A 71673-nucleotide genomic window follows, 5' to 3' on the forward strand; every position below is an offset into this window, starting at 1 on the left:
TTTTGTTTGTTGATGATTGCCTGGGCTAAATTTTGTTTACTTCTTTGATGTCTAATGTTTTATGTGATAGAAATTTAGGAATCTAAAAAATCTAAATGTTTGTTTATCTCCATAGCGCTTAAGTGCCCATAAGTTTTAGAATTTACTAAGTTTCCATAATTTTGATGTTTTTCTCTCCATTTTCTGCTTTAGAGATTAGTTATTTTAATATTTGCTTTGTTTGCATTGCTAATTTGCTCTTTTCCTCTTATTAAAAAGGAAAAAAGAAACTATTGACATCACCAAGAGATCTCCCCTCAAATTCTGGTTTTTGACATTGACTTTCTTTTCTTTTCATCTTATTTGGGCTTTTGCTTTGAACTCACCGAATTTGTGATAGTTACTCTCATATTGGTAAGAATCTTTGGCCATGATTTTTTTAATTTGCTCAAAGTCACCAATTTTTCTAGATTGACAATGATTCTTCCTTACACTTATCCTATTTCTTTCAGCATGTACAAAGAAATGTAATTTTTGTTTTCTTTTTATTATAAATTTAGCTTACCTTACACAATAAAATAAAAATAAAATTAAATAAATGTTTAATTTTACATTTTCCATCTTATTTGTTTTGCAGATTAAGCGAAACTTGAGTACTGGTTGCTTTTTGTTGAGGTCGGAGCAAACAATGAAATTTCTCGACTTTTCTTTTCTTTTTTTTCCCTTCAATTATGTTAAGAATTTGCAATTCCATGTTATAGGAGACAATATGAGGACTTTGTCTATCTTCATTTTTCCTGCTCTAATTTCTTTTATTTCTAGGACAACTAATGATTATCCAACTCAATCACGCAAAAGTTTACAAACAAAATTATCAGTTTCTCCTCAAATATATCTTTCTTTTTTTTTTCTTTTCATTGTATCCAAAAACAAGGGACATCTTAATAATCTCAGTAATCTATTGATTATATTATCTTGCATTTCCTTAACAATTACTTATTTTCACTGTTTAATAAAACTACAAAGATTTAACTTCATTTTTATATAATTTTTCATACTTAAAATCTAAATTTGAATAATTGGGCATTTTTGGGCAAGGTTGAAAATTACACCGTGCGAATGCACGGTGTTCTCCTCCTAGTCACAGAGAGAAGAGAACACAAGAGATCGATTGTGATGGGGAGGACGATTTGATGGCGAGAGAGGAGAGGAAAGGGTCTATTGGAGAAGAGAGGAAATGTTTTATCTTTTATTTATACTATTGGAAATGAAACGGAGGATTTGAGTGATTCCTCCCAATTTACTCAGGAATCATGAATCCCCAAAATTTTAGGTATGATTCCAATATTTTAATTCCCATTGCAGTACACCAAGCATCAAGTATTGGAATTATCGTCATTCCCCGTACCAAAACCCTCTAACCAAGCAGCCCTAAGTTTCTTCTTTTGAGAAAGCACAGTTACAAGCATCAATCCGCGTTCCATCATTATAAAATCTTTACGCGCCTGTAGCTTGAGCATATCTTCATGGATTAAATGAATATGCTTGTAATGAGAAACAGCCCAGCATGTACAGAGTCCCCCCCCCCGGCCCTCCAACCAATAGGAAGAAAAATGTAAATAAATCTCTACGGTTCAGGAAAGTAATGTTTTGGCCAAAGAAGGAATTAACTGTTACTAACATTTGCAAAATTAAAGAAGGAAACCAAATGCAGCTAATGATTCATTTTTTTTCTAATTTCTAATTATTTACTTTTGTTTGATACCGGAAAAAAAATTGTTTAGCTTTACTACTAGACTTGCTTTCACTAACGCATTTGTTAAAGGGCTTACCCTTAACAATATCCACAAGCCCTCACTAGCTTTTCTTTCATTTAAGGGTGATAACATAGTTCGTTTATAGTGCATCATTTTCTTGTGCCTCCATTTACGCAAAAGATGGAAAAATGTATGATGTCTGCTTCTCAAGCTTCTTTTGATCATAGCTAGTAAAACCTCGTGTTATCTTCATACTTTTTGTTAATTTTTTTTCTTCAAAGGAGGAGTAAGATTCAAGAATCAAAAGGGAAAAGGAGATTTTGAATTCAAGATCTTTAAGTTTTAGGATGTGGATTTTAATCACTAGATTAAGGATTCCTTAGCTTGGTATAATTCATGTTTATAAAATTCAAAACCACTCTTGTATTATGTGTTATTAACAAATATTTTGAAAAATAATGCGATACGAATCTCATCAAGAATGGCAAAATTCAATATCTAGATAAGCCATAGAATCATTTTATGGATAAATTTAAAGTTGCAAAAACCTTGACCCGACAAGAACAGTAATACACAAACCTTGATATTATCTCAACCCAACGCAAAAAAATAATTAAAGAATATCGGTACAAGGTAGAAGACGTAGCAATCAAGCACGGTCTTTGATTGATAAGTCAAATTGAAAACGCCGAGACACACTCAAAATAAATTCAAGAATATTTCCAAAGGAAGCAAGAGAAAACATTCAATCTTAATTATTAAATCTTCCTATTACAACTGAAAATAAGAACTATTTATAGGCTAAAGTTCTAAACTAACCCAAATCCAAATCGAACATGGATTACGTCACTTGTTCCACTAAATCTAATAAACTATTCTTCCAAATACCAAAAAAGTAGGCCATTTTATTCATATTAGCTATTAATTGAGTAGTCAAACAAAGTCTTGAATGAACTAGGCAAAATGGAACAAAACATTAAAAAAAAACTAGAAAACTAACGAGGGGAATCCATAGCTGGATTCTTGCCTGGATTCATGGCCTGATTCCCTCCAGAAGAAACGAATAAAGAACGTGAAAGTGGGACAACCATCTGGATCCCATTGGCGAGGTGATTTCTAGGCAGATTGGGTCGCGGATCACGTTAATCCGCATTTTCCTCAGCTTCTACGACTCGAACAAGCATCCATCAGCCTTTAATTATCCTACTCCTTGTATGAGTTTATGTGTTTCAATTTGCTTTTGTTTAGCATGAACCAATGGTTGAATTGTTATGCGAAGTAACGATTTGAACTCCTTAGCATAAATACTCACAACTAGACTAGTTGGAACTAATCGGCAATTGTAGTCTCTCACTATGAGAGGAAAATTCTCTCTGTCTTAGAGAGAGAAAGTTCCCCTAAGTGGGTGTAGATCTTCCTTGAAACTTTCAAAAAGGGTTAGGTGCCAAGCTTAATAACTTTCCTTTAATGGAAACTTGCAGATTCCCTATATTCTTTCTATTTTCGCGGTAGACTTCTAGTTGTGATAACTCTGTCTATACTCTAAATCGCTTTCTCGATGAGTATGAGTTGATAATCAGTAGAGTATTGTTTGGTTTTAGGTTTGCGTTCTTCCTGTTTTTGTGTTTCTCTCTGTTCTCTTTTTCTGCTTGTTTGTTTTTTTCTCTAATAGGATCAGCTGGTGCTGGGAGCTAGTTGGAGGCATCGGAGGACCACTGGCTTCGGATCTGAACTGGATCGGTGGCTCACTGGAAATCTCCAAGTGAGGTCTATGGATAGAAGCTATGGACAGTATAGAGGAAGTCCTGAGAAGGTTCAAACTATCAAAAGGGGAAAGGGATGGAGTTAGTTTGGATGATGAGGAATTGACTCAAAGAGTCTTGGAGTGCAAGCTGAGTCTAATTGGGAAAATCTGGGGGGATAAAAAGCAAATGCTGGAGGAATCAAGAGTTTTGTAGGTACTATGTGGTCTCAGGTTAGGAATTTGAGAGTGGTAGAGATCGGTTGCAACATGTTCTAATTTATTTTCGAAAAGGAGAAGGATATGGAATGGATATTGAACAAGAGACCGTGAATATATGATGGTCAACCTTTAGTCCTGTTAAAGTGGAGAGCTAGACTGGAGGAGAATGAAGAGGCATTGAGTAAAACTGTGATTTGGGTCCAGATGTGAAATGTCCCATTACATTGGGACACGAAGGAAGCAGGCAGGAAAATAGGGAGCATATTCGCTATAATGGAGGATGTGATCATTCCACAAGGGGGAGGGAAAGATAGTAAACACATAAAAGTTCTTGCGGAAATAGATCTCACTGTTCCTTTACCGAGAGGGGTTATGATTAAGAGCTTTGGTATGATGAGATGGATAGAATTTAAATACAAAAAATGTCCAGATTTCTGCTTTTGCCGTGGTATGATTGGGCATAATGAGAGGAACTGTAATGGCAAAGGTTCTAATAAGGATAGGGTAGCTCAGTATGGGAACTAGATGAAAGCTAATTATCCTCGAAATCCTAATAAGAAGTATAGGAATAGGAGGGAGTTCACGAGGGCTGAGAGCCAGGAGTTTCAAGGTCAGTAAATGAGTGATAGTAGTAGTTATGACAACAAACTGCTGCTAACTTACACAGATGCATTCCATAAGGGTGACGATGTGAGACATAATGGGGAGGGTAAGGGTACTAGGGAGGAGGTTCTGGGTAGAAGGGAGGAGGAGAGAGTTGAAGGATTAGGTGGGAAGGCAGAAATAGAGAGAAAGCAGGAGGCTAAGGGAGCTAGGAAGAATAGAAGGGGGATAAAATAGATCAGGAGGATACTAGGGAGGCAGAGAACAAAAGGAGCAGATGGAGGTCAGGTCTGGGGTGGAAATAGTAGAAGAGATGGTTGATGTTATGTGGATTGATGGTGAGAAGAACGAAAGTATGATAAGGAGGGATGGTAAGGTGGTACATGTGGTAGTGGAAGATAAAAAGAAACTGGAGAAAAAGGGTGGAGGGCAAAAGGGAGTCACAAGACTAATAAAAGATGAAAGAGGCTGGTACTGGATGCAAGTAGAAGAAAACCACTGATGGAGGTTAATAAGGATACTAGTGATTATGAAAAAATGAAAAAGGAAAATGATGCTTATGGATTTGAAAAGAAGGAAGGAAGAGAGAGTTAAAGATTAGGAGGGAGGCAAAAATAGAGAGGAAACAGGGGGCTGAGGGAGCTGGGAAGAATGGAAGGAGGGATAAAAGAGATCAGGAGGATACTAGGGGGGAAGAGGACAAAAAGAGCAGGTGGAGGTCAGGTTTGGGGTGGAACAATAGAAGAGATGGTTGATCTTATGTGGATTGATGGTGAGAAGAGCGAAAGTAGGGTAAGGGGGTATGGTAAGGTGGTACATGAGGCAGTGGAAGATAAAAAGAAACTAGAGAAAAAGGGTGGAGGGCAGAAGGGAGTCACAAGGCTAATAAGAGGTGGAAAAGGCTGTAACTGGAGGTAAGTAGAAGAAAACCACTGGTGGAGGTCAATAAGGATGCTGGTGATTATGAAAAAAAGAAAAGGAAAATGAAGCTTATGGATGTGGAAGGAAGGGAGGAACGGGTAGGGAAGGAAAATCAGAAGAAGTACAAAGTTGGAGTGGAGAAGAGTGAGGGGACAGTTTTATCTGAGGGTTTGGAGCCTACCCTAAATAGGGTTCCACATGCCAATGAGAGCTATGGTATGGAATGGTCGAGGTGTGGAGAGTCCCTTCACAGTTCCCTAACTCAAGGGGACTATAAAGTTCCACTCTCCATCATTGGTGTTTTTGTCAGAAACAAAAAAGAAAAAAAGCTATCTGAATAATATGAAGCAGCGGATAAAATTTGATAACCTTTTTTGCTGTTGATCCTGTGGGATTAGTAGATGGATTGGCAGTGTTTTGGAAGAGGGAGTTACCGGTGAAAAAGATGATGTTCACAAGTGTTACTATTGAACTGCTTATAGATGATAAGGAAGCAGATATAGAGTGGTGGTGTGTCTGTGCTTGTGCTAGTGCAGATGCCAGGATTAGGAGAGAGCAGTGGAAGATAATAGCTAGGAGGAGTTGTATTTGGGGAGAATCCTGGGCTATTATGGAAGACTTGAATGATATTACATCAAATGATGAAAAGTAGGGAGGGAAGCACAGAGCTGAGGTGAGTTTTCAAGATTTTAACTCCTTTATTAACAGCAATGAATTACTGGACATAGGTTTCGAAGGCTTTTCCTGGACTTGGTGTAATAACTGGAATATTAAGGGAGAGGTAAAAGAAAGGATTGACAGAATTTTGGGCAACCAAGTCTGGATAAGGAAGTTTGAGAAGGCAAAGTGCACATATGTGGAAGCTGAGGTTTCAGATCACTGTATTCTAGTGTTGGATACTAAACCTGTAGAGAGGAAGCGGAGGAAGAGGTTCATGTTTGACAGGAGATGGTTACAGCAAAGAGATATAGGGAGAGTTATAGAAAATGAATGGGAAGAGTAGCAGGGGGGATCTAGGATGTTTAAGGTACAAAGTATAATCAAACAGGCCAAGATGGATTTACTTAGTTGGAGTTCTACAATTCTAAAAAACTGATAGAGCAGGTGAAGTAGGAAATAAAAGAGGTCAAGGAACTAAAAGGTAATGGTTACAGGAATAAATTAGCTGACCTAAAGAGAAAGATGGCTGATGCTTATAAAAAAGAGGAAATGTACTAGAGTCAAAAGGCTAGAGTTAGATGGTTGAAAGAAGGGCATAAAAATACCAAGTACTTCCATGCGAGGGTGACAGGTAGGAGAAAGGTGAACAGGATAAGTGTATTCAAGAGTAGGACTGATGACTGGTGCAAGAATGAGGAGGAAACATGTCAGGAGATAATTGACTATTTCCCGCAGATCTTTACTACACAGGAGCCTAAGGATTTTGCTGAGATAATAAAAGGAGTTCCACAGACCATCACTGAGGAGATGAATAGGGAGCTAACTAGGAAAGTTACAGAGCAGGAGATCAGCAAAGCTGTCTTCTCGATGTATCCACACAAGTCCCCAGGACCATATGGTATGTCTCCAATTTTTTTTTTCAAAAATTCTGGCCAAATATTAAGTCCGATATTGTTTGTGCAGTCAACAATTTTTTTTATTCTGGTCACCTTCTCAAATCTATTAATAAGACTCTAATCAGCCTGATTCCCAAAACTGACACTCCTAGCACCATATCAGAATTTAGACCTATAAGTTTATGTAATGTTCTTTACAAAATCATATCAAAAGTGCTCACCAACAGATTCAAATATGTGTTGAATGCATGTATTTGTCAATCCCAGTCTGCTTTTGTTCCTGGAAGGCAGATTTTGGTTAATGTTTCGATAGCTCATGAATGCATTCATTTCTTAAAAAATAAAAGGTCTGGTAGGGATGGTTACATGGCTATCAAACTAGATATGTCTAAAACGTATGATAGAGTAGAATGGAGGGTTTTGGCAAAAATAATGATGAAAATGGGGTTCTGTCTTAAGTGGATCCAGTGGGTTTGGAATGTGTCTCTAGTGTTACCTATTTAATTAATTTTAATAGAGAGAAAAAAGGACTCATTAGACCAACAAGAAGGCTGAGGCAGGGAGATCCCTTATCTCCTTACTTGTTTTTGATCTATGCTGAGTGGTTATCATCCCTGTTGAAACAAGCAAATGTGCAAGGTAGGTTGACTGGACTGAAGATTGCACAAAGGGCACCCAGCCTCTCGCACTTGTTTTTGCAGATGATTCCTTGATTTTCTGTAAAGCAAATACTGAGGAGATTGGTCAGTTAAAGAGGATTCTAGAGGTGTATAAACAAGCTTCTGGACAATTGATCAATGTAGAGAAATCTTCTCTATTCTTTAGCATAAATGTGGAAAGTAGACTGAAGGAAGGGATTATGAGGGAGCTGCAGGGGATGAAACTTGCACAGCAAAGCAAGTATTTGGGACTACCTTTAATCATTGGAAGATCCAAAAGGCAGACTTTTGAGTTTATCAGGAAAAAACAACTGAGAGATTACAGGGATGGAAAGAGAAACAATTGTGCCAGGCAGGGAAGGAAGTCCTGCTTAAATCTATTATAATGGCCCTGCCCACGTATGTAATGTCTTGTTGATTGTTGCCAAACGATCTGTGTAAGAAAATCTGCTTAGAGATGGCCAAATTTTGGTGGGGGCAAAAAGGAAATGAACAGAAAATACATTGGTTGAGCTGGGGAAAATTATCAGATGTGAAGGTAGAAAGAGGTCTTGGTTTTAGGGATCTTCATGAGTTTAATCTAGCTTTGTTGGCAAAACAGCTCTGGAGAATATTAACCAAGCCTAACTTGCTAATGAATAAAGTAATGAAAGCGCTCTCTCTATGGAAAATGGAAAGCAATGGCACAAATTCATGGTGTTGGAAAAGTTTACTGAGGGCAAGGGAGCTTTTAGAAGAAGGTTTAAGGAAGAGGGTGGGGGATGGAAAATCTATTAGTCTTATCAGATGTGAAGGTAGAAAGAGGTCTTGGTTTTAGGGATCTTCATGAGTTTAATCTAGCTTTGTTGGCAAAACAGCTCTGGAGAATATTAACCAAGCCTAACTTGCTAATGAATAAAGTAATGAAAGCGCTCTCTCTATGGAAAATGGAAAGCAATGGCACAAATTCATGGTGTTGGAAAAGTTTACTGAGGGCAAGGGAGCTTTTAGAAGAAGGTTTAAGGAAGAGGGTGGGGGATGGAAAATCTATTAGTCTATGGGAGGATATGTGGCAACCAGATTCTGAAGATGGGAAAATTAAAACTCAAAGAAGGGATGAGGTGAGTGTACTCAGAGCAAATGATCTCATAAAAGAAGGGAAGTGGAATAAGGAGTTGATTGCACATGTCTTTGAGGAACATGAAGGAAGGGAAATACTAAGAATACCATTGAGTGTGTATGAGATGAAGGACAACGTATACTGGAGTAAGTCTAGCACTGGAGAGTACATAGTAAAATCGGGTTATAGATTGGCTAAAGGCCTTAGAGGGAAGGGGGAGCATGGAAGGGCAGGTGTTGAATTGAGATGCAGAAGAAGGTGCTCATCTCAAGGTTGGAACTTCCTTTGGGGACTGAACGTGAAACATAAGCTGAAGCATTTCATCTGGACATGCTTATAGGGTGTTGTGCCAGTAAATGCAGTCATTAAGGAAAGATGATTAAAGGGGGACCATGTTTGTAAATGCTGTGGGGAGTATCCAGAAACAATTGAACACCTGCTGTTTTTCTGTGATAATGCTAAAGATATCTAGAAGGTAGCACCTATAAGTTGGGAAGGCTTAGAAAGTTACAAGAATAAGTTTGGGCACTGGTAGGAGGAGCTGAAGGAAGCTGGGGCTAAGGAGAGTGGCCAGGAAAGAATAGAGCTGACAGTGAACTTACTTTGACAAATCTGGAAGTCAAGAAATGGGAGGCAGTTTGAGGCCAAAGGGAAGGATCCAATGGCAGCAGTAAAGAAGGCAACTCTAGAGTAGAGGGAGTTCCAGGAGGCTCAGGAATTAGAAGGGGGAACAGATAGCTATAGGAACAATGGAAAGGAGAGACTATGTGGCTGGAAGGAACCGGAAGAGGGATGGGTTAAGATAAACTCTGATGCAGCTGTGCAACAAAAAACAGATAGAGCTGGATGGGGGTTGAATGCAAGGGACTATCAAGGAAAAATTCTGGGAGCTTGGAAAGTGCAAAATACAAGCTGCTCAAATGCAAAACAGGAGGAAGCACTGGCTTTAAGAGCTGCTATGTTAATGGCAAAATAGCAGGGTTGGAGAAGAGTAGAGTTCGAATCAGATTGTAAGCAACTTATTGATAAAATAAATGGTGGGGAAGGAGATGCAACTATTGCAATGGTACTGTTAGATATAGTTAGTCTAAAATCCAATTTTTATGAATGTTATTTTTCCTTTACAAGTAGGATTAACAACTCTATCAGTCATGACTTAGCAAAACTAGCTATAAACTTGAAAGGAATTGCTGAATGGAAGACTAACTTCCCAACGTGGTTGCTTGATTTGCTTCAAGCAGATTGTAGGGGCAATTGCTCTAAAAGCTTGTAATCTGTTTTGGTATATTAATGAAGTGTTGCTGTTGTGGAAAAAAAGAAGACCAGTTGGAACTGTCACACGCTCATGGACAGTGACCGGATACATATAATAATGGGTTCTAATTTATACATCACGAATAATACTTCCATTCATAAGTTAAAAAATGTAATACTTCCATTTATGAAAAATTTTCATAATCTGTATTTAGATAAGCATGTTGTAACCTACGAGGCAAAAAATAACAAAGATTTATATCATTTTTTGCAATGAACACAATATCAACAATTTGATAAAATAAATATCTCATAACAAAAAATACAAGTTTAACCTAATGTTAGAAAAAAATTAAACTTTTCTTTTAAATAATTTTTTTCCGAACAGGAGAGGATGGAAACTAAGAAGAGAGGAGGTGGTAGGGGAAGAGTCCAGGACCTCTAATTCTTAGTGTCTAGATCTTAATCACTAGATCAAACCTCAATGGTTAGAAAAAAAAATAAACCTGATATTAATATAGCTTAGCACATAAAAGTCATATTAGACACTCATATTTTTAGTTGCATAATTTTCAAACATGTTTGTATTATATATTCATGGCTAAGTTTTTATGGATAATATTGTTAAACTTGTATTTTTAACCTATATTTTCTACTGTACTTTTTAAAGAGTATTTTGTGTATGTAACACTTTTTGTGTCATTCTCATACCTTATCTTAGTGATGGTGCTTTTTGTCTTTCGAGAGTCTTCTTTCTGCAATTAACCATGAAAAATTGATAGAGTAATAATTCATGACATTTTCTTGGATCAGAAACTTGAAATAGGAAACAAAAAAAGAAAAATTAACAGTCCTTGAATAGAAATGAGAAGTGAAATGGGGACACTAATTTAGTTTGGTGGGTGGTGGGCCAAGGGGTAAAGGTATTTTTGAGTTATGTGGATATCATTTATGAATATTATATATGTTCATCAAAGCTCATTAAAAACTTTCTTGTTCATCACTTTAAAATAATGTTGGGGGTTTCCCATTTTTAGTTTTTCAGACGTCAACATAAACATGGGTTTGCGATTTTCAAAACTAAAGGGATTATAACACTACCTAAAATTCTTTTCTATTTCAGAAAAGGATCATAAGTAGTATCATAATTCCTTTATTTCTGAAAAGCACAATCATAAATGTGAATTTGATTTTTTATCCTCCAAGACCATAACACTTGAGATCTTTTTTTTTTTTTCAAGCATAAACTTGAGATCTTAAAGAAGCACTCAAATGTCTTAAGAAATAAAAATTCATAAGGTTTAAGGTAATGATACAATGATAATGTTAGAATACTTTAGAATTTCACTATACTATCTTTTGGACTAGTATTAGAAATACTTTTGTCAGATGACCATAAGATCTGACGTTTGACTATGAAGTCCTTTATTTTTTTTTCTTTCCCACTGTAAGGCTGAAGTCTCCTATTCCAAGAAAAAAAGGTAACTTTTAAGCTTTCTTTAGTTGATGTGATGTATCACTATAAAATAGTAAGCTAAAATTCCAGTAGCTATTTGGTGTTCTTTTTCTCATGATATTTTAGATATTATTTGCACTTCTAAATTATCGTCAGTTAAAAATTTATAACTAATTTAAGTAAATTTGTCCAAATAATTGTGAAATATCTGATAAGTTGTGTGGATATTTAAGTCATTTTGCCCATGATGATGTAAGAAGTGGGATCCAATACTCTACCAAAGAAGATCCCTAATATTTTGAAAACCTCATGGAAGGTTTCTAAAATTATACCAATTCAAATTTTTATTGCTCACTTTTTTTTTTGTTTTACCCTTTCTCCCTTCTCCACACTTTTCTCACCCCCAAACTATCAAGACCAGGATTCATAATGTTGCTGTCTAACCTTATAACCCTAAAAAATTTTAAAAACTGCATGAATATCTATCACGTAAGAGGGTGAATATATGCAATAGTTTTGGTCAAGGATAAAATAATAACATTAAGTTGGCAGGTTTATCAAATAGTTATGAAATCAATGGTTGGTGATGATTGTATTTCTGTACGCGATAAAATTTCAAGTCTGCAAAACGACAAGAAAAATACACGACAAATATACAATATATAAATTTAAGAAAATATGTGAGTACAATCTCTAGGGTTTTCTCGAACTTGTAGAGAGTTTCCCTCGATTCTCCTCCTCGAACGCCAATCCAAGGGCTTCGCTGCTTGTTCTTGGATCTACCACCGATTTTTTCAAATCTTGAGATGGAAGATTTGAAGAACTTGAAAGATATTTGAAGACTCGAGTCTTCATATATGGGAGACTTGGAGAGCTTGAAGATCTACTAGACCTTTGTAACTTGGAGTTTCAATACTTGAATGTATGAGATATCTCTTCGTGTGTGTCTATGTGTTTGACTTAGTAGAGAGACCCCTATTTATAGCCGTAGAAAGAGGTAGAGGTTGAAAACATGTATAACACTCTATTTGTCTTGCACGACATGCAGTCACATTAGGACTGTGCCAACTTAAATATTATCTCTTCATTTTATATTCATTATAAAGAGATAAGTAATTTCTCGATTGGCCAAACTCGCGAGAACACGTGACGTGGCGCCGTTTGACTAGACAAGCTATTGCAGTATATAAGAAATATATATGGATTAAACAACTCTAAATATTATCTCTTTAATAAGAAATAAATATTTAGGTATTTATCCAAAAATTTCCAAGTCATGTAGATATGATTTGGTTGGTGGTGACATCCCCGCAATTTCAATTGATTGGAATGTCTCAACTTGACACGTGACAAAATATAATTGGTCATTTAATAATCAATTTTTCCAAGTGTACATGACATATGGCAATATCCAATGGGATAAAAATAAACCATAAAAATACTTTATAGACCAATGGTAATTTTTGGAATTTAATTAAAATTTTATTGTTTACAAATGCCCTCTCAAAACTTGTTTGCGAAGAGTACAACTTGAACAGACAAGTTTTGACTTTCTTTACTTCGCTTAAGTTCCTTTCTTGCCAAATTGGACTTCAAAACTTTGTGAATCAAGTCATCTAAGTAGGAAGCCAGCCGCACAAAGACTTCAACGACCAAATAGGAATATAAGTGATTAATCAAACTTCACATGGAATTCAATCTCGTAAGTGATTGATCAAGCTCATATGCACCATACGTGCAAAACACCTTTTCATTGGCCTAGCAAGTTTCCAACTGCAATTATAAGACAAATGCCATGTTCTATGATCAATCATGAATCCCACTGCTTCACAAGATTCAAGGTCTGAACCAGTCAGCTTCTTGTCGAAATTCTAGGATTTGTATCCTTGATGAACTTAAACATTTGAGTTCCTTTTTTTTCTGTGATAAAGCCGAAACTTGAAGAGTAAGCCAACACAATTCTTCAAGGAATTAATCAGCCTATAGAAGTTGGTTGCGAAAATAATTCCTTCCAAGGCCAACATGAATTGAAGCTTTGTCCTTTATAATCATATGGAAGAAAAAAAAACCCAGCAAGCTCCCGAAACCAGCTTAGAACTCACTTCCTTTTAGATGATCAGCCTGCCAGCTGATTTAATTGCTAGGAACCTCTAGAGCGAAGATATTCCATAGACAATTTAGGCGAACCAGGAAGCCAATTACACTTGAACTCACCTTCCTCTCCGAATTTGTAGTAGAAACCCTTTCTATAAATTCCCAAGTCCAAAGCCGTGAACTTGTTCAAAATTTTCTTTTCCTTTTGATTCACGAATATTGTTGTCAAGAGGTGCTGCTGCTACGTCTTTATTTGTTGTTGCCGTCGTTCATTATTTGCTAGTTTGCTTGGCTTTGCTGTCTTTTCGACTGATAGAATCAATTTGAAGTCGGTCATCACTCCTACCGAGCTACTCTTGAATTATTCTAAGGTACACACTACTTTTCCAAGCTATAGATGAATTTCCTCTTTGCTAGAGTTTAAAACATTTTTTTATAATATATGCCTAACTCTCGGGCTTTCAAGTTATCCATGGACACGCTTGCTCTCATATTATCCCACCCAAAATAACTTTCATGCAGTGATCTAATATGCTTCTTGAGTTTATAGTGGAACTCATACAGATTAAGCGATGAATGACTTGACGCTCTCATCGCATGGAACAGTTGCTGATTTTTGTAGTCTGTGCACAAATAGATTCAGGGACAATACCTTTTTTGTCAATATTGCAAGAACACCTGACCCAATGCGCTTTATACTTACTTTCCATGCAAGATGCTAAGTACCATATGAATCATTGTCTTTGTTGGCCTCGCATGAGACTTCCCACCATGAATTGGTTAGGACATTGTGTCTGCCAATTATATTTTAAGGTGAAAACTTGATGCACCATGAACGATCATGTAGAAATATTTGACGGTTGCTTCGACCAAATTAGTGCCACCCGCTATTTGCATCCTGTTGATACCACTTTTGTTTATTAGGCAACTGAGACTTTACTTTTCTGCACTTAATTATTAAAGGAACTTCGGCAATAAACTTTGCGTGTTTATTTCGATGCATCATTGATGTCTCGGATGTGATTGGCACCTGAAATTCGTGTGTCTACTTGTCTTGTGTTGTAAACTTGTAGAATTGCATCAGCATGTATCATAAGATAGCCTTAATTTTCATACCAGTCCATAGCAATGCCTCAACTTTACTAACTTGCTCTCTTGTAGATAACCAATCTCGTGCTTGAAACAATTTCGGGGATTTGAGAAAGGCTCAACCGAATAGGTAATTTAATTATCAAAATTTTGTAAGAAGTTTCCTTCATTATCTAATATTTTCTTTTTCAAAATTTCAGCAATCATGCAAATTAAGGACTACGCCACGCCATCGCCCCATATTTCATCGACGGATAAGAGGAGAGGGGCTCAATTGCAGAGCTTGTCATTATACGTTCATAAACCAGCAATCAGTGCCTTCGCTAAATCCTTTATACCTCTTGAATGATGCTTTCATCTCGAATATTGGACTAGCAAGTGGACCAAAGAAATGGTGGCCCCGTCGACTTTCTCCACTACGTCGAGGGAAGAAGAAGTGGTCGTATTAAACTCGTCACTTCATAATGGAGATTAAGAAATAGCCAAATTCACGCTTCCGTTCATGGGATTCAATATTGACAATTCTACACAGAAGATTGCTTTGTCCTTCTTTGGCGAGGCGTGCTTCACCTCTCATTATTGGGAGTGGGTCGAGGACATCATTGGAAGATATAAGGAAGTGCTCACACGTGCTGACATATTTGAAACCATCTACGTTTCGAGATTCTCCTACGACCGTTGCGAAAATATATTGCGAGCTTTCTTCAAATATTGGTGTCCATCGACAAATACACTTCATACGCTCATTGGGGAGTTGTCTGTCACACTTTGAAACCTTTATCGACTTGGTGGCCTCTCGATCAATGGCTCGTTTTTTGATGAAATTGTTCCTTCAGTGCAGGAACTTTTCACTCGTGACAAAGAAGGAAAATCACTTCTCTCTGAGAGTTGCAAGCATTTTTTTCGCTTACTATCACCTTTGGACGAATAACCAAAGAGTCTGGATAAGGGATTGGATTCGCTTCTGGTTCAAAGGAGAGATTAGGTATAGGGCTCCTCCGAACAGGGCGAATAGAAAAAGATATGCAAACATGGGACTCCATACCGATAAATGATATACAAACGAATGAAATCTACTATATTTTCCTTTTTGGCCTCTCTTAGAGGAACTGTTTCAACCCACTTTGAAAAGTAATCTGTTGCCGCCAAAATAACAATGTGTCCGCCAGAAGATTTTGAAAGCGATCCAACTATATCCAAATTCCAAGTATCAAACAGCCAAAAAGCCACAGTTGGGTGCAATGGTTCAGGAGGTTGATGGATGAAATTGCCATGGAATTGACAAGTTTGACATCGTCTAGCAAAGTTGATGCAGTCCTTCACCATCGTTGGCCAGTAGTATCCCATTCTTTTAATGCGAAATTGTAACTTTGAGCCAGATTGATGAGCACCACATATCCCAGAGTGGGCATCCTCCATTAGTTGCATGGCCTCATCTTCTCCGAAACATCGCAGAAACACCCCATCAAATGATTTTCGATAAAGCGTTCCTTTGTAGTAAATGAAACGTTGTACTCAACGACGTATATCAACCCTTTTCTTGGGTTCTTCTAGTAACTTTCCATGATTAAGGTAATCAATGATGAGGTGACGCCAATCCTCCTTTTCAATCTCATGGTCAAAAATATGATAAGCATTTTTTTCTCCATCATTATCTTTTTCATCAAACATCGGAGGTATGACCCAATTTTGACATATCGAAATTTGATTTCGGTGAGAAGGTAGAGTGATTATGGACGCCAATCTTACAAAAAAATCAGCTTGTTGGTTGAAATTTCTGGGGATATGCTCTATAGTGACATTGTCTAAATATCCCATGAGTTGTCTTGCTTACTTGTAATATAGGATCAATTCGGGTTTCTTGACATCGTAAATACCAAGAAATTGATTTATCACTAATTTTGAATTACCATAGACTCTAAGATGCAACTGTTTCATGTTTACAGCCGTTTCAAGATCGAGAATTAATGCTTGATATTTGGTCACATTATTTGAACACCGACGTGTTAAAGTGAAGAAGTACGGTAATATATATGCTTCAGGAGTATAAAAGACAACTCCCGCATCAACTCCATCACGGTGAGTAGCTCCATCGAAATACATCGACCACAAAGATTCTACCATAAATACTTTTTTATCAGGGAGTTCATCAGTCAACTCCCACTCAGCAAGCATGGGATGATCGGTTAGAAAGTCTGCCAATATTTGTCCTTTGATAGCCTTCGCAGGTACATAAATAATTTTGAATTGTTGAAACTGAAGGTACCATCTCGTAAGTCGGTCAGACAGTACAGGTTTTGCCATGACATATTTAATGGGATTGGACTTGGATATGAGTCGAACAGTGTGTGGTTGAAAATAATGTTTCAACTTTTGAATAGCAAATATAAGTGTCAAACATAACTTCTCGATGGGTGAGTAATTCAACTCATTAGATGTTATCGTTCGATTCAAATAATACAGCGCATTCTCCTTACTTTCATTATTTTTCTGAGCAAATAAGGCCCCAACCGACCGTTCTTGAGCGAAAATGTAGAGAATCAATGATTTTCCTAAAATCGGCGCAACTAACATGGGGGAATTCATGAGGTGCGTCTTGATGCTTGTAAAAGCATTTGTATACGCTTCATCCCACTCGAACGGTACCTCTTTTTTCATCAATCGGCTAAAGGGTTGGCATTGTCTGGCCAAATTAGAGACAAACCTCTGGATGTAATCCAACTTTTCTTGCAAGTTCTTCAATTCATGGATATTTCGTGGTTCAGGCATGTTCACAATGACATCAATTTTAGATCGATTAACCTCTATTCCCCGTTGATGAATGAGGAAATCGAGAAACTTGTCAAAAGTGACTTCAAATGTATACTTCAAAAGATTCATTTTCAGTTGGTATCTCCGAAAGTGTTGAAAAACTCTTCGAAAGTCTTGAATATGATTTTCTCGTTTCTTTGATTTCACCACAAGGTCCTCCACGTAGCACTTCACATTTCTATAGAGTACATCGTAAAAAATTCTTTGCGTTACCCTTTGATATGTCGCTCCAGTATTTTTCGGGCCAAACGGCATCACTTTATAGCAATAAATTCCCTTGGGAGTAGCTCTTCGTCTTCAGCTGCCATGCATATTTGATTGTAGTCAGGCAATCCATCGAAAAATGATAGTACTTCATGTCCTGTTGTAGCATCTACTGTAAATTCTGTGATGGGGAGCGAAAATTATCTTTAGGGCAAGATTCATTTAAGTCTCGAAAATCAACGCAAATTCAAATTTGCCCATTCTTCTTTCTTACAGGGACGATGCTTGAAATCTATGTTGAATATTTCACTTCTCGTATGAATCCAGTTTCAATCAATTTATTTATCTCATTTTCTATCAAAGGAATCAATTCGGGTCGAAAGCGTCTTTGAGTTTGTTTGATAGGTTTTGTTCCTCATTTGACAGACAAATTATGAACAGCGACCCTTGGATTCAAACCAGATATTTCTGAGTAATTTCAGGCAAAGACATTCTTAAATTCGAGCAGCAAATCAACATACTCTTTCTCTTCTTCAGGAGTCATACAAGAACTTATATAAATTGGGCGAGGGTTGTCACTTGTGCCAATGTTAATCTCTTTTAACATATTGACTGTATTTTTTACTTCTTGATCAAATTCAGTGGGAGTGTCATCTGCATCTTTTTCTTTTTTTTTTTGGGATCACTGATTGTAATATGATTGCAGGAGGCAATACTTTCTTGACCCTGTTCTTCAGAGATGATTTTGATTCTTACGTTAAACAAGTTTTCATAATGCATAAAAAAATTAGACACTCATTTTCTCAGACTATTCTTTTTTATTGGAGTAAGATTTTCTTCCTTGACAACTTAGTACTCTTATTTTTTAAGTCTAGTCTCTCGTAGACGGGCGATTTCAATTTCTTCGGTTGCGGGTCAAGCCTATCAAATACAGAAGTACTCTTTGACTTATTTTCCAATCTATCGAAAACAAATCTCTTTCGACTTGTGATCTCTATTTCTTCGTTCACATAGTTACAACTTATCCTTTTGATCATTATACGAACAGGAAAAGACGGCTGATAACCAAGACCTATCGATGAACTTTCAACATTATAGCCTTTTTCTTTCAACATTTTCTGCATAGGCGTCAATCCATGAGTCTTCTCGCCAGTCACTTTAGAAAGGAATTTGCCCAATGCATTCTTCTCATTTGGGTTATAACCTGCATTAGCAAGAAGTCTATATGCGTTTGGATCAAAACTTTCTTGAGTTCGATTAGTTGGTACTGAGTAATGTTCCACTGCAGGTTCTTCTTTGGGACGGACAAACCCTTGCATGCTCGCTTTTTCACTTTTAACAGGCTCTATTTTAGTGAGCAGAACATTTAATACGTCATTTCTGATAAAAGAAGATTGACCTTCTTTTCTCTTTGATCTTGGAATACAACGCAAAATGGGTACTTTGAAATCTTGATTTTCTTCCCTTACTGATTCTTTTCTTTTTGTTTCTTTTTGAAGATAAAATTTGACGTCGACAAAGTGAGTCTCGACCTCAGTGAAAGGTTTATCATCGACAATAACTCTCTTAACTATACCGTCTCGATAATATTTGAAACATTGATGCAGAATAGACTGTATAATTTCATTCTCATTAATCCAGGGTCTTTCGAAAAGCATGTTATAAGAGATTTTGACATCAATAATATGAAATAACGCACTTGAAGACAACTCACCAATGAGCAACTCAAGCCTTATGAGGCTAATTGCTCTTTGTCCCCCTTGGTTAAATTATTGGATCATGAGGTGGATCTGAGAGAGTTCATCACTTGAGATTCCTAGTTCTTTCATAACACGTATAGACATGATATTAACAGCAGATTTTCCATCAATGAGTATCTGATTCATCTTCTGTTTTCAGACATATGCACTAACAAACAAAGGTTGATTGTAAGTTTTGAAATCAACTGTTAAATCGTCATCATAAAAAATATAGTCGTTGTACAATCCACCGGTGATTTATCATCAATTTTGAGTTTTTTCTCAAATTCAGTGCTAATTTGTATAGTTTGAGCATTTTCAACTTTGATGACATTACAAGAAATAGAATTATCATCATCGTTCCTCAAATACCCCTTGGGTATAAATTCTCTCAGTGTCACAGGTTGTCGAATATCTTGAAGGAGCTGAAGATTCGAAGGAATTGGTGTCATGGCTACTCCCTTTTGCTTCTTTATCGCACTTCGTTGTTTCGTTGTTACTTTAGCTTTTGTCGAACGAATGTTTTTTGAAAAGATATACTTCTTTATCTTTGGCTTGCGAGTCCTCCTTCGAGTGACTAAGATCCATCCTTCATTATCATCTTCAATAACATTTTCGATTGAAGATCTTTCAAACTCCTTTTTTACAGATAAAGCATTGTTTAACGTGGGTGGAACTTCTATCGGACAACACATAGATCTAAACATTATTATTGTTTGGTTTGCCGATACCTTATCCTCCTCGAGAAGGATTTCTCCTTGACAGGCTAATTTCATAATTTTATCTTTAAAAACAAAAGTATTTAGTGAGAGGGTGGCCAATCAGGCGATGATAACAACAATAATTTGGATCATTGACTTGACCGGCTTCCTCTGGGCGCTTCATGTCAGAAAGTTCAAGGAGTTTCTCCTTGAAAAGGTTATCAAACATCCCATGTAAATCATATTCAAGGAAGGAATACTCCTTTTCTTGCATCTCTTTTAAAGTGGGTCTTCTTACTGATCTATTTTGGGAGGAATCTAACTTTTCAGTAACCTTTCGACTTACTTTGGTAGCAATTTTCATGAAAACTGTATTTATTGCTATAAACTCCTTATTACTGAGTTTTGAAGGAAGTTTGCTGGCCTTTTTTATTTTCTTGTCTTTCATTGCCTTGACGAGGTAGTTATACTCGCGGAGCCTGAACAAGAAGCCCGTCAACTGCGTTGGCAGTGATACTTAATTCCATATCATGAGCACAAGTAGCTAATTTTTCAAATGTGTTTGGACGTATGCCTTGTAGAATGTAACTTAAGCACTAATGTATTTCTCAGATGCACATTTCTATGGCAGAGGGTTCAGACAGTCTGTCTTTGCAGTTAAGACTCAAACTTGTCCACCTATTGATGTAGTTGACCACCGGTTCATCCTTCCATTGACGAATGTTAGTCAATCCAGCATACTAACCGTTCTTCTAGTGCTGTAGAAGCACTTCAAGAACTCTTGCTCCAACTGTTCCCAACTGTCGATGGATCTTGGTGTGAGATCAATGTACCAATCAAATGCGTTGCCCTTCAAGGACCGAATAAACTGTTTAACTAGCAGGTCACCGTAGGTTCCAGCATTATGCAGGTCTCAATGAAATGGGCCACATGTTGTTTTGGACTGCCTTTTTCCATCAAACTGTTGAAACTTAGGCGGTTGATATCCAGCAGACATTGCTAGATTGTCAATTCTAGCAGTGTAAGGCTTAGAGTAGGTAAAGGTTAACTTTGAGCCACCCTCATTTTTGTCTTTAATTACGTCTTTAACAAGTTCCTTCAGTTGTTCTATAAGGATAGTTCCCTTAGCAGTCACATATACTTCCTTTACCTTGTCCTGTCGTTTAGATGAGAAAATTTCACGCTTTTAGTGTTCTTTAGGGTTCACATGGCTTCTTTCAGGAGCGTGATCTTTCTGGGTGAGCAGTTAAGTAATAAGAGCATCTTGGTTCTTGATGTGTTTCATCATGATTTCCATCATTTTGGACATGTTCGAAACTTGTTTTTCGAGATTTGAAGTGTTTATCATCATAGTAGGCATTGCAGCAGAGTCTTCAATAGAAAACCTCGAGGGAAGAGTTTCATGTGAAGAGGCTGATCCAGTGCTTGATGAATCATCATCATGCTTAGAAAATTTAGATCCGGATCCAAATTCGAGCATGACAAGAGTTTTCTCAATCGAGGCAGGAATGTTTTTGATCCCCACCATGGAAGAATAGCTCATTGGTGATGTTGAACCAAAGACGGGAGTTGACGCCGATGGAGCTTCCATGCTATTTTGGATGGAAGTTCTCGTCATACTCCTTGTCACGGGACCCATAACGTGAGTATTGGTAGCAACAGGTGCAGATTCCTGAATAGGTTTAACATTAGCAGCCTTGGAACGAGTAGTCATGGACTTGCTGTTCTTTGGTAGCATTGGTGATGTATGTAATTGAATATTCGAGGAGAAGAGATGGAATGCAGAGATGGTCCCACTAGGCGTACCAAAATTTTGTACGCGATAAAATTTCAAGTCTGCAAAACGACAAGAAAAATACACAACAAATATACAATATATAAATTTAAGAAAATATGTGAGTACAATCTTTGGGGTTTTCTCAAACTTGTAGAGAGTTTTCCTCGATTCTCCTTCTCGAACGCCAATCCAAGGGCTTCGCAGCTTGTTCTTGGATCCACCACCGATTTCTTCAAATCTTGAGATGGAAGATTTGAAGAACTTGAAAGATATTTGAAGACTCAAGTCTTGATATATGGGAGACTTGGAGACCGTGAAAATCTATACCTTTGTAACTTAGAGATTAAATACTTGAATGTATGAGATGCCTCTTTGTGTGTGTCTGTGTGTTTGACTTGGTAGAGAGACCCCTATTTATAGCCGTAGGAAGAGGTAGGGGTTGAAAACATGTATACCACTCTATTTGTCTTGCAAGACACGCAGTCACATTAGGACTGTGCCAACTTAAATATTATCTCTTCATTTTATATTCATTAATAAAGAGATAAGTAATTTCTCGATTGACCAAATTCGTGAAGACATGTAACGTGGCGTCGTTTGACTGGACAAGCTATTGCAGTATATAAGAAGTATATATGGATTAAACAACTCTAAATATTATCTCTTTAATAAGAAATAAATATTTAGGTATTTATCCAAAAATTTTCAAGTCATGTAGATATGATTTGGTTGGTGGAAACATCCCCGCAATTTCAATTGATTGGAACGTCTCAACTTGACACATGGAAAAATATAATTGGCCATTTAATAACCAATTTTCCTAAGTGTACATGACATATGATAATATTCAATTGGATAAAAATAAGGCATAAAAATACTTTATAGACCAATGGTAATTTTTGGAATTTAATTAAAATTTCATTATCTACAATTTCAAACTTACAACGCCTATAATCTTGGTATTCTCCTTTCATGAGTAATTCAATGGCAGCAATATTTTCTAAGATTTTCACAAGTATAGGGATACGTGTAGCATGAAAACATTCAATTGCAACATTGTTTGTTATTCGTTTAAGTCCAGAGGTTGCAGTTTCATAAGTTTTGTTCGCTAAAAATGCAATCTATTTCCCTTTGATACATAAGTAACTGAATCAACTCATGAAAGACAAGTTGGACATCAGAACCGATTTCAAATCCCTTTTTGAGTTATATGATCGGGGACCAAAAATTGTATCCTACAATTAAAAAAATTCAAAGGGCATCTCAATGCACCTCATTAGTGTAAATGATCCTTTCTTTCTAATCTCATAGAGAACTCAGCTGGTTTCCTCTCCATTAAAATAGGGACTCCCAATTAAAATAGGATGATACTGGTAGTAGAAAAAATAAAAATCAAATCTCAAGTAACTTATTAGTTATGACTTTCAATTCTTTAGTTGGCCTGATTTAAAATTGTAAATCATCGTCGCACATTAACACAAAATTACACAAATTACAGTAGTTAACACACACACACACACACAAAAGGCATATACTACACTTTTTCTTCCTTCGTTTATTTACTTTTGCGAGAGGGTGCAAAAGTAAATCAAATGAAAGGTCCTGAAGTGTGAAGACCCCTGTTGAACCCACGATTTTTGGCCCATTTTTGTTATCTTGCCCAATTAAATTAAATGGTAATTTACCCTTGGTAATAGTAAAAATAATTACAGGTTAGGTTAAATGGTTAATTAAGGGGTACTAATATAAGTAGTGCTAGATTTAGGGTTTTATTGAAACCCTAGAAAAAAAAAACCCAACCTTACGTTTCTTTTGTCTGCCTCCCCTTAGAACGAGAGCCGTCAGAGAGTAGAGAAGGAGAAGTAAGCGTCGCCATCAATCGATCAAATAACTAAATCCCTAAATCTGTAAGTCCCAAATTCACATGAAACTTGTCTTTTAAGTTCTATTAATCAGATTAATTATTCTAAAGATTTTACGAACATGTATTATGTTATATATATATATATATATATATATATATATATATATGCTTGTATGAGAAATTTAGAAAAATTTGTATTTGGATTGATAGGAATAGGGTGTTAAATCTTAGTTATGCAGTTGAATAAAGTTTAATCTTCTTTCTGTTGAAAGTTAAAAAAAAAAAAGAAAAAGAAAAAGAGGAAGCAGCCGCCGCCGCCACTGCTATTGTGGTTTGTTGTCGAAGCTTTGACTTCAGCAATACAAAAAAAAAAAAACAACAGGGGCCAACCAAAGAAAACATGGAGTCACCAGCAATTTGCTGGCGACATGGTCCTAATAGGAAAGAAGGAAAAGAAAAAAAAAAAAGTTTAGACCCTCATCTTTCACTAGCCAAAAAGGTCGGCCAAAAGAAGAAGAAGAAGAAGGAAAAAAAAAATGGGGGTTTGTTAATAATAATAATAATAATAGAATTTGGGGAAAAAATGGCAAGTATATTTGGACCAAAATATAGTATGGGTTTAGTGAATGTCCAATAATTAAATTTTAGGTATAAACAATCCACTTTTCATGGACTTACATAGGAACTAAATTTCAAAACCCAACCTAAAATAAGGGAATATTTTAAAAGATTTTGTCAGTCAAATTTATTTAATTAAGACTAAGATATTTAAGTAGAAAGCTAAAACATTTTAATCCATTACCATTAGATTGAATTATACAATATAAGATAGGTTTTAGATTTTTTTTAAATGCTCAAAACAATAACAATGATAATAATGATATGGATATAGATGAAATAAATTAAGAATATAAATAAAAAATATAAATATAAATAGGAGTGGAACAAACTAAAACAATAACTATAATAAGTCAATATATATATATGTACATGTATACATAAATAATAATAATACCTACACCCGCATAAAGGTAGAAATAAAGTGAAAGGTAATAATAACTAATTAATAAATATATATAAGTGGTAATAAAATAAAGTAGCGACGACAAGGACGATAATAATAATAATAATAAATAATTACAAAGTATAAATATGTATAGTAAGATACCAATCAAAATAATAAACATGATTATGAATAATTATTTTATTTTAAATTAGGAAACTGTACAAAAGGAGAACTTTCCAAATTAAGAAACGTTACAAAAAGAGAAACTTTCCAAATTAAGAAACTTTCTAAAAATAGAAACTTTCCAAATTAGAAAACTTTCCAAAAATAGAAATCGCCCAATTTGAGGGAGGTGCTATTAGGGTCCATATAATGGTCTAGGTATGAATCTTATGCTTACTTAGAGGTTGTATATTTATGCATCTATAGGAAGCAACAACTAATTAGGGAACTCGTGCATTTGATAGGTACGGTACAAGGATCTAAGGTAGTCCACTCGAGCAGCTAAATAAAGGTAGGTGGTACTTACCCTTCTGAGATTTCAAATGTGCAAAATGAAATTCTTGTTTTCAATCACATTTTGTTGTGTTGACTTGAAAGGTATTTGATTAAATGCTTTATTTGGATATTTATGAAAGCTATATTTTACTATACAAAATTGGACCATGTGACTTATTTGAAATGTTTTGATATGTTCTTATATACAAAATGAGCTGAATCTTTTATGAAAGCAAAGATTTATGTATATGATATATGAAATGAATTTTGACAAGTAAAACTCAGAGCAGTCATGCAATAGGCGGTAGGGGCTATAGTCCTGTCTAATCACCATGGTAGTCTGGTATAAAGTCCGGCCGATTGGTAAGGTCATGGTAGCTTGGTATAGAGTCCGGCCGATTGACAAAGCCATGGTAGCCGGGTATAAAGTCCGGCCGATTGGCAAGGTCATGGTAGCCTGGTATAAAGTCCGGCCGATTGCCCCAAGAATGAAATGAGATCAATCGATAGTCATGAAATCTATTGGTCGCCCACCTAGAAGGGGCCTAATCTCCAGGCTGAGTACTCAGTAGCCGGTCATTGCATGTACTTGTTATGAGCTGATCTGTTAGAATGATTTATGAACTGATTTGAAATGAGACTTATGAACTGATATGAGTTGATTTGTGAATGGATATGAAGAGATTTGTGACTTGAGACGAAATGATTTATGACTTTACGATTTCTCATGTACAACTATCAATAAGATGCTTTTAAATTGCTTGTCATTCTTTACTACAGATTACTTTATAAATGACGTTACTTTGAAAAATTATGGATGTGAATGATATGCAAACGATTTGAATTGTACTTATACATATATGTATCTATAAAATTAAGAGTGCATGGTCCAATAGAGGGGTAAATATTACCTATTGAGCGATGTGTCGCTCAACCCACTTCTTACCATTTTTGCAGATTCTGAAGAGTATGAATTGGTTTACGTAGAAGACCCTGAGGATGACTTTTATTAGTTTTAGATGAATAGAACTTGGCAGGCTAGCTACTTGTAGTTGTTAGTCTTATTTACTTTTGTTTCCGCTGTTTCAATTGGAGAATAAATGTACAAACGTCTGGAATATTCGTAGGCTTCCTTTTATATGTAATTCGTACCGCACTTTATTTAGTTGAATTATTTAGTGCTGTTAAGGTTAAATTAGTTAATGTAGCCTTGTATTTTTGAGTGAGACCTGGGAATACGGCGGATGTCATGTGACGGGCACGTGCGAGCTCGGGGGGTGACATTTTTAGTGGTATCAGAGCTTAGGTTATATGGTCCGGAAGTATGTGACATTGTTTTTGAGGTATTAGGGGTTTTGAGAATTGAAATGAGATGAGAAGAAAAAGAGGATTAGAGGAAATAAGAGATTCATGTGATTTTTAATGTTATCAAAGTTTAGGTTATGCGATCTAGGTGTATGTTGAATGATATTTGTAATATTAGTGATTTTAGAAAATGGGAATGAGGTTGGATAGAATATTGTGAAATAAGAGATTTTCATAATATTTAATGATAACGGAGTTTGAGGTACGATTCACCCTTTAGATGAAGTATACCCTAGGAAATGATCAATTGTGACTAAATAAATAGGCTTGAAAATTTGCATGTGTGAATAGTTGAAATGGTACAATTGGTGTTTATGATGTCCTTTTATTGGATGTAATTTTGGTAGTACACTCTACGTTTAAGATGTCGGACGTGTAGGAAATATTATGTGTATTTGAAGTATTGTCTATTGGAAATTAAAAGGAGATGGAAAAATAAATCAAAAGAAATAAGAGATTACTGTGATTTTTTTTTAGTTGTATCAGAGTTTAGGTTCTATAATCTGGAGGTGTGAGAAATGATACTTGGATATTAATGATTTTAGAAATGGAAAGGAGATGCCAAACGATCAAGGGATTCCTATGATATTTAGTAGTATTATAGCTCAAGTTGTAATAGTTGGAAGTAGGTATAAAGATACTGAAGATATTTGTGATCTTGAGAATTGGAATGAAATGGATAAGAGATTAAAAGAAAATAAGTGACTCCATAACAGTTAATGGTATTAGAATTTTAGGTTACGAATTTACTAGAATGACCTCAGGTATTGAGGTGATGATTACTTTTAGTAAGTAAGTGGGGACTATATGTATATGTTAAGTTGAAAAGGTAACCAAGCCCACCTACCAGATATAATTGAGACTTACAAAAAAAAAAGAATAATAATAAAAGGGTATTTAGGATGTTCTTTTTGTAAGTTTTGATCTCTATAGTACATTTCAAGTTTATCATTTACGATGTCAGATTTATGGATAATCTTATGTCTAGTTAAAGTCTAGTATAGAGACAACTGAAAATATTGAGGAAATTAGAGTGCACAACGAAAGTATCAGTGATCAACAATATGATGCCATCGAATGCAAGCAATACACGTTGGATCTTAGAATTTTGTTGACTTATTTTGAGGATTATGAAAATTAGATCTAATGCTCAAGACATTTAGTAAACTAGCTGATATTATTAGTTCTGGTATTATTACATCATGATCAGGCAATAAATATTTTATAAATTTCTGACAATATATAATTTTACATACTTTTTACCTAAAAAATGAATAAACAGTGAAACCAAAATTTTATTTGCACAAATAGTTTTTAATTAGAATTTTTAAATATGTACCTTTACCTTACAGTTGCTTAGTAAATATAGTTTCTAAATACATATGTATATATCTATAAAAAAAAAAAAGAATAACTACATTGAATAATTGTATCCTACAATCTTGTGCAAAATATTTTTTTTTATACTCACCCAATCTCAAAAGAGCTTTAGATAAAAGTATTCTACAAAAAATTTTTTTTTTCTTATCATATAGAAAAATCTAACAATAATTCTTTATAAATTTTCTTTGTACTCTAAATTCTAATGCTGTAAGAAGTATAGTTAGTTGACTTATGTATTTCAAAACATTTTCAGTTTCCAAACCTGTATGAGTTCGAAATTCTACACATAGATAAATATTTTACCAAAGTTATTATATTTCAATATGAGGATTTGGTGATAATTTTTGTATAAAATTTTCTTTATTTTTGTATGATCAAGAAGTTTGTGAAATGATATTTGAGATATTAATGTTTTCGGAAAATGGATTGAGCTCGGAAAAAAAAATGACCAAAGGAAGTAAGATTCCCATGACATTTAGTGGTATAATAACTTAGGTTATAAGATCTGCAAATAGGAGTGATGCTATTCGAGGTATTATTGATCTATTTGGAATTTGAAATGAGATAGATATGAAATTTAAGGGACATAAGGGATTTCCATCACCAATTACAAATACAGTGGGCAGGAACCCATATATCGAGATAAGGATTATTTTGTGATAGTGGATAAGTAAGTTGTGACAAAATGTGTGACAAAAGAAGAAATGGTACTGTTAGTGTCTATGGCATCCTCTCTATAGGTTGATCTCTATAGAACGTTATAAGTCGATATTTAGAATGCTGGATTTGTGAGAGACATTATATCCATTTGAGCTATATAAATATTTAGATAGGAGATATTGAGGAAAATAAGAGTGCGCAGCAGAAGCTTGATGGAATTAAATAAGGAAATCCAACTTAGATATTGTAGGAATAATTTCCCAGATGTATTGCAAGAACATTGAAAATTTTGTTAACTTATCTTGATGTTTATGTCTTTTAGGTTTTGAGGACGAAACCTTTAAAAGGGGGAAGAGAATGAGATATCTAGTCTGAAAATGAATTGTGAAAGTAGTGTCAGATTAGGATTCTAAATTCATGTCTAGATTTTGGTTGACCTACCAAGAGATTATAGGGATTGATACCTAAGACTAAATACCGCCTTCCATCCCCAAATGAATGGATAGTCAGAAAGGATCGTACAGACATTGGAAGACATGCTAAGAGCTTGTGTTCTAGACTTCTCAGATAGTTGGGATAGGTTAGTGAAACTAATGAAATTTTTGTACAATAATAGCTATTACAGCGGAATAAGTATGGCACCATTTAAGGCATTGTATGGGCGAAAGTGTAGATCGCTCTTATATTGGGATGAAGTAGGTGAGAAGCTGATCATTGGCTCCGATTTAATGAAAAGAACTTTGGAGAGGATTAAGGTTATTCAAGAAAGACTAAAGGTAGCTCAGGACCGAAACAAGAGTTGGGCGGATTTAAAGAAAAGACCTTTAGAGTTGCAACTAGGAAAAAAATATATATATTTGAAAGTATCCCCCACCAAGGGAGTAATGAGATTTGGAAGAAGTGATAAGTTAAGTTCAAGGTATGTAGGACCTTATGAAATACTGGATAGAGTTGGACCCCTAGCGTATCGACTGACTCTTCCACCTGCTTGTCGAGGGTACATGATGTTTTTAATGTCTCCTAACTAAGAATGTATGTTTTAGACCTGACCCATATTTTGGAAAATCATCCCATTGAGATGAGGGAGAACTTGTCAGTGGAGGAATTTCCTTTGAGAATCATGGATCATAAGGATTAAGTTCTAAGGAGAAGAACCATACTATACATGAAGGTGCAATGGACGAATCATACACCGCGAGAGGTAACGTGAGAGTTAGAATAAAACATGCAGAGTAGATATCCCTATCTTTTTTTTATCAAGGTACGTAAGTTTCGAGGACGAAACTTCTTGTAAGGGGGGTAGAATGTAAAACCCACGATTTTTGGCCCATTTTTGTTATCTTGCCCAATTAAATTAAATGGTAATTTACTCTTGGTAATAGTAAAAATAATTACAGGTTAGGTTAAATGGTTAATTAAGGGGTACTAATATAAGTAGTGCTAGGTTTAGGGTTTTATTGAAACCCTAGAAAAAAAAACCCAACCTTACGTCTGCCTCCCCTTAGAACGAGAGCCATCAGAGAGTAGAGAAGGAGAAGCAAGCGTCGCCATCAATCGATCAAATAACTAAATCCCTAAATCTGTAAGTCCCAAATTCACATGAAACTTGTCTTTTAAGTTCTATTAATCAGATTAATTATTCTAAAGATTTTATGAACATGTATTATGTTATATATATATATATATATATATATGCTTGTATGAGAAATTTAGAAAAATTTGTATTTGGATTGATAGGAATAGGGTGTTAAATCTTAGTTATGGAGTAGAATAAAGTTTAATCTTCTTTCTGTTGAAAGTTAAAAAAAAAAAAAAAAAAAAAGAGGAAGCAGCGGCCGCCGCCACTGCTATTGTGGTTTGTTGTCGAAGCTTTGACTTCAGCAATACAACAACAAAAAAAAAAAAACAAGAGGCAAAGGTCGCCAGTTGGCAACCTTGGCCAAGGAGAACGGCCAACCAAAGAAAACATGGAGTCACCAGCAATTTGCTGGCGACATGGTCCTAATAGGAAAGAAGGAAAAGAAAAAAAAAAAAAAAAACAAAGTTCAGACCCTCATCTTTCACTAGCCAAAAAGGTCGGCCAAAAGAAGAAGAAGAAGGAAAAAAAATGGGGGATTGTGAATAATAATAATAATAATAATAGAATTTGGGGAAAAAAAATGGCAAGTATATTTGGACCAAAATATAGTATGGGTTTAGTGAATGTCCAATAATTAAATTTTAGGTATAAACAATCCACTTTTCATGGACTAACATAGGAACTAAATTTCAAAACCCAACCTAAAATAAGGGAATATTTTAAAAGATTTCGTCAGTCAAATTTATTTAATTAAGACTAAGATATTTAAGTAGAAAGCTAAAACATTTTAATCCATTACCATTAGATTGAATTATACAATATAAGATAGGTTTTAGATTTCTTTTAAATGCTCAAAACAATAACAATGATAATAATGATACGGATATAGATGAAATAAATTAAGAATATAAATAAAAAATATAAATATAAATAGGAGTGGAACAAACTAAAACAATAACTATAATAAGTCAATATATATATATGTACATGTATACATAAATAATAATAATACATACACCCGCATAAAGGTAGAAATAAAGTGAAAGGTAATAATAACTAATTAATAAATATATATAAGTGGTAATAAAATAAAGTAGCGACGACAAGGACGATAATAATAATAATAATAAATAATTACAAAGTATAAATAAGTATAGTAAGATAACAGTCAAAATAATAAACATGATTATGGATAATTATTTTATTTTAAATTAGGAAACTGTACAAAAGGAGAACTTTCCAAATTAAGAAACGTTACAAAAAGAGAAACTTTCCAAATTAAGAAACTTTCTAAAAATAGAAACTTTCCAAATTAGAAAACTTTCCAAAAATAGAAATCGCCCAATTTGAGGGAGGTGCTATTAGGGTCCATATAATGGTCTAGGTATGAATCTTATGCTTACTTAGAGGTTGTATATTTATGCATCTATAGGAAGCAACAACTAATTAGGGAACTCATGCATTTGATAGGTACGGTACAAGGATCTAAGGTAGTCCACTTGAGCAGCTAAATAAAGGTAGCTGGTACTTACCCTTCTGAGATTTCAAATGTGCAAAATGAAATTCTTGTTTTCAATCACATTTTGTTGTGTTGACTCGAAAGGTATTTGATTAAATGCTTTACTTGGATATTTATGAAAGCTATATTTTACTATACAAAATTGGACCATGTGACTTATTTGAAATGTTTTGATATGTTCTTATATACAAAATGAGCTGAATCTTTTATGAAAGCAAAGATTTATGTATATGATATATGAAATGAATTTTGACAAGTAAAGCTCAGAGCAGTCATGGAATAGATGGTAGGGGCTATAGTCCTATCTAATCGCCATGGTAGCCTGGTATAAAGTCCGGCCGATTGGTAAGGTCATGGTAGCCTGGTATAGAGTCCGGCCGATTGACAACGCCATGGTAGCCTGGTATAAAGTCCGGCCGATTGACCCAAGAATGAAATGAGATCAATCGATAGTCATGAAATCTATTGGTCGCCCACCTAGAAGGGGTCTAATCTCTAGGCTGAGTATTCAGTAGCCGGTCATTGCATGTACTTGTTATGAGGTGATCTGTTGGAATGATTTATGAACTGATTGGAAATGAGACTTATGAACTGATATGAGTTGATTTATGAATGGATATGAAGAGATTTGTGACTTGAGACGAAATGATTTATGACTTTACGATTTCTCATGTACAACTATCAATAAGATGCTTTTAAATTGCTTGTCATTCTTTACTACAGATTACTTTATAAATGATGTTACTTTCAAAAATTATGGATGTGAATGATATGCAAACGATTTGAATTGTACTTATACATATATGTATCTATAAAATTAAGAGTGCATGGTCCAATAGAGGGGTAAATATTACCTATTGAGCGATGTGTCGTTCAACCCACTTCTTACCATTTTTGCAGATTCTGAAGAGTATGAATTGGTTTACGTAGAAGACCCTGAGGATGACTTTTATTAGTTTTAGATGAATAGAAGTTGACAGGCTAGCTACTTGTAGTTGTTAGTCTTATTTACTTTTGTTTCCGCTGTTTCAATTGGAGAATAAATGTACGAACGTCTGGAATATTCGTAGACTTCCTTTTATATGTAATTCGTACCGCACTTTATTTAGTTAAATTATTTAGTGCTGTTAAAGTTAAATTAGTTAATGTAGCCTTGTATTCTTGAGTGAGACTTGGGAATACGGCGGATGTCATGTGACGGGCACATGCGGACTCGGGACGTGACATTGGACAGCAAAGTCTTTCTAATAGTTTCCACGAATTTACATTTTAGCTTCATTTGCAGCAATTGGGCACCTTCGTCTTTCAAAATCAAGTCGTTGGCTTCTTCTTTTTAATTTCCATCCTTTTGCTTCAGAACGTTCTTTCCTTCTTGACAATTAATACTTCATTTCCTGCAGTTTCTTTCTTCTAAGGAGCCACTATCGTGGATCATGGGTGAAGAAGGAACATAATATATCACTATAAGCAAAAGATTATAAAAGAGAGAGTATAAAACCCTAAAAAATAATTCGAAGGTCCAAATGTATCTAAAACTAAAAACATTTCAGATCTTTTTTTTTTTTTTTTTTAAGGCATAACACTCAGATCTTAAAGAAGCACACAAATGTCTTATAAAATCAAAATTCCTGAAGTTTAGGACAATGATACAACGATAATGTTAGAATACTTCAGAATTTTGCTATACCATCTTTTTCGTATGGATTGACCAACTAAAATTTTTCTTTTGACAGTGCCATTCTTGATAATCCATAAAATACTATCCTCTTCCAGTTTGTCTTATTTTTCTCACAATATTTTTTTCTAGTTTCTGGTTGCTTTTAAGAAATAAAGATATGGATTAGAATTTTATTAAGGTCCTTGAAATCACAAATGCACTCAAAAATTTGTGGAGCTTATCAACTTATAAATATTGGTAAGACTAAAAACTGCTTAGACTCTATATACTTAGAAAATAATGGCCAACAATATTAAATTATTAATGTGTGCCCCTAAAAAAACAAAGTAAAAAAAATGACAAGATATCGTAAGTAACTTTTGACTTTCTTTAGTTGGCGTGATTTATCATTGCAAACCCTCATGGCAAATATTTACCAAAATTGCAGCAGTTTAAAAAAATGCGCATTGACACACACACACAAGGCATATAAATATAAACAATCTTCCCTTCTTTGTTTATTTGCTTTTGCTAGATGGTGCAATAGCTGCTCCTTTATCCGTTCGAAGATGGCGAAATCAAGTCATTTCTGAAGAGTGAAGACCCCACTGGCAAATATTAACCCAAAATTACAGTAGTTTAAAAAACAAAATGCTCATTCACACACACAGAGACACACATACAAAAGGCATATAAATATAAACAAGCTGGTGCAATGGCTGCTCCTTTATCCGTTGGAAGAACCCACAATCAATTGAATAGCACTGAAGGGTGAAGACCCCACTGACTTAAAAAGTCTTCTTGATAATTTCCTCGATTTTGCATTTTAGCTTCTTTTGTCCGTAAGGCAGTTTCGTCTTTCAAAATCAAGTCGCTGTTTGGCTTCTTCTTTTACATTTCCATCCTTTTGCTTTAGTTTTTTCTTCCCTTTTGGACGATTATGGCTTCATTTTCCCTCCAATTTCTTTCTTCTGATTAGTGATTACGATATATATTTTCTAGCATTTCATCCTTAACTTTCTCACTCGACTTTAACAATTTTTTTGTAGTAAGGTATCAAGATGACAAACACTTACAAAAGAAGTACAGAATATGGAACCTAATTTTCCAAGTTATGACTAGCAACAAGTTTCACCAGTGAATTTTAAATATTTAATTAAAGTAACTGTTTTGATATAGGAATCTGAAAAAAAAGGTAATAACTCAATCAACCCAACTACTGCCTTCTCAGCCTATCACTCCAAAATATATTCAGGAAAAGCCAATAAAAGAATTCCTTTTATTTTTTTAGTTGGGATTGCATGGATAGAATATTATTTAGGGGGCGTTTGGTAAAAGGATATCGGAATGAGGTTATGGAATAAACTCCATAATTGATGTTTGGTTCACTACTATGGGAATTGAATCTTTGGAATAATGTCTAAAAATTTGGCAATCCTCCATTCTTTAGTAAGTTGGTGGGTTTTCTCCAAAACCCAAGTGTGATTCCAAAATCTTATAATTACATAATATTTAGTATAATGAATATATATATATATATATATATTATATGTTATATATTTATATTTATATTTACATTATAATATATATAAAATATATTATAATTATAATATTTTATTATAATATTAGTATATTATATAAATATATATTATAATTATTTAGTTAAATATAATTATATTTATATAATGTATATTATAAATTTATTAATATTATATAATAATATATTTATAATATATATGTATATTTATAAATGCATATTATATGTGCATATAATTATAATATATACATGTATATCATATTAATAAATTATATAATTATATTTATATTTATTATTTTAAATATAATAATATATAATAATAACTATATTTAATATTAGTATGCATTATATTTATATAAAATATTAGTACAATTAATATTTATATATTATATAATTACAATTATATATTTATATTATAACATTTGTATAATTATAATTAATTATATATATATAATATTTAATTTAATTAGTTACAAATTTATAATAATGATATTATTATATTATATAATTATATATTATAATTATTTAGTTAAATATAATTATATTTATGTAATATATATTATAAATTTATTAATATTATATAACAATATATTTATAATATATATGTATATTTATAAATGTATATTATATGTGCATATAATTATAATATATACATGTATATAATATTAATAAGTTATATAATTATAATTATATTTATTATTTGAAATATAATAATAACTATATTTAATATGTAATATATATTATAGTTATATAAAATATTTGTATATATTATATAATTATAATTATATATTTGTATTATAAAATTTGTATATTTATATTTAATTATATATCTAATATTTAATTTAATTAGTTAACTTACAATAATATTATTATTAGTTATATGTATTATATAATGTATATTAATTTATGTAATATAATTGATATTATCAATTATACTAATAATTATACATATTTACTAATAGAAATTATTAATTAGTTATACTAAATTTACTAATATATTTAATTAATGAAAATTTCTTATATCCCATTTACAAAGAGCCAATGACTATTATTTATGATGTGATTTATAATATATTTATTATATTCCATTCCGAAATAGCCAACGAATCAAATATCAATTATAGTAATGATATATATTTTAGATACTTGAACCAAATAGATGTATTGAAATGAATGATTTTATTCTAAATCCAAAATATCCGATTCCAAATCCGAATCCGATTTCGACGTGCGAACTAAACGTCACCTTAGAAAAACTTTTGTATAATTCACTATAGCATATTTTGTAGTGTAATGTATTTAAGATAAATAAGTAGTTGTAAAACATGTTTAAGAGCAATTAAGAAAATAAATATTCTTTTAGAGTCATCACAATGATATGCAACACAGATGTCCCACAAATTAGCTATCATTGCATAAGTAAATCAGTAAAGGACAGATTCACATGTGAATATGTCTGGAAAGTGTTTGCAGAATCAAAGACTCGTAAGTTCAGCCCCACACCTTTTCTATTCACAGATCTGAACGCGGTTTTGCTTTGTTGACCAATAGTACTGAAGTAACTGAACCACACATTATTAAAGTTCATCATATTATATTATGAGCCGATCCATCCCACACGTCGAAAGATTATGGATAGTTACTTTGGATTTAAAATCCTCGACCGCAATTCCTATTACTAATTATTTAGATGATATTGATTTATGAATCCCTTCTAGGCTAATCTTTGACCCGATTTAACGATGATTTCTAAGCGTTTCTAATCTAACTGTGGGTACGTTTCTTCTTTCTATGAAAAAAATATATCATATTATGAGCCGATGACCAACTCTAATTTCAAGGAGCCTCTCTTCCTTTCCTGATATTCTCAAGTTAAAAAAAAAGACTGAAAATGGCAGAAACAGTTCTCTCTTTTGTGTTAGATCAGCTCTCAATTTTTCTGCGTGAAGAGGGCAGATTATTGGGAGGGCTTCGCCAAGAGGTTCAACTCATCAGGGATGAGTTGGGGCACATGAGAGCTTTCCTGGGAGTGGCAGAAACAAAAGAAGAAGGTGCTGATCCCAGGCTCCAAGAATGGATCAAGCAAGTACGAGAAGCCGCTTATGACACTGAAGATGTTCTTGATGAATTCGTAGCTCGCTTTGCTCACCATCATGCAACAGGGTTCTATGGCTCTGTTAGGAAAATTTTCAACTCCATAAAAACTTTGCGAGCTCGTCGTAAGGTTGCTGTGCAAATGCAAAGCATCAAGGCCAGAGTACTGAATATATCTGAAGGGCATCAGAGATACCAATCAGAATTCGGCGGTACTACCCAAGCGGCCGAGTCTCTTGTTGCTGTTAACAACACAACATGGCGCTATAGCAGGGATGATGCACTTCTCGTGGAAGAAGCTGAACTGGTTGGCATTGACAACCCCAAACAACAGCTAATTTCTCAACTACTCGAGGGAGATGATTCCCAACTCAAAGTTGTTTCTGTGGTTGGCATGGGAGGACTCGGTAAAACTACCTTAGTCAAAAAAGTCCACGAAGATTTAGATATTAGAAGGCATTTCCCAGTTCGTGCCTTTGTAACTGTCTCTCAACCATGCAACTTCCAGGAGCTACTGAAAGACTTGACTCGGCAGTTACACAATGAATTGAAGAAACCAGTTCCAGAATCGATTGAGGCAATGACTGCAATTCAGCTGAAACAATGTGTTAAAGATTTTCTTCAACGAGCTGGAAGGTATGCAATTGTGTTCGATGATGTATGGGATGTGGTATTCTGGAATGCAATTAGATTTGCACTACCCGAAAATGGCTATGGCAATCGTGTATTGCTAACAACACGAAAAGCTGATGTAGCCTTGCTTCTTGCAACAAATCTCAAGATTATGTCTACAAAATGGTGGCACTATCTTTCGAAGATTCATGGACCCTATTTTGCAACAAAATTTTCAAAGGAAATGGTTGTCCTGCCCATCTAACACATGTTGCAAAAGGTATATTGGGGAAATGTGAGGGATTGCCCCTTGCGATTCTTGCAATCAGTGGGCTTTTGGCTTTGAAAGACTTGAATATTGCAGAGGAATGGGAGATGGTTCGACGCAGCCTAGTGGGTGAATTAGAAGGCTCTGGTATGCTGGACAGGGTCAAAAAGATACTTTCCCTCAGTTACAATGATCTGCCCTGCCATCTTAAGACCTGTTTGTTGTATTTAAGCATTTACCCAGAGGATTTTGAAATACGTTGTCTTAGACTTAGTTCAATTATGGTCAGCTGAAAGATTTGTAGGTAAGAGGGAAGGAATGACAATGACAGATGTAGGCTTCAATTACCTCAGAGAACTTGTCAATAGGAGTCTAATTCAAGTGATTCAAAGTTTTTATGAAGGAATCCCCTTCGCTTGTCGAATCCATGATCTAGTGCGAGAAGTTGTTCTTTCCAAGGCAAGGGAACAAAATATGATCGCAATTACTACTGGACAATACACAAGGTGGTTATCTGAGAAGGTACGCCGTTTGGTAGTCCATAGTAGCAGCAACAACACCGAGCAGCACCCAGAAAGCCAATGTTATAGCTTTAACCACCTTCGATCCTTCATTACGATTGAATCCATGAATCCACTGGTATCCAGAACCTTGTTATGTAAAGTTTTAAAGAGTAGCAGATTGTTAAAGGTTTTGGATTTGAGTGATGAAAAGACATTGGAGGAAATCCCAAATGAGATTTTCAACTTGTATCATCTCAGGCATCTGAACCTATGTAGGACAGGGGTTAAAGCAGTCCCGAAATTCATAGGAAAGCTTCGAAATTTGGAGTATTTGGATTTGCGTGAAACTGAAGTCAAGGAATTACCCATGGAAATCCTGAAGCTACAAAAGCTTGAGCATCTTATGGTATTCCAGAATGTTGATTCTTCTAATGAGAGTCATGGATTTCATGGGTTTAAAGCTCCATCAAAATTGGGAGGGCTTCTTGTCCTACAATCATTGACAGCCATAGATGCCAGTAGCGGATCCGTAATAGTTAAAGAGATAGGAACATTGACTCAATTAAGATGGTTAGGGATTTCAAATCTGAGAAGAGAAGATGGAAAGGAGCTCTGCTCCTCCCTTGCCACCCTCACTAGTCTTCGGCAACTACACATTGCTTCAATTAGAAATGAAGCTGGTGATTATGAGGTAATGGATCTGAATCACCATGATCAACAACAACATTCTCTTTCATCTTCAATGCCTTCTTCATTTCTCCAATCTCTTCGTATGCTAGTATTGCATGGCCCCTTAGAAAAGATGCCGAAATGGATAGCTCATCTTCAAAGCTTGGTAAGAATAGATTTGGCTTGGAGCAGTTTAAGGGTTGAAGAGGATCCGCTTGAACCCCTCCACCATTTGCCAAATTTGGTTACTATTCAATTTTGGGGATCTTACCAAGGAGAGGGGTTGTGTTTCAAGACTGGAGGATTCCTGAAGTTAAAGGATTTGTACCTAAAGAAATTAGAGAAGTTGAAATGGCTGAAAGTGGAGGAGGGTGCATTACCCAGTCTCCACGAACTGCGTCTGATTGGACTCCCATTGCTAGAGGAGTTACCTTTGGATATTCAACACTTGAGCCATCTTCGAAAGCTGGGTTTGTCTGGGTTGAGTTCTCAACTGATGGAGAAGCTATATAATCTAAATGAAGATGGTGAAGATTATAGAAAAATTGCACACATTTCTGAAGTTGTCATTGAATTGTGGACAGATGAGGAGGGATGGAAACGTCGCCGGCTATGGGGGAAGAAGATGTAAATATTTCCTTCCTATTTCTTTTCATTTTTTTTTGTACGTTTGTTTGTAACTTCTGAGTTTATAATTTGCTTTATCTTTTATCTTATTGTATAAATATTGTGTTGCATAATCTTGTTTATAAACGGTATTGCACTCTATTTTTTATTTTTTGCTTGTTTATTTTTTTCTTTAATTGATTTAGCAAATAATTTAGAGGTTGCAGGTTAGAAGTGCCTTAGCATCTTGCACACAATTTCAATATACAATCTAAAACAATAGCCTAAAATTTTGGTACAAAATAAAAACATGAAGCCTATGTTTATACGCTGGTATGACTTAGAAATTGATTTCTCTAGTAATTAATAATATGGTAATTTTTGGACAAATAATGGTTGTATCAGTCTTTTATGCTCATCCATCTGTCCTTGTGTGACAAATTTCGAAGGAACATATTAATATTCTCAAGTAAATTATTTTCAATCATGCCCAATTGTTACGTGTGAATTAATATTATGTCAAAATATGACAATCCACTTATTACAGTCATGAAAACAATTTCTTTTTCCATGAATTGATAATCGAATGTTCGCACTATAATGCCCAATCCACCAAGGTTCATTTTTAAACCAAAAATATTGAAGTTGCTAAAACTGAGAAAGCAAGTGCAGGGATGTTGCTCTTGATTTGATCTCTGTGATGTAGTACTTGATGGTTTTGTACAATAGCCAAGCACCAAAGAGACTAGTAAGTCACGATAGTTGTCGGAAATTAACTTCTGTATCTTAATTCCGGAAGTCATTTTACACCAAGTTATGTAAAAGATTTTCTACCGGAAAAAATTTTCCTGACCTCTTTTGCAGCCAAACACCAGAAATTGAAGAAAATATTTTCTGGAAAAAATTTTCAGTCCAAACAAACAGAGCCCTAAAGGAAAAGATTACAACTTGTGCAAAAGACGTGCACGTAATTTACAAGACATGACAAATCATATCAAATGATGCTAATAGGAGACTTATATCTACAGTCTGCCCCTCCCCGCAAACTACGCACAATGCTACCACATAAATCTCAGTATGTACCAAATAGAAAACAAATGATTGCTGGTATCAATTACCAAAAGTAAGCTAAATGTTGAGGTGCCATTTGAAGCTGCATCTGTGTGAGTGTGTGCAGAACTCTAGAGAGAAAGTGTCTGAGATTTATATTTTACAAGTCATGTAACTTGTAATGATGCCTACAACTGTCAAAATTACGTATTTATATCATATCTAACCAAATTCCTTGCATCCTACGCATCATAGGATGCTTTTCCCTGCAAATTCCTAGAAAGTTCTATGCAAACGTAGGATGCTTTTCCATGCAAAACTTCCTGAGAAAAATTCTATGCAAACAACTCAAAGGGAAGAAGGTCAACCCAATACCAGGAAGGATTCACATGATTCAGATATTGCCGTATCATGGGTCTGATTCATGTGTCTCTATCCTTCAAGTTGACTAAACCAGTCTGTAATTGTTCTTGTGAGGACTCTAGTGTTGTTCAAAGAAATTGTCTTAAGACCTTGAGCAACAGCATCTACAGGCGAGTATATATCTCCCACTTGCCATCTAGGTTCCTGATTGTCCAACAAAACAAATTTCAGCATAAATGGAGAATAAAAAGAAGAAATTTAGTTAGAGAACAATCGTTGACCATGTCATTTTCTGAATCTTGATTGTTCTGATTACCGTGCCACTTTCCAATTTTTTATCAAAAGTGACTTAAAGATCATGCTAAGTAATACATACACAATTGGCACAAGATACAAGGCGTAGCAACATGTCAGCATAAATTCCCAGAAAGCAAAGGACTAAAGATTATGATACAAAAGGAGAACAAAGTTACTGCAGCATACCTGTATGCAAGGTGTAATATGAGTTCCATTCAATATTATTTTCTGTAGTTTTCCACCAATAGATTCCGCTCGAGGCTTCAGTGTCTCTTCAAGGAGATCAGTCTGATCAATTGCATCAACATTGAACTTGACCTGAAAAAAGAATCAGATAGACTTAAAAGTGAACATTGAAGTTGGAGCAATTCAATCAATTCTGGTACTTGAATAACATGCTCAAACCAGTAATGTATGCTGAACATTGTATGACTTCTGGAAACAGTCAAGATTCTCAGAGGGTGTTGGCCTGAACTCTGAAATTCCTTCAGCAAGCTGAAGTAACATCCATTTGAGGCAGTTTGAGTATTAGAGAATGACCAGAAGAAAGAAAGAGCGACAAAGCCATTTCACCATTTGACAGAAAAATGATGGAGATATAGACATGTTCAGCCACAAATGTGGCAGGATTTGTTTTCCAGGTTGGATAGACATCATCATGTGAGTGGGGTGTCACCTGATTAAAAACAGCCGGCAACTGATCAACAAACTTGTTGACTGACACTGCCACTTCTGGATCGTAATCTGGAATCATGGTTCCAAAAGTATCAAGTAGTACCTTCCATGCATCTGCTGTTTATTAGTATCAATGACAGGAGAAGGCATTAGAATCAGAAAGATGACACAAGCAATTATTCAACCAAATCAGCCATATGTCTTCAATCAAATGAAGCATTGTATCATACCTATGAAAAAAATCCCAATTTGATTTTAAAACCAGTACCAGGATATTTTCATTACTACTTGAAGGCTTGCCTTGGTTTACAGATATACCTTATATTTGGTAATTGTGAAAATTGGGGAGGATTTAATAAAAGTTTCAAAAATAATAATTTCAAGGTCTTGAATTGATTTCTGTTTCTTGTAAATCATAAAAAATGAAAGGACAAGTTAATTATATGTCACTCTTGTGCTCTATTGCTTCTTCATGAATAATAAAGTACACGAAACATAACCTGCCATTGTTTGCAAGTAAATATCTCTGTATTCCCTAAGACCCTAAAAATAATATTCTACTCATCTAAAGCCTGACATCGAAACACTTCATGCATTAAGTTTCTCTTCTTGATAAAGCCCAGTTTTCAAGCATCATTCTGCATCGCATTGTTATAAAAGCTTTATGCACCATTAGCTTGATCAAGGATTAAATGAATACACTACTTGCTTCAGTGTCCATCATGCTCATATCTTCAGGAATAAATGAGAAACAACATTATGTGGGTTATGTCAAGGAAGGACTTAGGAGGACTCGTAGATTACAGCCTAGCATGTGCAGACTCCCCAGTCCCCCCACCTCCCCTCCCACCCCCACCCCCCACAACAATCAGGGAGAGGGGGGGTTGGGGGAAGCCTCTATGGTTCAGGAAAATAAGGTTTAGGCCACACAAGGAATTAACTGTTAGTAAACATTTGCAAAAATAGAGAAAAAGAAACCAAATGCAAGAGTACAAATTCAATTATAGTTAATGATTCATTTTCTTTTTCTAATTTCTAATTATTAAGTTTTGTACAAACCGAAAAAATTATTTTTTGTTGTTACTGCTACACTTGCTATCTACAATGAAAATGCGCGTATTAACATTTGAAAGTTGCAATGAAGTACACTCTCTGCAAAATGTCAAATAACGTCTCCTTTTTTTAATGTAAGTGGGAGGGCTTGAACCTGGGATCTCTCACTTACTCTCCCTTCCCCCCCCCCCCCCCCCCAAAAACAAAAAAAATCATCAAATAATGTCTCATTTTCTGTTTAATGCAGATAGCGTTGAGGCCTCTTTCAAAGCATTAAAATGGAATCAGGACCAAAGAGCACTTGTATGCCTGGGTAATCTTGCGTATGTTTCAAGGCCTCAGAAAATAACATTTGCAAGAAGATTCTCTTTTAGCATATCTATAAGGAAATCAAGGGTAGAGACACTTCAGCAAACTATAGTTCCAAATAATTGGTCTTCAGGAACCCAAAGAGTTGCACAGGACAGGGAATTAGTATAAGATTAAATCAAACTGGTGGTACCTATTCAAATTTTGTCCAATACGGTAGATGTACTCATCCTCCATTACATTAACAGAAGGTTTGTTTTCTGAATAGAAGAGAAAATGAAAAAGGTAAATAAACATTGGCAAGAATGTCACAACAGTCACACGAACTACTCAATTAAGTGCAGATAGAAAACTACCCAACCATGTTGAGTGCAGATCGTCAATCTGTGGATAATAAAGTTGGTACCTACAACTAGAAGCTTTGATTTGGCTACAAATTCATGATATCCACACATTAGTAGCTCCACAAGTATTTGTGCCGACACAAATTGTAGGATACAATTTCTACAGCATGCCTTGCTAGTTTCTGAAAAGCCTAAGACCTACCCCTCATTCTTGAGCTATCTATGACCATCAATAGAGTTCTTCTATATAAACCACCTCATAGGTAACCAGTTTTCCACTCTGTTGTTTAACACCCTTATACAGAACTTAACCCTAAAAAGTTAGACTAACTCAAAGAAAATAGTTCTACACCATCACTGCAATTTACAATAGATAAATAAAACAGAACAGGAACATTCCCTACCACCCCATCCCTTCTTCCACTCCACCAATACTCATCAGTTTACAACACAAATTCCTCCACCTAACCCAAAGTACAAGTTAGATCACGGGAAGGTGAGAGCAAAAATGACCTTCAAGAATCCAAACAAAGCCACGCTGTTTCTCATCAAAGCTAATGTCAATGGTGATTATAATAACAACAGAGGGATTGATTTGGCAATTTCTCAGTAGGCTGCTTTTGTAAAGAGCATACAATTAATCCTGGGATTCAAAAGATTTCTATTAGACTAACGCAGCATTGATGTATGTGTAGGTAAAGCAACATAACTAATGATGTTTAATTTTAGAGTATTAAGAAAATTAAGAAACCTTTCACTGTGATCAACCTGAGGCATTTCGAGTGAATGAATATAGTACTGGAGACGCTTCCATAATTGGAAATATTTGACTGACAAGAGGTCCTAACTGCATCATAGCATAATACAACTTAAAAAATGAGGAATGTTACAAAAGCAATATTAGTTCTTTGAGAGGCAGTAGACAAAATTTGACACGGATTCTAAAGCAAGGGCTGAGAAACTGGAGAACGAGTACAGTAACAACTCATCATATAAGCATATTTACAATCAACTCCGCCTTGGTATATAAGATTTAAAATGAAATTAAGGTTCAAAAACATATGACAAAATTGATCCACCAAATCTCAAGGTATAATATTTATGCAATATCAAAATATAAATTAAACAAACTAGATAAATGTTTAGATCCAAATTTCCATATAATCCTCAATGTTGATTGGCTCCAGTTCAACCATCAACTATAATGTTGTTTACATCAATTCCCTTTTATACTGAACTAATTTGTATTCTTGAATGAATGGAAGACTGATATGACTTCACCATTTGGATGAATAATAATTGGTGAACAGTTCAGTATAAGGACAAAATTACAACAATCACAAATGAACAAAAGTGCGTTAGTTGCTGTAGAAGCCATCAGCAAGCAGAAGCATAGATGCTAAAACTCAAAGCAGAAAGATCTAGAAATGAAGTGCAAAGTCAGTAATATGCACAGACATACCATTTCCACAAATATATGCAATCTACTATGGACACTCTTTTAATTTATAAACTGCATATTACACTTTCTACTTCACATTTTTTTCCCTTTATTTTCTGAGTTGCTACGTTCAGTTACCATTTGTCCTGTTTCACTTATAAGTTTACCCATTTTCTTGCTCCCTGTAACGTCACCAATTATTTCCTTTCCAAAAAAAATCTTCACTTTACATCAACTTCATGGCATAGCTGAAGCAATATAAGTTACTCACAATCCACCCATTATATGAGCATATACTATCTGAAATATTATAAAAAATTTTCTCTGTTAATTGACAGTCATAGTATGACATTGATGTGATGGCACCTTTACATTCCTTTATGCATTAGCTTTTTCATGTTTGTTTTAACATTTTACATCTTATACATATTCCAATGTAAAAGGAATAACATGACAATTAAGGAGATTTTGAGGATGATAGGCGTGTGATCCGACACAATGGGTCATGTATACATCTTTCGACAACTAAGATGTTATCATCCATAGGATTATTGAAGGATTAGTAGAATTGCACTTGAAAAAGGTAATAAACTCATGCCATGGCTTGATAATGAAAGCAATCTTAGTAGCTAAAGATCCATTCATCCACCAAGTATGCTCTCACAAATGGCAGCAGCTGGATAAATGTCAAATATCTACAGGACATGACTTTTACTTCACTGGTGGGGGAGGGCTTAGAGTGCAACGCTTCACCAACATCTACACTCACAAATCATAGAGTTCCCTGTTCATGAACTCAGACAAAATACATCAGTCAGTTGCATCGCTATCATAGATCCTCAATAGAAACCACGATTCTTTTAAATTTACCCTATATATTGGTTTGAAGATTTAGAGAGGCAATGAAAGAATAGGCTGTTTGCCTGGTGAAATTTGAGCTGAAATTAGATTTAAGAAGTAGAGGTTAAATAGAGATTAGGAGAGGTAAAGGGCAAAAGAAAGGAAGGAAAGATGACTACTAAGACTTCACAGGTAAGAGACTAAGAGGGGTTTTGCTCTGAAACTTTCTTGATTCAAACTCACTCTCATTTACAAAAACTAATGCAAGCTATTCAAATAGTCTAAAACAGCAACCTAAAAGCTTTCTCTTGTAAAAAAAAAGCAGCCGTTCAAGAGTAGAGTCTGTGGCAATTGTGGTCCACTACAATAGTAGCTATGTAGGATGACCATTGAACTCCCAACCATGGGTGTTCTTTGAAAGTCCACCCATGCCTGCCCATTGGACTTCCAATCATGCTTTACCCTTAGACTTCCACTACTAGTTTCAAGTACAGTATCATTATCAGGCAGCCAACTACTTACCAACAAAAGTTACAGCAACAAGCTCAACATTTGCACACTGAAAATTGGCAAATGAACCACAATCTGAATCTTAAATCAAATCCAGAGCTAAAAGATTGTGAAACTGAAGTTTTTTTCCTTTGATATATTGATGTCTTTCATGTCTTGCGTCACACTAGCTAAGCCATGGCTACAATTATTTGATCCACCCTAGAGCACCATTACCTGCTTGGCATAGTATGCAGCAGCTCTTATGTCACATGGTCGGAACTAAGAGGGAAACAAAATGCCCTATATACAAATTGAAAAGGATGATTTTACAAACTAATCTTATTATCCATAGTAAAAATGATATATATGAAAGAATACCCAAATCTAAGCAAATTTGTCAGATAGCACTGAAATGAATCAATTTGCAGGATTCAACTAGGGTGCAGGTGCAACACCAACTTCCACACTCACGAGTTGCTGCCATCCTGTGCATGAACTCATACAGACTATTTCAGCAAGTGGCATAACACAGATGCATCCTGATTCACTAAACATTGTTTTGAACTACTCATTCTACCCATAGAAGTCCATTCCCAGCTTCACATATTACATAACAGCTCTTTAGTCATTATGAGCCAGCCAGGAAGAATTGTAATCCCCAAAGGTTTTTGGGCTCTTGAAGGGTGGCCTTCAAGAGTTCATGGCCACAACTGTATAAGAAAAGGAAATCCCCATCCATGTTCCTTGGAAGCCAGTAAAAGCCAGAACTAGGAAAATGAAAGAAACTAAAGCAGAAACTGCAAATTTTTCCTTCCCCAGGAGCATTGCATGAATAGCCCAATTTATGGCAGTTAGAGATGAAGGGGGCAAAAAGGGCAATTTTCTTTCTTTTTTTGTGTGAAGGAATAAGGGTAAGTACTGTAAATACTTAAATAAAGAAAGACCTTTAGCATTGAAATAAATAAAAAATTAGCAAACATCCAATTTAATAAAGATTAATTGCTCAACTTCAACAGCAAAAAAGGTTAAAAGTCACCTTTTTATATTTTTGGATAATCAGGATAACAGCTAAGCCCCTTAAATTAGTATTGGAACAGAATTACCTGCTCAAAGTATGGTACTGCCTCCGACACTGGCCTGTTGTTGTATGATATTATTGCATTTGCCTTCATTGAGAGACAAGTATAACCTTCATTAAGTCAAAAAGTACTAAACACTGAACTATTGTGCATTTACACACATTAAAGCTGCAAAAGCATAACTTTTTAGTTATATTTTTCTTATCTTAATTAAGTTCAATTTTGGTTAAGCACTTATGAAACTTTGGAAGAAAGAAGGAACCTTGGGTATCTTCTCACAAAAAAAACTTCCAGTAAGCACTTGTAGAAGTGCACCATTGCTGCATTATAGTTAAACCAAATAACATCAAAGATAGTATCGTGATATGAATGAATTAAAAGTTAGATAAATTAGATAGCATTTTAGGCATGGTTATCTATAACGAAGTCTCATCGGAATGAAACTTAGGAGTACTAGCGAGGTTTTTAACCTTGAAGTGTTCTTCATCACCCTCACCATTTCAAATTAAACGTTCCCAGCATTTTGTTAATTCAATCAGTCACAAGTTCCTCCAATCTACCCAAGCTTAACTCGATTATCTTACGTTCAAAAAACAATTCATTGGAAAACTATCCCATGTTCAGCTCCAAAACAGCTTTACTGAACCTCTACTATGATAAAATGAATGTTGCTATGAAGGTTAGCAGCTCCAATACACATTGATGTAAAGATTCCTCAAGAAAAAAAGAGGACATGCCTAACATCCTCGGGACAAAGTATATCATTGAACATACAAACTAACTTTAGACAACACAATTAAGGCTTTATGAAGTTTAATTTGTGATCATTAATGCTCAATTAACCTCCACTCACCTATGGCCAACCGAGTAAGTGGAAGATCAACAATATCATCAAGTAAAAGGCCATATTCTGCCAATTCAGACCCCAAAATCAAATCAAAGCCAGCATGAAACCTCTCATAAATCTCCCTAGTTACTTTTTCATGATCAAACGTCACGTTATATGGCACCGAGATAATGAAATAGCCTTCATTTGCCAGTTACTAAAGCAAATAGCTGCCACCACAACAAAAACAACTAATCAAACAAAACAGATCATAAGACTCTATTAGCATTTTAGTTTACAGTAGAAAAAATTGAATTAACAACCCTCTGTTCTGTAGTAAACATCACCAGCGCAATGTCATCACAGTTTGAATTTCAATCAAGTAGACCTTGTTTTTCCAGCAAAATGTTTCCTTCCTCTTTTCCCGATTTAAAAAAAAAATTACTTTAACCACAGGAAAAAATCTTCCAAAAAAAATTAACGCTACAAGCAAATTTATTTTAGTTTCTGTGTTTCAAGAATTAATCCAAGGATTAATCTAATATACTGTATTAAAACTGTAGTTGGACAAGCAAGTTGCCACATATATTAATCCAGAAATTAAATTAAAATGTTCCATCCCAGAAATCTAACAGCACTTCATCAAAATAGCAAAAAAAAAAAAAAAGAAAGAAAGACATGAAAATTATCAACTATAATAGTCAAGTTTGAAACAGAGTAAATTGTTGATTGACCTGTAAGTAACTTCAGGGACAGCTCCAACAAAAGCACCTCCCAAAAATTTAATAATGGCTTTGGGTTTTTTCCCTCTTGGAGGAGGAATGACCAAACAAGACTCAAGCCTGTCGTAAATTCTACCATTATGATTCACAAAAGAAGTGTTCTTAAAGCTATTGGGTTTAACCATTTTCATTTGGGTCCTGCAAATTGTCATTTTTGAGGGTCTTGCGCAATTCTCAGTGGGAAAAACCCCTCTGGAGAGATAATTGAGAAAAGGGCTTTCTTTAAATTTGTTGATTCTTGGAATTTGTTGAGAATAGAAGTGGTGCTAGCCACGGCGGCCATGGCCGGCCTTCTTCACTCGGAGGTTCTGGTTGGGTGTGGGGAGGGGAAATTTGGAGCTAAAATTGTGAAGCGCGGGAGGCAGTACGTGGCATTTTAATTGCGCCTCCTTTGTGTCCGCTACATTTCCTATTTAGATTTGGAGTCTCCATTTTAGTGGATTTTGTGCATTTGTTTGGTGATAATTGAGTAATTGTTTAATTTCTCCTTTTTTTTTTTTTTGGCCTTACATGCAATTTGTGTCTTTGAGTCTTTTTTTTTTTTTTGTCAAAAATCATTTGTATTGTATTAGTGTAGTAATCATTTATGTATGCATGTACAATTAAGAGACTATTGATTGTAAAATTTAGATGTGTCTCTATTTTAAGGTGCACACGAATTATACTTTATATTTAAGATTGAGTAAATTATCCTTTTATTCTCCTGTGATTTGATACTTTATCAGATAATCCCTCTATGGTTTAATAATCTATGTATAACCTTTTCATGGTTTGGGTTAAAATATCACCTTTAATTTTTCCATTAAAACTAACGGTCAATAGTAAAAAGTCAAAATCAAACTAATAAATTGACAAATTTATGCTTTTATTACTTCTTTTTTCCCTCCAAATGTAAAAAAGAAGAAATTGAAATAAAAACTACATAAATAAGAACTAGAAAATACCATTAAAATTTTGATTTAAAAACCTATAATGATATTTGTAGTAAAAAAATTGGTATTTTTGTTTCTTATTTATTTGTTTTATATTTCGCTTCCATCTTTTTTTATTCTTATTTATTTATTTATTTCCCTTCCATTTGTTTTGTAATTGGGGAAAGTTAATATTTTGAATTTTAAATTATAGGTGACAGGTGTCGAGCTTGTGCAATAATAATTACTAAAAAATCCTAATTACCACCACAATTAATTATAAAACAAATCCAAGTACTGGAGCAGGGACCCTAGGTGTGCAATGAATTACTTGATTCACCCTGTTTCCGAAGAGTGTGCTTGATCCGATATGCCAGAATTGTCTATAAAAGTATTAAATTTGTATACAATGGCAAGTAGGGTCGATTCCACAAGGAGCGGGTAGAAAGTTGTTTCTTTCCAAATCAATAGAACAAAATTGGGGGATATTTGAGGGAATAAAAATGAAAATAAAATAAATAAAATTCAAAAGCTAACTCACCAAGTACAATTTACTAAAAATAGCAATTAATAAAACTCTACCCAAAGGATCAACTTTTCAAGCACGATCCAGTTAAATGATTATCGATGCAAAGATATTTCATTCATTCGTCACTAGGTTGGTTATAGCCATCAACAAGTTCTGACAGCCAATTCTTCCTTACTTTTTCGACAGTTAAGGTACGACCATTGACTGCTTTTCTAACCAAAAAATAATCCTAGGTACGACCGTAGGAATTTAATTATCCAGTTGCATTAAAGTTAGAAGAATTCAACCCTAACCAATAAACACGCTAAGAGGGTTTATTTAAATTAGATCTTACGTTTCCCCAACATAAAGTTAATTATGGTGGTTATCACTAATTATCAACTAAATTACGAACAATTTAGTCAATCGTGATAGTAGGCTATTAGATTAAATAAAATATCCGGCCGTTGATACTCAATTAATAAAATAACCATGAACAATTAATCCAGGAAACGCACGAAAAGTAACAAATTGGAAGAAATAGTGAAAGTTCGATTAGATCTCACAGATGTTATGGACCGCGCCTTTGCGTCGATCTTGGAGTAGAGGAGAAATCTAGTCGCTCCTCATCATATCGATCTCGCGTGGTTTAATTAATTCAATCCACACAATTGCCAAAGAATTGAGAAAGATGAAATAAATGAAGAGGCAAACGAAAAGTTTTCATCCTTTTTGTTTCGTGTTCGTACTGAAGAAAAGTAACAGCAAAATCTAAAGAAAAAGTCGTACGACACAAAAAAGCAAAAGCCGAAAACCAAATCGTCTCCCAGGGGTAGCGAAAGGAAAGCTACCCTAAAATTGTACAGAACCAAAGCAAAAGTAAAACAAAATTACATCTGACAGCCAAGGAAAAGAAACTAAAAGCTAAATCTCCTGATTACAAGTGATTCTGGCTTTTTTGAGCCTTTTGTAGCCGCCGCTAGCAGAAACAAAGAAACGTCCCGGAGCAAGACTTTGTCTAGGGATTTTAATCCCATGCATCTCTGCGGTTCACGTGGACCTAATTTCTTGATTGGCCTTGCTGCTACCAATCCCGTGGGTCCGGTTTTTTGGTATCTTTTTACAGTTTTTGACGTGGGCACGCCCTGAGATGAAATATTTTCTGGAAATTCTCCCCAAAATACCACTTTTAACACCAACCACCTGCAATTTATACAAACATCAAATATGAGCAAAATCTCAATACTTCGCATAGTAAGTAACCAAAATTATGATCAAATAATATCACAAAATAGTGCCCAACAATTGTTCTATCAAATCCCCCCACACCTAGACAATGCTTGCGCTCAAGCATTTCGAAACTCGGAAGCACAATCAAGATAGCAACGATTTCATAGTCATCTATACTAACACAAATATCCCGCATTTTCGACAATATCGCCAAAATTAGAACATACCAGACAGGTGGTTATTTAAAGAACATGAATACTATTACACGTCACCTTTAAGAAAATGTATAACTACTAGAAACACTCAAATCAACATCATGGGATGACATTACCATAGACTTACACATTTATCACATCTCCACCACTAAAAAGTGAACTAAATACACAAATTAAAGGGACTTTAATAGGGTTGTAATGGGGTTTAAGTAAAAGGCGGGATAAAAAGGTAAAGACAGGGGGTAATGTGTCAAGAGAATGTTCAATATCCACTACATAACCACAATGCTTTCCGGAGAAATTTCACAAGTAAGGCGTTTCCATTTTCTATTCCACTGTGCAAGTGTCGAAACTCTCTCTCTTTTTTTTTTTTTTTTTGAAGAACGTCTTGCAAGGCGTGGGCACGCTCTATAAGACAGAGTCTTCACCAACTTGTCGATAGCTTTTTTTATTTCCCGATCTCAGATGCACAAAACTGGCACCATACAACTTCTATTCCGACAACACTTGCGACTCTAGATTTATTTGCCTTGCACAAGCAATGAAATTCAGACATCTCTTAACGATATAAGGTTGAATAAGAAAGTCTAAAAAGGTCCTGAGTTATCAAACACGACTAACACACAAAAGAGAAGGATAAAAACTCAAATCGGTTCACTATTGGGAGACAAGATGAAGGCGTGATTTGTAGAAAGTTAAAGAAGGTTAAATCCTAGGGAGAATTGTAATTTTGGTCCCCAATCTATAGTGTATGCCCTTATTGAGTCCCCAATCTATTTCGAAAATCAATTTTGGTCCCTAATCTATTCAATTTTGTGCTAAAAGTGGACAATTGACGGAATTTATTCAATTTCAACCGGAACCATGTCACGTGAGATCACGTGCCGGCACTAAAACCCCCTTTTCAATTTTTTTAATTTTCGAAACACCTTTTTTAATATTTTCAGATCTGTCTTGCCTTTGGACATATTAAACAAAGACATTAATTGCTAAAATTCTCTAATTAAGGACTGGAGCCCACCAAAAAGGTTGAATATTAGACAGAGAAAAAGAAGCTGTCATCCATTACTTCCTTCTTTCCTCATCTTCTTTCTTCCAACTCAAGAAGAAACCCTAAGAGCTTCAATCCCATTCTAATCAGACAAAACCATTTTCACGTCATTGTGACAAAAAGTTGCAAGATCTGGGCAAAAACTTTGTATCAAGTTTTTTCTATTTTCAATTTAGCTCCTCATGGAACCAATGAAAAATTGTGACTACAAGCAGCGAGCAATAATGGTTACTTCTTGGACAGACAACAATCCTGGGAGAAGATATTTCACTTGTGCAATGAAGAAGGTATGATTGTCTCTGTTTCTGATTTCGAGATTTCTGTCTCTATTTTTGAGTTTTGTACTAAAGCTTTATGATATTGGCTGTGAAGGGTGACAGAGGAAAAGGATGCGATTATTTTGAATGGCATGATCCGAAAATGTGTAGAAGGTCAACAGCCCTGATTCCTGGACTACTACATAGCACGAACTCTAAGAATGCTACAATTGAGAGGCTAAGAGTAAGGGAAAGAAAATTACTGGTAGCAATTTTGTTGTTGCTACTTCTGCTGGTTATTGTGTTATTGGTGTAAACTCAAGAAAGTTGGATAGTCTTGGTATCAACTAAGCAGTTCAAAGAAAATGTGTTAAGTATTAGGTTAAGCTAGTTACTGTCTGAACTTAGAGATGAAAGATATTCATCTAGATTGTAATTTGGATTTTTTTTTTGTTGGAATGGGTGAATGTGTAAGTTAGCATGTACTATCAGGCTAGTACATTCTGTTTATTGAATGAATGCATATATTGGATGTTCCAATCTGCTTTTAATTAGTTGTTTTTAAAGTTCATTTACAATTTAACTAGATGTTGAGTTCTCCTTGAAAAATGAATTAAATTTGAGAAACACCACAAAACAGAATGAAAACTTGAATGAAAGTAGAATGTAAAGAAACACCAGAAAACAGGATGAAGTAAATTCACTACAATCGCTGCCTAGAATCCTATATAAAACTTGAAGCAGCAAGCTATGATAATTTCCACAATCCAGAACTTCCAAAAAACAGAATGAAAACTGAACTTCAAAATATGAAAGTAAGCAAAATAAAATGGCCAAAATTCACGTTCACAATCTATGTGCAAGATAAAAGAAGAATTCATTGCTAGATTGGAACCAATGAACAAAAGATACATCCAGTGATCATTACAACCATCAAATAGACACTGTTTTGTCATTTGCCAGAAATGATTACAAAATGGCCAGAATGTCATGTTCACGCTGGCTTGTTCTCAAGATACATCAGTTCCAAATACCAATGTACAAAAGCTACTAATTTGACAAAAGTTACTACTAATCAAATTCAGCAACACAACCACTCCAAAAGCTACCAATTAATAACATTAAATTAGGTACTGATTAGCAACTTCTAAAAGGTACTGATTAGCTACTCTTCAGCTAGTTGATGCTGGCTTTTCCTTTGTCATTCCAAGGTGGATTTGAACATCTCTGATCCTAAAAGGTATCCCTGTTCCTCCTTGGCCAACTGGCTGACAGCTATGTACCACAAAATTCTCTGGGATCCCAAAAGCTTCATGCAAGTTTGGTTGAGCAGTAGTGGCAGAACTGATTATATTGTCATCACCAGTTGCTGGGTTATTCTGTGATGAATCTATTTGTTTTGCATTTCGTTTGGTGTCATTTCTCTACAATACATCAGCATGTAATCACTAAATATTGAACTCACAAGAAACAATAGCATTATGTACATTAAGTAATAAAATTACAACAAATTTTCTTGATATTTTTGTTCTTCTTTTCTTTGCATTTGAAGTGCTGCCCCTGACCTGCAACAAAGCATAAAATGCATTAGCTGCTACAATGTTACAAACATAGTTCATGTATAGCTATTTACACAAATTACACACCTGACTTGCAGAGTTATCTACTCTCATGTCATCCAGTTGTGAGAGACTCATATCCTCCTGATTTGCTTGTGTTTCTTGCCCATGTTTACTCATTTGACTAGCTACAACACCTGCTTCCTCTCGAAGCTTACATGTTCATGTGTTATGGCCTTGCCTACCACAGAATGAGCATTTACAAATTTGACCAAATCTCCTCACCTTCTTGCCCTGCTCCTTTGTTTGCTGTATCTGATCAGTAGATTTTCTCCTCTGTTTCTTTGGTCTTCCTGGTGCTCTTCCATAAGTTGGTGGTAGGGGTGGCTGAACATCTACATCTTTCCACTCATGCTCTTCATTCACAGGTAAAATACAAGGATCAGAACACTTAAGATACGTTTCAACATTGTAACAGTCATCAATGTACTGCATAGGGTCCTTCATAACAATCCACAAAGCTGAAATTGCATGAGCACATGGTATCCCTATCAAATCCCATTTCCTACATGAGCAAGTCCTATCCTCAATATTGACTGCCCACTTTTCAGCATAAGGATCAGCAACTTCAAAACTGACATCATTTGATTTGTAAGGCACACAGTAAGTTGCCTTGTCAATATTAACCTTCATTCTTTTTCTAATTTTTGGGCAGAAACCAAATTTGGTCCACTTTTTCCTAGTTATATCTCTATTTTCTTGCATTCTTTGCATGACAACATGTCTCAATACCTCTATCATGACAACAATGGACCCTTCCCTGACATCTAATATTTTGCTATTAAATGATTCACATATGTTATTCAACAACATATCACATTTAGGGAATGTTCTAAAGTGTGATCTACTCCACTCTGCTGGATTTTTGTCCTCTAACCACTTAATTGCATCAGCATCCAGTTCTGCTATGGCTTCCATTCTTCTTATGAATTGTGCATGAGTAGTTGCCTTAGCTGCTTTCCATAAGACTTGCCTCATGGCTGTCCCTTTAAATCCAGCAGTTACCATATTGCTATGCATATGCTTCACACAAAATCTATGATCAGCCCCTAGAAAAACTGAATCACATGCTTAAATTATGTCCTTTTGCTTGTCACTCATTATGGTCCATTCATAGTCATTATCAATTTTTAGATCCTTCTTATGTAAAGTAAGAAACCAAATCCAGGAATCCTTAGTTTCTCCCTCAGTTGTTGCATAAGCAATTGGATATAAACCATTATTTGGATCAACTCCAACTGCTGTCAGTAATACTCCACCAGCTGCACCTTTGAGAAAAGTCCCATCTAACCCAAACACTGGCCTACAAGCATCTAAAAATCCTTTTTTCACCCCAGCAAAGCACATGTACAATCTTTGAAATTTTCCTTGTTTGGTGACTGAATCACAGTAGTCTTCTGCCACCTTTATTACTACAGTACTACCTGGTTTACTTCTCAAGATTTCATTGATATACTTGGGCAACTTATTGTACTGGTCCACATCACTACCTTGGGTCAACTCCCTGCCAATTTTTCTAACTCTATAGCCTTGATGTCTACTCAAATAGCACTTGTTCTCTTTCATTACTAGGTTTTTGAAACTACCATTATCCAGCTTGGGATTCTCCCTAAACGTGTTAACATATTTTCTGCCAATCTACCCAGATTTCACACTCTTGTTATGATATGAAAACCCACACTTGTATTTTTGCTGGAATGTCCTAACTTCTAGCCTGCCATCACCTTTCATCTTCCTAGTATATATGCACCAGTCACAACATTTTTTAGGACAAATTGCCCTGCATCTAATGGCGTCACTCTTGATAAATTTAAATGGTCTACCCCGCTTGATATTCCAGGTTCTAACTGCCTCTTTAAACTCCTTGAATGTGGTAAATACCTGCCTAATTTCAAGGTTAGGGTTATCTGCATGCTTGGGGTCATACATAAAAGGTCTACAATGACCCTCTTCATCTGAACCTAAGAGACTATCAATATCCGAACCTGAATCTGGTGCAACATCCATGTCAGAGTTATCATCATCAGTATCAAAATTACTCACTGTTCGTCCCCTAGTTTCCTTTACACACTCCTTTTTTTCATTCCTTTTAAACTGCTCTTTTTTGTGATTTTCTACCCCTAACCATTCTAAATTATGATCAACATTTTCTTCATACTCATTGTCATCAGAATTTTGCTCATAATCAAAATTTTTTCCTGAAAATTCTCCGGAATCAAAACCTAAGGTGTATTGACTATCAGATTCATCATCTTCATCTTCTAATACAAAATCTTCATCATCAACATCAGACCCCCACTGTGATGCTAATAACTCACTAAAAGAAATATCTATGTACAATTCAACTACCCTTCCATACTCAAACTGCTCAACACAATAGGCATGCAATTCTCTATCATGCTCTAACAAATGGAAGCCATGTTCCTCTATCAAAATGTGGTACTTTTTGTCACCTATAGCCCCAACCTGACTTTCTAACATTCTATCCATTTCAAAAAGGCTTATACCTGTGATCTCTACATGATCAAATACCCTTAATTCACCTCCCTCATAATGAATATCAGGTTTAGTTTCGCATTTTTCTCAAAAGTGACACTTCATAGTAACTTCCGTGCTATCATTGTCTACATTAAAAAAAACAAAAACAACATAGGCCATAATTTAGATGATAGAAATAGGCGCTACTAGCAAACCAACAATAAAAAATGCATACTTTAGCAAACATTCAAAGACAATGACCATCAATTGCAGTAAAATAAGTCCCACTTGTACAATAAGAACCAGCATGATAAGATCCCGTTTAGAGACACACATGGACCACACCACAAATGACAAATTTTTTCCTTAGTTTTTCAAGATTGGTCGTTAATAAAGCCAAAATTGTCAGATTTTTCCCCCGAAGTACAAAAAACATCTTTTTCACACTATTCTAACATTATAGTTGGCAATTGTGCATATATATCACAAAAAGAAGGCAAAATCCCATACCATAATTAGGTGCTGCCAACTTGTTCATTTCCTTAGGTCTCACTGTCATTTCTACTTTGCAATGCCACGAGTAGCTTCAGCTTGACTGAATTCAACAGATTTTTTCATAATTTTTTCACGTTTTGATTCTTGATTTTGGCTCTTAGGGTTCGGTGAGCTGTTTGCTAAAGAGAGTTTGACTAGGTTGAGCAGTGGACGACAGCTTCTTTTTCTCTGTCTAAAATTCAACCTTTTTGGTGGGCTCCAGTTCTTAACTAGAGAATTTTAGCAATTAATGTCTTTGTTTAATATGTCCAAAGGCAAGACAGAGCTGAAAATATTTAAAAAGGTGTTTCAAAAATTAAAAAAATTTGAAAAGGGGGTTTTAGTGCCGGCACGTGATCTCACGTGATATGGTTCCGGTTGAAATTGAACAAATTCCGTCAATTGTCCATTTTTAGTTCAAAATTGAATAGATCAGGGATCAAAATTGATTTTCGAAATAGATTGGAGACTCAATCCAAGCATACACTATAGATTGAGGACCAAAATTACAATTCTTCCTAAATCCTAAATGCTCTTATCATTTCAAATGCATCCAATTCAACAAAATATGGTCTCGACATATATAAAATAGCAAGTTCTAGAATACCAATACCATGTGTGATACCCACTCAACAACCCAAAAGAAGCAAACAAGAATAATGTACTCGCGCATGTCTCAAAAGCTCCCAAAAGTTTCAAGAATGGGTCAAATCCAACATATTCAACATTCAACGATATTGCCAAAAAAAAGTAAAATGCACAACAAGCATATATAACCACATACACATGCATCCTGATTGTGCAATCCATCATAGCAACATACTCTAACAGCTAACAAATGTAAAAGAAAGTCAACTAACTACCCTTTTTTTTTAGTTTTTTGGTTTTTTTTGTTTGTTTTTTTGTGCAAAAAGAAATAATAGAAACCATCTCCCCACACCTAAAATCTACATTGTCCTCAATGTAGTAAAGACAAATAAAGCGTACGGACAAAAACGGGGAAAAACTTCCCTGACCACCAAGAGGGTGTAGCGAGACACTAAGGTGGAAGAGGATGAGATGACAGTGGTGCGGACAGCGGTGTACGATAGGTGGCTCGAGACGGAAGGCGACGCGGTATTGATGCGGAATGCAGAGCGACAGCAGACGAATAAGAAAAGGGAAAAGAAGAAATTGAAACCAAGACAAAACAAAGGAAATTGAAAAATAGACACTAAGACAAAGGAAATTGAAAAGACCAGACAAGACAAAAAAAAGAGGAAAGTAGAAAAATGGGGTTAGAGATGGTCTTGGTTACGTTTAACTTTCGTTGTCGCAAAGATTGGAAGGCGTGGGCACGCCTTGGAGGGCGAGGTCTTCTGATCATCAAGTTTGACAAATATCCATGCTCTGTGAATACAAGACGCGAGCACGCCTTGTAACATGAAGTCTTCTGCCCACGAATTTGTGCCTCCAACTCAGAATAAAACTGCACAGAAACACCCATGACTTACAATACAGATTGTTTATCAATAGAAACCTAAACTCACTGATTTTGAACACACAAATATGAAATAAAATACAATTGAAATCATTGAATTGCCTTCCAAATAGCGCATTTCTTTAACGTCTTTGGTTAGACGTTAAACAGCACTCTTCAGTCTGGATGTAATTCAGTCTTCTTGTAATCAGTGGCTCTCCTCCGAGATCCAAATAGCCATTGAGCGTAACATTTTTCCTTAATTTTCTACCCATTTTCAACTCATGAATTGCTTTCATCCCATGATACTTGTTCGCAGCAACTTTGAATTTACCCCTACAAGCAAACTCAGAGAATCCTTGCATAGAGGGATTAGTGGCATAAATAGCAAACACAGAATGAGAGTTAACAGGATGTTTAATTGTATCAAAAATATTAAAGTGGACTATTTCTCCATCAAATTCCATCGTGAGAGTACCCTGACTAACATCGATCTTAGTTTGGACAGTACTTAAGAATAGCCTTCCTAATATAATGGGTGATGGATTTGGGGCACTTCTATCATCCATGTAAAGCACATAAAAATCAGCAGGAAAAATTAATTCATCTACTTGCACTAAAACATCCTCAACTATCCCATCCGGATAAGCAAATTTACGATCAGCTAATTGAATTATTATCCTTGTTTCTTTTAAAGATCCTAAATTTAGGGAATCATAGATTGATTTAGGCATCACATTAATAGAAACCCCTAAATCTAGCATGGCATTTTCGATATTAGAACGTCCAATCTTACAGGGGATAGTAAACAATACCTGGATCTCCGCATTTAGGTGATAGTTTCCTTTGTAAAATCGCTAAAACGTTCTCACCTACCAAAATTTGTTCATCCTCCCTCAATTTCTTCTTGTTGACGCATAAGTTTTTCAAGAATTGAGCGTATTTTGGCACTTACTTGATCACGTCCAACAAAGAGATATTGACTGCCACCTTTCGAAACATCTCTAAAATCTTCTTTTTCTTATTTTACTTCTTTGTCTTTTCCAATCTGCAAGGAAAATGAGGTAAGTTAAATTTAATAGGAGTTGAAGGAGTAAATTTTATCTTAGAGTCTTCGCGAATGCTCCCTTCTTCTTCAATTTCCTTTTCAATCTCTTCTTCACTTTTACTCTTTAGGTTCGTAGTCTTAGACCCCTCCACTTCCTTGCCATTCCTCAGTGTCATGGCACTTACATTCTTGGAATTTGTCTCGGATTGCGATGACAATTTTTCAAAAACTTGGAACTCTAAGCGATTAATTACAATTGCCATGTAACTTATTTGAGTCTCCAGATTCTTCATGTCAGATCTAGTTTTCTGCTGGAACTGAGCGGTACTCGTGGTCAAACTCTTGACAATATCCTCCAAAAAACTTCCTGAATTGGGGGATGAAAGTTGAGGCTTTTGTTGCTATAGTTGTTGAAATCTTAGTGGACGATTTGAGAACGAATTTTGTGGCCTGTTTCCATAGCTGAAGTTGGAATGATCTCTCCAACCCGAATTGTACGTGTTGGAGTATGGATCGTACTGCCTACGAGGCACGGGCACGCTTCCAGCCATGTTTACTTGTTCAACCCCATTTTCTTGCAGAATAGGGTATGAGTCAGTGGGGTGGCCTACGTTTGTGCAGATTCCACAGACCTTGGCTTGATGCATGTTCCCCATAGCTAATTGGCGAACAAAAGATGTTAGCTTTGATAGTTGCTGTTGAATGGATGACGTCTCTACCTCGTTAATCCTACGGGTAGGGTTACTCTCGCGAAGATATCTAGCTTTCTCTAGGTTTACTTGTAATAATGTAGGTAACATTGATTTAACTTTCTTGAACTATGATTTTCAGGTCATACGTGATGGAAGCATTTGTGGGAATTCTCGTAGATACTTTGAATTCCATGATCCAGAAGGAGCTTGGATTGCTTTGTGGCGTTGCAACCGACATCCGAAAGCTTTCAAGCTTGCTGCATATTCATGTTTTAGTACGTAATAAACTATTTGTGTACTGTCCTGTAGGTGTGAAGAGCAACACTAGTGCCCAATTTATACCATACCTAGTAGATATGAATTTAGTCATTTGCTAGAGGTTGGATTAAATGAAGAAGACATTGGGGTTTGACTAAAGTTCTAGTTTTTTCTCATAATGCTATTACTTTAGACCATCCATATATTTTTCGAATGTAAGATTAATTATGAAATGTAAAATTACAAGGAAGTGCAAGTAAGATTAAATAAGAAAAGTACATAAATGTAAGAGAGAGTAATAATTATTAATATGCATATATACTTGATAGATTAGATGAATGTTAGATGTGTTAACCAATTATTAGGCATGTCAAGCAATTGATCTGGATTGACAAAAAAATTTTCAAAATAGATCTGGACTTATACAGTGAAGTTGCAAAATTAGAATTCTTAATAGATATGATTGGAAAATTCTCGATGTGGAAGTGGGAAATTTGGAAATTCAAATCATTGCAATTTTCAGCAGTCGCACCTTCCTCTTCTTAATGAAACTATAAACCGCAATCAAAGTGCACGTTAGTATTGCATTCTTATGGATGCAAACAATTGGGACCATGGCGTAAAAGGAGAGGAGCAAATGGTATAAAATAGCGACAGTGTCTTGAAAAAAGTCTTAAAATGCCCAAGGCAGAAATGGCAACTATGTCAACAATCTCTTTTGATCTTTCTGGTAGTGACCTAAGTTTCTTCAATAGTTGCATTAGGGAGAGAGTGATTGGACTTTGCAAAATAGCAGGATTAACTGTTGAAATTTTACAAATGAATCATTGGTCAAAAATCAAGAAACCTTGCAGGTCTCAAAAGCAAACAACTAATTAATAAAAAAAATGTATCTTTGCCTTTCAACATTTGGCTCACTAGGAGGGACAAGGAACTTAACTTTACAGTTTAACTATCACGGTGAAAGGCAAGCAAACAAGTATCTTCATCCTACCGAAACAATAACTGGTGCAAAATGTCACCTAGGAGGCATTTCAAATGGTTGACTATTCAATGTAGAACTTGAGGGATTAGTCGGCAGAGTTCCGTTATCCTGAGAGCTCAAACTAGCCCATTTTGGCTCTGTATCCGATGGCTCAATTACATGAATAGCACCATCACTCATACCAATTTGCTCTTGGATCGGACGGATATGCTGCAATCACCATAGGAAAAGCACTATTGCTGCTGCCACATTTGAAAACTCACGTCAGATCAATAGAAACGCACCACTTAAAGATGAGATTAGCAATTTTATGAACTGAATGTCAATGCAAAAACATATATATTTACAAAATTTCTGCACTGCCGCTCAAAATGAACAAAATGAGAGTTACAAAAAATTGCTTTAGAAATTTTGAACCTTTTCAATTAACGATCTAATCTTGTGTTTTAGATTAGTTCTAAAGACAAGGAAAATGACAAGGAAATTCCAAATTGTATACTTGATGTAATAGGATGTCTTCAAAAGTGCACAACTACACGCTACATGATTGACTTGTTTCAGTCTTCCAGTCAGATACATATGTGAATCACTAGCAAAAACAAAGTCAGGATCCACACAGAAAGACACCTGTCCTAGCAAAGAGAGATTTTTTACCATGGTACATCGTGAACCTGTTTGACTGACTCAGACCATGGCAGAAACTTGAAGAACTATGAAGCATAACCGACTTCCTTATTGGAAAGTCAGAGGATGATCGAGAGACCAGAGAACTAAATTTTTCAGATTCTTAACACATAAATTAGAGGATGGTCTAAATAATGTTGGTGCCTTCATTATTTAGCAGAAAACATGTCAATCTGTAAATACATTTTAATAACTATAAAATGGATATAAGATTGAAGACTCCCAGTGTTACATCATCTCACTAATCTTGTATTCGAAACATAAAATAAAATCAAGAAAAACATGTACAGAATGGTTTGTCACTAAGTTACAGCTTAAGAACCTTGCATTTCTTTTGGAAAACATACTTTTTGATACCATGATACAAGAACTTAAAGATGTAATTTACTTTAGAGGAAATCTGGACAGAGATTTCACAACTTAACATGATAATTTTGCATCTTGTTGTTCACCTAAAACAAAAATTAAGAGCAAACATGCAAAAGAAAGATTAGACAATAATAATATATTGATACTCAAGTGTGAAGGATTGAAGCACGGATATCTCGCTCTCTTTAAGGTGATTCAAGCCTCTACAGAAGAATCAACTCCGGTGCAGCAGGTTCTTTAATTTGTCACCCCCAGGATACAACAGCCTAGCCATACTTGCGAACACTCTCTCTAGACTACACAACTAGGAGAGTAAAACTCTACAAATACCTTTTGTTTCTTGTCTAACAATGAGATAGAAAATAGTGAATTTAGACTGAAAAGACATAAGTTATTGTAGTATCACTTTTCTATCTCAACTATGCATATATATATATATATATATATAGGTGAAGAAAAGTTAGACAAACATAACCTATGTTACTAATAAGACACCAAGTAAATGCTGAAATTATTGGCCATTCAAAACACATTCAAATTTGTGTTGTAGGTTACAAGAAACTTATTGTAAAAATCATAATTTCATATAATGATACATATTCAATCCAAATTTGAATTGTAAGTTACAAAACTTCAATGTAATTGAAAAGCTATAATCTCATACAATAAATCTTTAGTAAAAACCATTCAAACACCTATAAATTTCAGAAAATTTAACCAATTTATTTCCCCTGTAACATGCATATTTAATTGAGAATTTAATTATTTTATTAAAATACTACAACAATCCCCCACTTATTTTGAGAAAATAGTATAAAATTTAAATGGCAAGAAAGGACTATCATACATAATATAGGTAGTAATGCATTGAACCTATATTTAGTATTGCAGTAATTTCTACTACCAGAGCCAGTAGTGAACTACAGTCTTAAACTATGGCTGCTTATGGGATATTAGATATTACCTTACACATATAATAGTCCAGGTGTTCTCATGAACTCTCAGAGCTGGCACATTTTGGCCCTGTGCTAAATCCCAGTTTCATGAGTGTATTAGAGAATAAGTCCCAATCCTCTTCAGGGCGGCCCCACCCATAACACTCATATAGGTGAAATCCATCAAGAGTGCTCCTGTAATTCAAACACTCCACTCATAAGACCTATGATTTCATTAAGAGCAAAAAAACTCAACCTTACTTACATTATAGGATATATGCACATACACCATAGGTATGGAGATTTAATATATAGTTGTGCATATATTTATTCAAATCACTATGTAATTCGTTTTTCCCTTTTGAACCTAACTCTTGGGATCTCCAATCATTAGGTTGGGTATACTTACATGTGATTTATGTAATTATGGATTTTAATCCCATCCCTCTTGAGGTATCCCAAACTCTTCCTCTAGCTAGAGGTTTTGACGAGGGATTAGATATATTATCCCTTGGCCTTGTATAATTTACATTGATGGTACCATTTCCAATATATGCTCGCACAATACTATGCTTGCTTCTTATTGCTCTTGATTTTCTATTGTAGTATCGATTATTTACCCTGCCAATTGCTGCAATGCTGTCACAATGTATCAATGTTGGCGGCACTGATTTTTCCCATAATGGAATCTCATGTGTAAGATCCCGTAGCCAACTTGCTTCTTCACAAGAAGAAGCTAATGCAATTAATTCGGCTTGCATTATAGATTTTGTCATAATTTGTTGCTTCTTTGATTTCCAAGATATAGCACCACCAACTAAAGTAAAAATATATCCAATAGTAGATAATGAATCTCCAGACAATGTATTCTAGTCTGTATCACAAAATCCTTCAACAGCAGCAGGGTAATTTATATAAAATAAACCATAAGACTTAGTCCTGGCTAAATGTTTCATTAGATGATTAATTGCATGCCAATGAGGAATATTTGGTTTGCTAGTAAATCTACTAAGTACTCCTACGGCATATGCAATATCAGGTCGTGTGCAATCGGCTGCATAACGCAAACTTCCAATTATACTAGCATATTCTTTTTGGTTGCACACATCATTTTCATTTTCAGTTGGAAATAAGTGAACACTAGGATCAAACGGTGTACTAACATATTTAGTATCACCATAATTATATTTCTTTAGTAATTTTTCAATATAATGTGTTTGATCTAACAAAATACCATCATTTAAACTAGAAATTTTCATTCCAAGTATAACATTAGCTACACCCAAGTCTTTCATGTCAAAATAGCTTTTTAGCAACATTTTTATTTTCTCAACTACACCTAAATTGGAAACAAATATCAATAAATCATCCACATATAAGCAAATAATTACATGTAGGTCATCAATATTTTTAAAATATAAACATTTATCACATTCATTACATTTGAAATCATTTTCTAGTAAACAAGTATTCAATTTTTCATGCCATTGTTTAGGAGCTTGTCTAAGACCATACAAGGATTTATTTAATTTACACACTTTATTTTCTTGACCAGATACAATAAATTCTTCTGGTTGATCCATATATATTTCTTCATCTAAATCGCTATTTAAAAAGTTGTTTTTACATCCATTTGATGAATAACTAAATTATGAATAGAAGTAATGGCAATTAAAAATCTAATTGATACTATCCTTGAAACTGGAGAAAAAGTATTAAAGAAATCAATATCTTCTTTTTGCTTGAAACCTTTAGCAACTAATCTTGCTTTATATTTTTCTATTGTTCCATCTGATTTATATTTTTTCCTAAGGACCCATTTGCAACCGATAGTTTTACAACCAGGTGGCAAGCCAACTAGTTTCCAAGTCTTATTAGAAATTAAAGAACCCATTTCATCATTAATAGCTTCTTGCTAAAAAATTGAATCAAGAGATGATAAAGCCTCTTCAACAGTATTAGGAATTTCTTCCAAATTATAAACATAATAATCTGAACCATAATCTTTTTCTATTCTAACTCTTTTACTTCATCTAGGTTCAATATCACTCATATGTTGGTTTTCCATAGAAGATGTTGATGCAAATGCATTATTCTTAGGGCTGTCAATCGGGCATAATAAGCCGGGTTTTCATAAGTTCAAGTTCAGCTTATTTAATTTGTAATATTTTCGGGTTTCGAGCTATGAGTTTCGGGTTAAAAAATGTGAAACTCATACTCAACTCATATAATATTTGGTTTGCGAGCCTTATTCAGCCTTAGCCCAAACTCACTTATTACTCTTAATTTTCTATCTTAATATAATTACTATAACTATTAAGTTGTAAAACTAATTTAACATTTATAAGACTACAATATTAAAACTAAACATGAAAAAATAATAATTTTTAAAAAGTATATAAACCAAAAATTTTTTAACAATATTTATATTTAATTCGTTCAAAATATATGAAAAATAGTAATAAAACATGTAATCATAAGCCAATACATCTTTAAAAGTTGAAACTTTTTTATAGCCTTGTGATTTGAATCTAAACATGCTTGATGATTTGTGTTTCTAGACAAAAAAAAATCAACCAATATTATGCCAATACAAAAATTTACTCAACCAATAAAAAGAGTTAGAAATTCAATTATGCATTACTAATATTGGTTCTCAAGAAATCTCATAGAAGAGTCTTCAGATGCATTTTTGTGTTGCATAATTTATATTTTTAGTATTTAGTAATAATATATTTGGATATATAATTATACATAATATCAAAATGTAAATATTATATATATAGGTAATTAAAGGGCGGGCCTATATCGGTTTGAGCCTAATGAGGCCCAAGTTCGGTTCATATTTAATTCGGGTCTAATTTTTAGCTTCAAACTCAAATCGGCTCACTAAAAGATCGGACTTATCGGGCTTTTTATCGAGCCAAACGAGTCGAGCTCTGGCTGGCCCAGCCCCATTGATAGTCATAGTAATTTCTGCACCCCCATTATTTCTAGACACATTGGGAAACTTGTCTTCATGAAAAATAGCATCTAAAGATTCAATCACCACATTATTTTTCAAATCTAAAAATCTATAGGCTTTACTTGTTAAAGAATAACCAACAAGAACCCATGTAGAAGCTCTAGCACACAATTTTGGTCTTTTAGGATCATTTAATCGTACATAAGCCAAGCAACCCCAAACTTTTAAATAATTTAAATTAGGCTTATAATGTTTCCAAAGCTCAAAAGGAGTTATTTTAGAATTTTTATGAGGTATTCTATTTAAAACATAACAAGCAGTCAGGATTGCTTCACCCCAAAAATTAAAAGGCGCATTAGAACTCACTAGCATAGCATTGGTCAAATCAATTAAAGTTTTATTTTTTCGTTCTGCTACACCATTAGAAGACGGTGGGTGAGTAAGGAGGTGTAGTTTCATGAACTATTCCCACCGACTTAATATATGAATCAAAGCCAAGTGATTCATATTCCTTACTTCTATCACTTTTAAATCTCTTGATTTTTCTATCGAATTGATTTTCTACTTCTTTTATGTAGACTTGAAAAACATCAAAAACATTACTCTTATTTTTCAGCAAGTAAACGTAACTATATTTAGAAAAATCATCTGTAAAAGTCACAAAATATCTTTTACCACCACAAGTTAAAATTCCTTCAAATTCACACGTCTATATGAATTAATTCTCGAAGTTGAGAATATCTTTCAGCACTTTTAGAAGGTTTCTTTGTGATTTTTGTCTTGCTACAAGATTCACATTTTTTAAAGTCATTATTTAATCTCAGAATCAAACCAAGATTGCTTAGATTTTTCACATACTTACTATTTATATGACATAATTGTGCATGCCAAATATTCATAGAAGAAAGCATATAAACAGAACCATAGGAAGTTTTATTGATGTTCATAACATTTAACTTGAACATGCCATCACATGCATATCCTTTACCAACAAAAGAAGCATTCTTCATAATCACATAACTATCAGACTCAATAATTTGCTTGAATCCAGCCTTATTGAGAAGAAATCTCAAAACTAAATTTTTCCTCATCTCAGGTGCACGAAGCACATCTTTAAGAAGTTCGACCAGAAGTAAAGTTTAATTCAACCTCACCAGAATCCAAAACTTTGATAGTATGAGAGTCACCAAGCATGACTTGCTTATCTTTCTCGATAGGTGTGTAGCTTTTGAAGCAAGTGCAATCAAAGCATACTTGTTTTGAAGCACCCGTGTCTATCCACCAACCATCGAACCCGCAAGCATGTTAACTTCTGTGATCATAGCCACATATAGTTCTTCGGCAACATTGGCCTGTGGTACAGACCCACGTTTCCAGCATTTGCATGTCTTAGCAAAATGTCCCTACTTTCCACACATATAACAACCATCATTTGGAAAAGTGATTGATTTAAAAGGGGGCCTTTGATTTTTGCCTTTCTAATGGAAATTATATCTATGCTGGTTTGAGTGCTGATTCTTATGCCCACGTTTCATATTTTTTTTCTTTGGTTTCAGTTGGGCATTATTTTTTGCATTCATCTCATTGGACATGTTGCCATTGGAAGTAATGAAATTTAACTTGGTAGTACCATTTTCATTACCATTTTGTCCACTTTTGGCATCTTGATCTATTGCTTCTTCTTCAATCCTTAGACAGGTGATGAGACTTTCTAATGAGAACTCTTTGCTTGTGTCGAAAGCTCTTTTGGAAATCCTTCCAAGATGGTGGAAGTTTATCCACTATCGCAGCAACTTGAAGTTGTTCATCAATCTGGATTCTCTCGGACCTTAACTCATGTACAATTATTTGAAGTTCATGAGATTGGGCCATCACATATTTTTCATCCACCCTTTGAAATTTCAAGTAGCGGCTTGTGGCATATTTCTTTGCGCCTACTTCTTCAGTGTCATACTTTTTCCGCAAAGCTTTCCAAATCTTTTTAGTAGTAGGATATGAATTCTCATAAAATCATAAAATTCATCAGAAAGACAATTTAGGAAGTACTTCTTGCAATGAAACTCATCAACTTCCCATTTCTTTATTTTTTTTCTTCAAGAACTTTCTTGTCCTCATCAATTATCTCAATTGTTGAAATTTTTTTGGACCTTTTCTCCATTAGAATATAAGCCAATTTCATCAAACTAAGAGAGAAGAGAACTTTTCCCTTCCACTGTTTGAAGTGAACTCCATTAAAATGAAATGGCTTGTTCAAATCACTTGAGTCTTTGATATGAACTTGCGAGTTGGTCTCCATTTGATCTGAATTACCTTAAAATTGTTGTTCACCTGAAACAAAAATTAAGAACAAACATGCAAAAGAAAGATTAGACAATAATAATATATTGATACTCAAGTGTGGAGGGTTGAAGTATGGATATCTCACTCTCTTTAAGGTGATTCAAGCCTCTACGGAAGAATCAAATCTGGTGCAGCAGGTTATCTAGCTTGTCACCCCCAGGATATAAGAACCCAGCCACACTTGCTAATACTTTCTCTAGACTGCACAACTAGGAGAGTAAAACTCTACAAATACCTTTTGTTTCTTGTCTAACAATGAGACGGAAAATAGTGAATTTAGACTCAAAAGACATAAGTTGTTGTAGTATCACTTTTCTATCTCAACTATGCATAAGACACCAAGTAAATGCTGAAATTATTGGCCATTCAAAACACATTCAAATTTGTGTTGTAGGTTACAAGAAAACTTATTGTAATTAAAAAATCATAATTTCACATAATGATACCTATTCAATTCAAATTTGAATTGTAAGTAACAAAACTTCAATGTAATTGAAAAGCCATAATTTCATACAATAAATCTTTATTAAAAACATTCAAACACCTATAAATTTCAAAAAATTTAACGAATTTATTTCCCTTGTAACATGCACATTTAATTCAGAATTTAATTATTTTATTAAAATACTACAACACATCTGATTTGGCGAATCCAAAATTTTATTATCTTTCATGTCAAGGAGAGGAGTAAGGAAACTGGCTCAACATTAGGGATTTGATTAAAAAATTCTGAAAAATGCCTAAGGCAGAAATGGTATTGACCTAAGTATTTGACGGGATTTTGGTATCAATGCAAGTTTAATTCCGATTTTACACCCGTTGGACTGCAAGTATACAGGTCGCAATTGTAGTACAAAATGTGTATCGGGTCGATCCCACGAGGAGCAATTTAAACAATTACTAAGCCCTTGTTCTCTCTATTATTTAGACTTACAATTAATTTGAGCAGAGAAAGTCTAATGCTGTAATCTACAAATCTGATATACAAATCTAGTTTAACAAATGCTGAATGCGAATAGATAAATTTCACTTAAGGAAGATTCTAGGGATGTAGATTCCACTTATGGCATAAACTACACAAATGAATGGATTTACTTCTTGCTATTATTCTTGCTTAACCAGAGATTTATTTCCAAGATTACCAAGTCTCATTTTCATGATGAAATGGCCTAGAGCAATATAGATTTCCCTATTTTCATGGTGAAATACTACTACTACTCCGTTTTATTTCATGAAATGCTCACTAATCCACCTAAGTGTATCTCTATTTTCATGAACATACAACTCAAGCTCTACTCATGTGTTTCAATTGTTATTACCAATTCTCATTGAATAATAATACTATAAACATGCTATTGGTGATCAATCAATAACAAGTAATCACAGCTACATAAGTAAACAAGTTAATACAAGATATAACAAGTGTAGATCACATTCAATTAGTATTATTTAGCCATAAGTTTCATCTACTCCCTAGATGAAGGAGTTTAGCTACTCATGAATGATTTAACAATCAAACTCACAAGTTTATTAATGCAAAACCTCATAAAGTACAAGTATAAGAAAGATAAAAGAAAGCTTAGCCAATTGAAGGTGAAGCTCTCCAATTCCTGCTATGTTCTTGCACAATATGATTATCAGTGAAACTCTCCAAATACTTCTCCAAGAACCCTATCTGGAGAGAAAACTAGATACAAGAAAGAAAACTAGCTACGTATGGTATCCAGGCTTCTCCTCTGTGTTTCTGCATAAAAGGTGAGAGAAATTCCATTCCTCTCACTTCATAATTTCCTCCACTCAGATTTTGTAAAAAGAAGTCAAAGATATGATATTTCCTTTTGTCCATACTCATTTGGTCTTCTCTTTTGTTGCAGAAGCATGTGCCACCGATTTCTGTCCCTCAAAATAGCTGGAAAGTAGTCTGAACACAAGAGGAATGGCTGAGCAAATTGCAAATTTTCGGCTACAAAACGCGCCTACGCAAAACGCGGCATAAACTCGCGTTTTGTATACTCGCGTTTTCACTCTGGCCTTATTTCAACTGCGATTTTCTCCATGATGAAGACCGAACTGGCTTTTGTACAAAACACAAAAGCTGTAGC

At 34.8% G+C, this 71673-nt stretch overlaps 2 protein-coding genes across 4 annotated transcripts; one reads left to right on the top strand and one right to left on the bottom strand.

Annotated features, from left to right (window-relative positions):
* The first annotated feature begins 36621 nt into the window (after window positions 1-36621).
* LOC113705782 (disease resistance protein RPM1-like) lies at window positions 36622-39507 on the top strand. Its single transcript, XM_027227691.2, has 3 exons — window positions 36622-37460; window positions 37580-37851; window positions 37937-39507. Exons 1-3 carry the CDS (start codon window positions 36622-36624, stop codon window positions 39505-39507), a joined length of 2682 nt encoding a protein of 893 aa, XP_027083492.1.
* Window positions 39508-40571: 1064 nt separating this feature from the next.
* Window positions 40572-49431, bottom strand: LOC113707419 (uncharacterized). Of its 3 annotated transcripts, none has more exons than XM_072062576.1 (8): window positions 48986-49425; window positions 47688-47745; window positions 47450-47512; window positions 44342-44420; window positions 41869-41981; window positions 41598-41687; window positions 41379-41510; window positions 40572-41099 (listed from the first exon to the last, which is right to left on the bottom strand). In XM_072062576.1, the coding sequence occupies exons 1-8, from the start codon at window positions 49183-49185 to the stop codon at window positions 40965-40967; spliced, it is 870 nt and encodes a 289-aa protein (XP_071918677.1). In that variant the 5' UTR covers window positions 49186-49425; the 3' UTR covers window positions 40572-40964. The 3 variants fall into 3 exon arrangements, with proteins under 3 accessions (XP_071918677.1, XP_071918676.1, XP_071918678.1); XM_072062575.1 differs by having other exon boundaries at window positions 41869-41984; XM_072062577.1 differs by lacking the exon at window positions 41598-41687 and having other exon boundaries at window positions 41869-41984; window positions 48986-49431.
* Window positions 49432-71673: the final 22242 nt, after the last annotated feature.

This window comes from Coffea arabica, chromosome 8c, assembly GCF_036785885.1.
Source record: "Coffea arabica cultivar ET-39 chromosome 8c, Coffea Arabica ET-39 HiFi, whole genome shotgun sequence".
Classification (NCBI taxonomy): domain Eukaryota; kingdom Viridiplantae; phylum Streptophyta; class Magnoliopsida; order Gentianales; family Rubiaceae; genus Coffea; species Coffea arabica.

What these genes read in the sequence shown, in the direction of transcription:
- LOC113705782 (XM_027227691.2), top strand. Translation starts at nt 36,622, where the DNA reads ATGGCAGAAACAGTTCTCTCTTTTGTGTTAGATCAGCTCTCAATTTTT. An exon ending in TTTCTTCAACGAGCTGGAAG is followed by an intron (nt 37,461 to 37,579) that starts GTATGCAATTGT and finishes AAGCTGATGTAG; the next exon opens with CCTTGCTTCTTGCAACAAAT. An exon ending in GGGTGAATTAGAAGGCTCTG is followed by an intron (nt 37,852 to 37,936) that starts GTATGCTGGACA and finishes GTTGTATTTAAG; the next exon opens with CATTTACCCAGAGGATTTTG.
- LOC113707419 (XM_072062575.1), bottom strand. Translation starts at nt 49,185, where the DNA reads ATGACAATTTGCAGGACCCAAATGAAAATGGTTAAACCCAATAGCTTT. An exon ending in GTCCCTGAAGTTACTTACAG is followed by an intron (nt 47,746 to 48,985) that starts GTCAATCAACAA and finishes ACTATAATGCAG; the next exon opens with CAATGGTGCACTTCTACAAG. An exon ending in ATGTTCAGCATACATTACTG is followed by an intron (nt 41,511 to 41,597) that starts GTTTGAGCATGT and finishes TTCTTTTTTCAG; the next exon opens with GTCAAGTTCAATGTTGATGC.